Source organism: Fundulus heteroclitus, chromosome 21, assembly GCF_011125445.2.
Source record: "Fundulus heteroclitus isolate FHET01 chromosome 21, MU-UCD_Fhet_4.1, whole genome shotgun sequence".
Classification (NCBI taxonomy): Eukaryota; Metazoa; Chordata; class Actinopteri; order Cyprinodontiformes; family Fundulidae; genus Fundulus; species Fundulus heteroclitus.
Window position 1 is genome coordinate 41,109,537 of NC_046381.1, and position 72,089 is coordinate 41,181,625.

At 41.5% G+C, this 72,089-nt stretch overlaps 3 long non-coding RNA genes across 3 annotated transcripts; all 3 read left to right on the forward strand.

Moving 5' to 3' along the window:
- The first annotated feature begins 1,371 nt into the window (after nt 1-1,371).
- On the forward strand, nt 1,372-5,911 carry LOC105924565. Its single transcript, XR_004927336.1, has 4 exons — nt 1,372-1,521; nt 3,865-4,003; nt 4,373-4,445; nt 5,297-5,911. It is a non-coding gene; the product is annotated as an uncharacterized LOC105924565 (long non-coding RNA).
- Nucleotides 5,912-22,291: 16,380 nt separating this feature from the next.
- LOC118556765 lies at nt 22,292-30,145 on the forward strand. Its single transcript, XR_004927344.1, has 4 exons — nt 22,292-22,561; nt 28,974-29,112; nt 29,473-29,548; nt 29,666-30,145. It is a non-coding gene; the product is annotated as an uncharacterized LOC118556765 (long non-coding RNA).
- A 17,943-nt stretch (nt 30,146-48,088) lies between these two features.
- LOC118556768 lies at nt 48,089-56,553 on the forward strand. The gene is made up of 4 exons (XR_004927350.1): nt 48,089-48,250; nt 55,424-55,562; nt 55,921-55,993; nt 56,111-56,553. It is a non-coding gene; the product is annotated as an uncharacterized LOC118556768 (long non-coding RNA).
- Nucleotides 56,554-72,089: the final 15,536 nt, after the last annotated feature.

Below are 72,089 nucleotides of genomic sequence, written 5' to 3' on the forward strand. Positions count from 1 at the left end.
AACAAGAAGTGTTTCATTCAGATTAGTCTAACTAAAAGATGACTGCACTACTCATTAGTGGCTAAGTCTGGAGATCTGGGTCAGACTCTCTGGTACAGAACTCAACTGGTTCAAATCCTACCTAAAGAACAGGGAATTCTTTGTGTCAGTAGGTAACTTCTCATTAGAGCGGACAAAAGTCACATGTGGAGTACCCCAAGGTTCAATCCTCAGACCCCTTCTATTCAATATCTAAATGCTCCCACTGGCTGAGAATATAAGAAGAAAGATATTCAGAGGTGTCAAAAGCATGCACATCTATTACACAAATAGATATATAGATATTTGGGTTTAAAAATACTTCTGTAGAAGTAGAAGTATAAATACAAAGCTTTTACTGAAGGAAAAGCATAAAAGTAGCAGATATAAAACTACTTAAGGTAATAAAGTCAAAGATTACTGTAATTGTAATGGTGTACTGTAGCAAGAATGTCTCACTGAATCACAGAGGAATCGACACCGAATAAGATGTCCACACAGAAAGGTTTGAGCATAAAGATGAAACAGCATGAAACTTCCCAACTCTAGGAGCAGCTTTCAAATGTTGTCGGCTTCATGGCTGCTTTGAAAGAATGAGACCCCTTTCCAAACCAAGAAGTTTGTCCGATACAGCCAAACCCGGCACAAAGTAGAGCCGCTGCTTCTCCGCATCGAAAGGAGCCAGTTGAGGTGGTTTGGTCATCTGATCAGGACGCCCCTGGCTGCTTCCCTTTCTGGGGTTTTCAGGAGTGTCCCACTGGGAGGAGAGCCCAGGGCAGACTCCAATCTCACTGGAGGGAATATATATAAGATATATATAATAAGCTAAAGGACGTGGCTGAGGAGAGGGATGTCTGGGTTAAGCTGAGGGCTGGCTGGCTGATTGGGGTTAACTGCATAGTGAGCTACCTCTGTGGAAACCTTAGTGGGCTGTGTAAGTACTGTCACCTTTGATGATACTGACCTCAAACTAAGTGGTTAACTTTGAAAAGTTATGACTGATGCTTTAGTCAAAGCTTGAAAAATCTGTCATTGCAACCTGTTTTGTATAAGAGTGCATTTTCATTGCAGCTGCTCATTTCACACTATCTCCAGCATCTCAAGTTTTGTTCCGATGTAGACAATACTTAGTTTTATCTGACAACCTTTGGTCTTTTCTGCAACATTATCTCAGTTTGATCAAACAGTTGCAGCGTCTGAACATTGCAAAAAGACGGTAGGAGTCGGTTCAGCCAGCATCAGACTGTGGTGTGTGAGGATGCGGTTTCATGTCTGACCCTTTTTGTGTATCTTGTCATTATCTCAGAAAAAAGTCACCAGTTCCTGTACTGCTCACATGTTCACCTATTTAAGACCCTTCGGTGATTGAAGGACCAACATTGACAGCTGAGATCCAGTCGGCTTTACAGAACACAGCAGATCCAACCAGGCTGACTTTCACCATGAAGGGCAAAATGTCTCTGCCTGTTCTCACAGTCTGGATCCTCGTCGCTGTAGCTGCTGGTAAAGTACTGTTTATTTTTAATATTTTGGGTCAAGTTACCCTTTTAGGTCATTTTTTATGAAATTAGTCGGCTTTAAAAATGTTTTTAATTAAACCAGACAACTGTTCAATTAACATATTGATTTCTAAATGTCTAATTGCATCTCTGTAATAAATTAATGTGTTTCACTAAGTGAATTGGGTTACTGAAATAAATTACCTTTCAATAATATTCTAATGTATTGAATAGGTCTGTATATAGTTTTACTTTAAAAAAAATAAAGGACTGAGCATGGAGAGTGTCTGCAAGACTGTCCACCAGTTACGTCCTCTGGTTTCTGTTTTAAACAGACCGGCTCATTGCATCTTAAAAAAAACATAATTTATCAAATTGGGATAATTTGAATAAATATGCAAATTCTGTTGTGGTATTTTACATTATAAATGGACTGGCTCCTCATCCATTACAATATATTATTAAGAAAACAAAAAAATCAAAGCAGATTAACTAGCCTGAAAGGTGACAGCCCAGTCCCTTTTAGGGGAAATATCGTTGGACAGGCGGTACTCTCCAAACATGAAATACAATTCCTGCTGTTATACGTAATCAAACAACTTTTAAACTATTTACAAGACATTTAAAAGTCTGGTTGTTGAACAAAGTCGCTCCCACAATCTGTTTTTAACTTTTTATACATTCTTATATGTATGTATGTATGTATGTATGTATGTATGTATGTATGTATGTATGTATGTATGTATGTATGTATGTATGTATGTATGTATGTATGTATGTATGTATGTGTGTGTGTATGTATGTATGTGTGTGTGTGTATGCATGTGTGTGTAGGGTTTATATGCAATGCAAAGAGGGAACTAAAAGTAAGTACAATTTTCTTGAAATGAGTGTATTTGTCCTTAGTTTCAGCAGGTAATTAAGATTATCTGCCAAAGGAATGAAAAACTTTGACCCCCAAAATAAGACAATTAAATGTTTTCACTTGAAATAAGATGATGTAGAGAAGTTCTTCCGTTTTTTAAGTACAAAAATCTGATTCCACGGAAAGACAATCGTATTTACCTGCTCAAACACATTCATTTCAAGAGGATTTTACTTATTTTCAGTTCCTTTTTTAGTGTGTGTTTTTAATTTTATGAACATTTTTACTGTTAAGAACCCGACCGGTTGATCATATTTAGGGTTTATTTTCATGACGTATCTTAAAGAACGAAGTAAAACTTGATTACGATTATATGATATTTTGTATATTACATGATTGTGTTTATTTTCTTTTTTTCCTTTTTTAACAACAATGTGCTGTTTTTTTTCTTATACAGTCTGAGGAAATGTATTTATTAATTAAATGTTGTTTTTTTGCATTGTAATGTTTTTTTGTTTTTTTTGAGGGTGGATCTGCATCCCAAGGGACTGGAGATGGAAATTAATACTGGCTATATTCTCACATATTTACATTGTGTTCATTAATATGCATTGTCTGTTTGTAGACTGCAAAAAGGGAACTAAATGTAAGTAAGTAACTACAGTTTTCTTGAAATGAGTGTATTTGTCCTGGATTTGAGCAGGAAAGTTTAAATGATCTGCCAATGCCAATATTGAGATTTTATTTTTTATAACTTATTTTAAATTTAAATTTATCAGACTAAACTTAAATGACAAAGTAAAACTTGACTGGTATCACAATGTGGACATTCTATATATTAAATTATTTTAGTTATTTTTTTTTTAGATTAAGTATGGATAGTAATGTTTTTATTTTATTTACGCTGAAGTAATGGTGTATATAATAACTTTTTGATCTTAGTATTGTCTATTGTTATTATTATTGCAATGTATTGTTCTGTCTACTGAGGGACTAGAGAAGGAAATTACTACTGGCTATAATCTTGCATATTTGCATTTTGTTCATTAAAATGCATTGTTCCTTTATAAATAAATGAGTACAAATCCAAATGGAATAAGATTTTTGCAATTAAAATAGGAACAATGCATCACCATAATCTTATTTCAAGTGCAGTCTATCTAATTATCTTATTGTAGGGGTCAAAATATTTATTCCACAGGCAGATAATCTTATTAACCCACATTAAAATGAAGGACAAATACACTAATTTCAAGAATATTTTACTTACATTTAGTTCCCTGTTTGCAGTGTAAGTAAATAAATACAAAAGACAAATCTAACGAGCCATCTCTGGTCTACAAGTTGGTTTCTCTACTGGGTGCTGAACTGTTTTTGTTAGGTATTGTTAAGAGATTGGCTGTTAAATATGTGAGTTTTCAGAAAAAATAAATTCAACTTGGTGAAAATCATTTCCTTCTTGTTTTCTTCTCTGTCTTTCAGTCAATTTGTTCCAAGGCGCTGAAGGCCATTGTTATGTTTGCCCACCTTGCTGTACCCAAGGGTCACACAAGGTCGACGAGAAAATCGTAAATTGTTTCGAACAAAAACCAGGACACGCCTGTCACAAACACTTCTATATGTAAGGACAGCAGATAGAACACCAGTTCATCCTTACATCTACTTTCCTTTCCTCTTTCAGCTATGAGCGCAGGTCTCAGTGTTTTGTAGATGTGATATGAGCGCCATCTAGTGGTAAAATGTTAAAGGAGCTGTAACTGTGGTACCTAGAGAATAATGTTACTTATTGTGTTTTTCATGCACTACTCTGCATTTGGTTTCGGCATTTTAACAAAAACTTATGATTATGATAAAAACATAGGGCTGAATTAAATTTCATCCAGGTTTAGTGATATGATCTAAACAACATTTTGGGAACTTAAATGTTTCATTTGTTTGCCTGAAGCAGCAACATTACTATGGTCCAACTGTTGTCTTTTTGTCTTTGCAGCGTCGTTGTCGAAGGTGGTAAACAACGTTGCATCGACCCAACATCCCACTGGCTTAAAGAAAAGATACATAAGGTGAGCATCAACTATCAGAGCACAACTAAGTCAATCAAACACAATCTAATTAATCTTATTTATGACCAGAATTGCTGTGAAAGACCTGAAGTGGTGCCAAAAAGTAGAATTCTGTCACATCTTGACACAATCTGCTCATTTTTCATATCAGTCAGCCTACTTAATGTTAACAGATAGATCCTATTGAAGAAACATTTATTTTTCTAGGCCTGTAGATAACACACATCAGGGCTCTGTCTGTGATTGCCACTTCAAAACAATTTTCTTATCCTTCAGTGGAGCTATAGTTAATTTAACTGTATGATTAGGGCCATTGTCCATTTGGAAGACCCATTTGTGCCAAGTTTATAACATCCTGGTTTTATATATATATATATATATATATATATATATATATATATATATATATATATATATATATATATATATATATATACATACATACATACATACATCCAGTTATCCCTCATGGGGTCGCGAGGGGTGCTGGTGCCTATCTCCAGCATTTCAATGGGCGAGAGGCCATGTTTTAAAGCGGCCTAGTCCTGACCACAATCCAATTGGGAGTCTGTGGCAGACTTCACTAATCCTAATCCTAAAAGGAACTTCCAAACCCGTAGACATTCAAAGCTTTCTCGTCTTCTGTTGTGGTCCGTGTACCAAAAAACTTCTACTGATTTATGTCAATAAATCTATCTGATTGCCTCTTCTGTCTGTGAGTCTCTCCAGGTTGAAATGGTAACACAACAAATGCGGAGATTAATGATGATGAAACGTGCATTGATTTTCTATGATAAGAGAACATTTTATTAATCATTTGCTTTTCTTTACTTTTGCTTATTTCATGACAGGAAAACCTAAAGTGCCTTCCAGCTGATGGGTAGAAATCATAAGGCTGCAGCAAAAACAAGACAAGAAAAAGCTTCAACTTCCCTTCTTTACTAACCACTTCAAGACAAAAACTTAACCATTTAAAAAAAGACTGTGTTTTATAAAAACTACCTATGCGCCAATCAGTTGGTCAGGGGTCAAACAGCGACCAGTTTTCCTTTGAGCAGCTCTGACCTGTGATCAGAAAGTTAAACAATAAATAAACAGATTATTTTTCCTGTAACTTAACTGTCGCCTAACTGAAAATACCAGAATTTATCGTCATGTAAACTGTTGTTTACAGCATGTTCGTTGATGTGCCATGTTTTAAATGTGATAAAAAGTTTCATGAAAGTCAGGGACAGACGCTTTGAACCAGAAAAGAGGACATAGCTTGTAAGTATCAAAACTACTATTTTTGTAACCTCCAGATCAATGCCTTTTCTTTTTGTTCTCAATGCTTAATACATGTATTTGCTGAATTAGAAGAGCCTGGTGGGTGCATGTCTAAATAAAGTGTTTTACGTGTTTGCAGAATTACAAGTTCCAGCAGAATCTTCACCTTTAAGAAAATAAAATGCATTCATACAAACTGACTGTTTTTTTCCACACATTTTTTGGAAGGGCATCCATCGTAAAATCTCTGCTAAGTTGAAAGGACTTCCTGCAGAGACCCCTTAAAGTACACATACACCATACAATAATAAGACAACAGTCAATTTAAGCGGATCCTGTAACATTAATTGGCAAACAGATATCTCCAGAAAACCAGCTGAGTGCATTGGGTTGTTGACTTTACAGATTTTGTTCTGCTGATCAAGCTCACAGTGACAGTGGGGAGAAATTACTTACTTTTACTGGAGGAGACCTCCCAAAGAACCATGATGAGTGTAATCGGACATCTAACAAAAACCAGCTGGGGGTTATGAGGGCAGGAAGAAAATGGAAAAAACAGAAACATTTCAAAGGGAGCAAAAAATTAAGAGAATGATGAGTTAATGGCAGCAATAGATCTGTTGTTTATTACGTCTGAGAAGGAAGGGCGACACCGCTAAACACAGTAGCTCTGAACGAGGAGTACTTTCTGCAGGAAAAATGAAAACAAAATAAAAAAGGGTACGGATCACTGATGGCAGCAGTTGCTTCTTCAATGGCTCTTTTCAGGCGAAGCAGCCAAACCCAGAAATACTGTTTTTTGCAGTAGGGTGAGGGTAGAAATTCAGGGTTTATGAAGGGGGGGGGGGTGGCTCTGGTTGATTGGCCCGTTCTGTACATGTTCTGGTTTAAGTACAGGATGGGGGGTCAGGACAGAAGCATGAACCGGGTAGGTTGGGTTGTGGTGGTGCCCCCTATCTTCATTTTAGGGTTAACCTACCGGATCCAGGGGCCTGGTACCCTGGTACTGTGTCCCCCCCCCCCCCTTTTTTTGTGTTTGCATGTGGGGGCACTAGTGTGGGAACGAGTGAATGAGACTGTGTATGTAGTTTTCTGTTTGTTTATTTGTCAGGTTGGGTTTGTGCTGCTCCCTCTCCCAAGGACATCTCAGGTCTCCACTAAGTGTGGAGCCCCCCCGTCCTGCTCCCCTCCACTGACTGGCACCTTGGCCCTCTGGTGCATTGGTGGTACTCTGTGTCTGAGGGTGGGTGCCCGGGCAGCTCACTCCTGGTGGCTGCTTCACGAGGCCTGGCCCCCCAGGGCTCGGTAAGAGCCCCCGCCGGGGGGTGGAGCGCATGGCCAGATCCACTCCAGCATAGATGGCTGCCAGTGGAGCCCACAAGCTTGTCCCCACAGCCCCTGGGGGCTTCGGCAATATGGCGGTTGGGGGGTTTCCTTGGGCCCGTCTCTCCTCTTCCCTCGGTGGGGAAGGCAGATTTCCTGTGTTGGCCCCACTTGGGCACCTTTACTTTGAGGGTCCCTTTGGGTATCTGGGGTCTTGGTTCCCCTTGCGTCTGCCTCGGTGCTCTGTGGGGGGGGGGGGGGGGGGGGGGGGGTATTTGGCTCCTCACAATTACTAATGAACATTTCTTTTGGATAAACTTTACATACACAAGCACACTCACACAAACACCTACAAGTGTTTGGATTTAGGTATTTACAGACTCACTTCCATACTGTTATTATCTTCAGTTGTCACTTTATACATGTCATATTAATTAATACTGTATATTCTTCAGTGATGGTATCAAGGCTTTATTTGATTGTACCTGTAATACTTTATCCGCTGTTCTTTTTACATCTCTCTCTGCAGGTGAAGAAGCAGACTGGTGGTGTTTTATCATTCTATCCCTTTTATTAAAAAGTCAAATATTTAAGATTATTTAAGGTCTCACTGGGTTTTGTTACTATAAAAAAGGTTTATTCTTAGTGTTACACTGCCAGACAGGACACTATTAAAAAAATAGAAAGTAGGAGATATTTATATCAGATATTTGTAGTATTGGGTTGTAAAGTCAAAAACGTTCCTTTAAATGCAATTTATTCAATATTAAATAGTTACAGCTGCTGCTTAGTTTTCTAGAGATGAATCAGAAAAACAGATTTTTTTAATTTCCATTCTTATAAAAACAAAAATAGATTTTTTTGTTGTTCTTTCAATGCATAATTTTACATAAATAAAATAAAACTGAATGCATCTTTAGTTGGTCTTCTGTACAAATACATAATAAAAGCATTTCTCTCTGATAATACAGCGAAGAAGGAGGCATTCATCTGCTGGAAGTTTTCCTTCCTGTTAAAGGGGAGTTTTCCTCTCCACTGTCGCTTCATGCATGCTCAGTATGAGGGATTGCTGCAAAGCCATCAACAATGCAGACGACTGTCCACTGTGGCTCTACGCTCTTTCAGGAGGAGTAAATCACTCCTGAATCAACTAAGTTCCCTTACATAGGAATTGTTTTTGACCAATCTGTATAATCTAATTGAATTTGACTTTTTAAAGTGCCTTGAGATGACATGTTTCATGAATTGGTGCTATATTAATAAAATTTAATTGAATTTAATTGAAAATCCTGCTGCAGCCGCCAAAATAGAAGGCAAGGCAAAGGCAAGGCAAGGCAAATTTATTTATATAGCACAATTCAGTACAAAGACAATGCAAAGTGCTTTACATGATTAAAACATAGCAAAATAAAACAGAATAAGAGCAAGTAGGAATAAAATATAGATAGAAAATAGAACAAAAAAGTGGTGATTCAGTTAACTAGGACAGTTGAAGGCAATTTTAAACAAATGTGTTTTTAATCTTGATTTAAAAGAACTCAGGCTTTCTGCACTTTTACAGTTTTCTGGAAGTTTGTTCCAGATAATTGGAGCATAGGAACTAAAAGCTGCTTCTCCATGTTTGGTTCTGGTTCTAGGTATGCAGAGCAGGCTGGAGTCAGAAGACCTGAGTGGTCTGGATGGTTTATACGCTGATAACAAGTCTGTGATGTATTTAGGAGCTAAGCCATTTAAGGATTTATAGACTAACAGAAGTATTTTAAAGTCTATTCTCTGAGATACAGGGAGCCAGTGTAAGGACTTTAGAACTGGGGTGATGTGCTCTACTTTCTTAGTCTTAGTGAGGACGCGGGCAGCAGCGTTCTGGATCAGCTGCAGCTGTCTGATCCACTTTTTAGGCAGACCTGTGAAGACACCGTTGCAGTAATCAATTCGACTAAAAATAAACGCATGGATTAGTTTTTCTAGATCCTGCTGAGACATCAGTCCTTTAATCCTGGAAATGTTCTTCAGGTGATAGAAAGCCGACCTTGTAACTGTCTTTAGATGCTTTTGAAGGTTCAGGTCTGAGTCCATCACTCAGTAGAAGTTTGTCTAAATTATTCTTTTTCAGCAGTGGTTTGATAATTGCTGTTTTTAGGGACTGGGGGAAAACACCTGACAGGAGGGACGTGTTTATTATCTGAGTCAAATCAGACGCTATGACAGGTAAAACTTTTTTAAAGAAAGCTGTGGGTAGAACATCAAGACAGCATGAAGAGGAACTTAGCTGCTGAATGATCTGCTCTAAGCTTTTGTAGTTTATTTGGCTGAATTGGGACATTTTGTCAGGATAAGTTCCAGCTGAGTACGGCTTTGGTTCTGGAGCTGGTGTGGATGTACAAACTGATCCTCTAATTTTTAGGATTTTCTCAGTAAAGAAGTTAGCAAATTCATTGCAGGCCCTGGTGGAGTGGAGTTCTGAAGCCACGGACACAGGAGGATTTGTTAACCTGTCGACTGTGGAAAATAAGACACGAGCATTATTAATGTTTTTCTTAATGATCTCAGAGAAGAAAGATTCTCTTGCATTTTTCAATTGTAAGTTATATCTGTTAAGTCTCTCTTTATAGATGTCATGGTGAACCTGGAGTCTGTTCTTTCTCCACATGCGTTCAGCTTTCCGACATTCCCTTTTTTCACTTCTAACTGCTGGAGCATTTCTCCAAGGAGATTTTTTCTTCCCGGAAACAACTTTCACTTTAACTGGAGCAATGCAGTCAATGATGTCTGAGACTTTAGACTGAAAGTTATCTACTAGCTCATCTACTGAGTTGCAGCCCAAGGTTGAGGTAGCAGAGTAAGCTTGAATAAAAGTTTCAGTGGCATTGTCCTTAAAGGTGCGTTTTCTTACGATGTCCCTTTGGCTAAATGAGTCACTGGTAATGATACATTCAAAGGTAACAGAAAAGTGATCGGATAAGGCAACATCAGTTACATTGACCTGTGAAATGTTTAGACCTTTAGTGATGATTAAGTCTAAAATATGCCCCTGCTTGTGTGTTGGCTGTTTAACATTCTGAGTTAAACCAAAGTTTCTAAGTGTGTCACACAGTTCTTTTGCACTTCTGTCTTCAGGGTTGTCAACGTGAAAGTTGAAGTCTCCCACAATAATTAAACAGTCATAATCAACACATATCACAGACAAGAGGTCACTAAAATCCTTAAAAAAGTTTGATGTGGACTTAGGAGGCCTGTAAACATTCAGAAACATAGTTCGTACCGGGCTCTTTACCTTGAGAGCCAAATGTTCAAAAGAGTCAAATTTTCCCAAAAACACATTTTTACACTTTAGTGAATCATTAAACAATGTTGCTACTCCTCCACCTTTCCTTTGCTGTCTGCTCTCACAAAGGAAATTGTAGTTTGGAGGTGTTGACTCCAGCAGAATGGCTGCTTCATTAGATTCATGTAACCATGTTTCTGTTAAAAACATAACATCAAGATTGTTGTCAATAATAAAGTCATTAATTAAAAGGGATTTTCCTGACAGAGATCTAATGTTTAATAAACCTAGTTTATATGATTTGGTGGTTGATGATGTCTCTGTGGCAGGTTGCATCTGACAGTTAATGACTTTCAAGTATTTGTTCCTGTTTATCCTTTTGTTTTTCTTTTTTCTGCCACGAATCATCACAGATATTCCGTAATTCCCGGGAAAAGACCCAAGCTGATTCTTGAAACTGTCTTGTCTGATAAACGTGCAGCGAGGGCCCGCTGTGTATCACAGCGAAGTAATCTGAAGGTCTTGAGGACAGGCATGTTCCGTGATACGTAGAGGAGGATCTGGGGCTCTGCGGCCTTTGGAAGATGCTGGTTTAGTCACAGAGCTGTGGCTATATGGAGAGGATGTCATCTGTAGGCCAATCTTAAATACTTTGTTCATGTTGGGAGAAAATTCCAGAAAAGGAACCTCTGGGCTTTGTGGAGAGGAAGGCGAGGCGGGTGTAGTCCGGACCGGTGTTCGTGACGATGGATTTTCTTGGTCCTCTCGTTGTCCTGCTGAGATCTGGGATGAATCCTCCTGTAGCTCTGAGAAAGCCTCTTTCTGTGTCATCTTTCTGGCCATGTTTATCTTGGCTTGTTCGGGCTGCACTGGGCTTATCTTTTGTTTAGACACTGGATGTACATTGTTTTGGGACAAAGCTGATGACAAATGGTTCACAGAATAGAAGATGTTTGAAATCAGCCGTTTTGCACCTGACCTATTTAGAGAGAAGCCATCTCTGTTGAACAGATGTCTTCTTTCCCAGAAGATGTTAAAGTTGTCTATGAAGGTTACAGTTGTTTCTTTGCATGTTTTTTCCAGCCATTTGTTTAGCATCAGAATTCGGGAAAAAATCTCGTCTCCACAAGCCACGGGCGGGAAAGGGCCGCTCAGAAGCACCTTGACATTTTTGCCATGAACTAAGTTCAACAGACGAATGTAATCCTCTTTCAATACTTCTGATTTTCTTATCCGGGTGACGTCGCCCAGGGCTTCAGCTTGTATTATGAGTTTTTCCAAGGTCGGGCGCTCTTTCAAGATCCTTGGAAGGATGTCTAATAAATCAGACACCAGGCCATAGTTTGAGTCGACCTCTGTGTTTTTCTTGTTACAGAAATGTTTAATCCCACATACAGACCTACTGCATAAAATCAGGGTCCTTGGCCCCGTGGCATGTCTTTTCTCTGATGTATTAGAGCGAAAGTCGTTGACGTACCTCTGAGTGTTGTCATGATTCTCCTGGGTCACATTTTGGAGCGGAGCGAATCTGTTTCGTAAAGGAATTCCAGCATTTCCAGCAGGTTTACTCCTATCATTTGTTGTGGGAACAGTCCGCTGTTGTTTCACTTGTCCTGGGACATCTCTCTGTAGTCTGGGCCAGTTTTCTTTGTCTAGGCGTGGGGTTCGTTGATCCTTTGGTCTTGCACCCTGAGTGATCCAGGGATTCTCATTTTCCTCAGGGATCTGTTTGTTCAGAGAGTTGCTGGGCTGGTGGTCCCCGTTTGGAGTCGCAGGCAGGGTTGTTTCATTTCCATACGCGCCGTTTACATCATAATTCAGTTCGAGTCGGCATATCTTCTGTTCTATAACGGCGATCTTTTGTAGAAGCGTGTCAAGGTCCACTGTGGTGAAGGTAGGCATCTTTGCAAAATCAAAATCAAAAATAAATAAAAAGAAAATAAATAAAAATAACTAAATCCAACTTTCCGTGGTTTTGGCAAAGAGATAAAAAGGAGATAAAAAGTAAAACGCAGGAAAATGCAAGCAAGCAGAGAGCAGAGAAAAAAGCGTCCGAGCAGGCAGAGAGGCGGAGCAGCTAACTCCGATGGAAGATCAGCTCACCAGCTGCTTCGAGCCACAACCAAAGTGGGTCTACAGTCAGCGCGCCTACCTGTGAGGTTTAAATGTTTGCATAAATGTTTCTGCCTGCTTTGAGTTTAAAGTTTAGCTGAACTGCTGCTGTTATCCCACCACTGTCCAATAGCAACGTGAGTCTTCGTCTGTCCCAACCTAGCCTGGTTTTGTCAGGACGCCTGGATTCATTTTGGTTGTTAAGGAGATTAAAACAGAAGACAAACACGAATCAGTTTTCTGCTTATTCTGTCTTTCATAGCCTCAGGGCAGCGTTGTGTGTTTTCCGCGAAGCACTGCTGGCCATCTTCAGCACTTACAGGCTGACCAGTGGACAGGTCAACAAGCCTTCCCTTGGACTTATATGTTGGTTTTAGACTGTTGGTGGAAACAGGGGAAAACCCATAAACACGGTGGGAGAACATGCACCCTCCACACATAAAGGCAGGGATTCAAACTCAAGACCACCTCACTGCTGGACAAGAGCGCCTACTACTGCGCTACTATTCATCCGACAGGGAAGAATTTCCTGAAAAACTTTCAGATCTGCCATAAAAATCTAATATTCTGCTAATATTCAGTTTGATGGATGGATGGATGGATGGACGTTCTGGGCTATTTCTTTTTTCTTGCCATCAAGATCTCTGCCAACTGGCGCCAGAAAATGCTATTATTAGGCTTTCTTCGTCTGGAAACGAATGCATACAACCCTTTACGGGCGCAGCCATGATGAACTGGTTGAACTCGCTCAGCTGACAATACAGCGATCTGATTGGCTGAGCAGCAAAAATCGAATCACGTGACCTCTTGGACCGGAGCGCCACAGTTTAGATTATTTATCTGCTTTAACTTATTAATGTGCAAGTGAAAACTTGGGAACATTGGTGTTTTGAGATCACTACTATGTGTAGCAACTTATCCAAGTGGAAGAAAGTTGCCCCCTGACAGTTCATATGAAACTTCTTAAGGAGACGTCCTACAGATTCTGGCCCACGGACTATGTGGGTCAAATTAAAAATATGACTTTAAACCTAAATATACCTGGAGTCTGACTAATCCTGATCTTAACTTTCCAGCCTAAATTTGGGGAAACATGGCCGTCTAATCCAGAGAAATCCTAACCTGACGCCGCCAGATAGATTTGCTTCGCATATCCATCTGGAAACCTTCCGTTGAAGTAATTTTGGGAAGGGGCGAAAATACTGGTTAGCTGATTGGCCTATGTTGGTGATAGACGGGCCAAATAAACCAATCAGATCAACGAAGCATATGACGTACTCGTCAACATGCTTCGTCGTCGCTCGTAACAGAGCGACGACGAAAACACAACCACAAGCCAAGCTACTCTTGCTGCTGCAGGTAAAGGCTCGTTAGCTCAGCAAATAAATACTCTGTAATTCCGATAAAACTTGCTCGATAGCCACGCTAACGCTAGTTTCATTGGCTGAAGCCGCCATGTTCTTAAGACTGAACTGACGCGCTTCTCGTTGCGTCACACCTCAACCCGCCTCAAAGCCAACGCTGATTGGACGTTCGTTTGGTGAACGGCTCCAAATTTTCTTTAACGGAGAGTATCCAGACTGATCTGCGAGTGAAACCTTGAAAGCTCGCGAGATCAGGATGGTCTCACGAGGCTAAGACCAGACAGCATGAAAGACATGAAACCACTGGACGGCTACAATTATTTTATATCGGGACATAGGCTCCAGCAACCCCCGCGATGCCATGAGGGATTAAGCGGGTCAGAAAATGGATGGATGGATGGATGTTCAGACATGTTTGTGTAACAGCAGAAAGCGGAGTCGGACACAGACCGCGTCTCAGCAGAGAGGAAGACCCGCCCGGGAGGTTAAAAAAAACATTGTTCTCTACGGATTATTTTGGTGTTTTTGTCTTGTTAAAGAGGGTGGGGGTGTCGGCGACATTGCAGCGTAAACACAGACGTACTAGCGCGCGTGAACGGGGGCGTAATGGAGCCACTGTCTGGAGCAGCAGACAGCAGCTGGGGCTGAGTTCTTCCTGAAGTCCACAACCATCTCCACTGTTTTTACAGCGTTGAGCTCCAGGTTGTTCTCCCTGCACCAGGTCACCAGATGGTCAGCCTCCCACCTGTAGGCGTTCTCGTCACCATCAGAGATAAGTCCAATGAAAGTGGTGTCGTCCGCAAACTTCAGGAGCTTGACAGACTGATGACTGGAGGTGCAGCTGTTGGTGTACAGGGAGAAGAGCAGAGGAGAAAGAACACAGCCCTGGGGGGAACCAGTGCTGATGAGCTGTGAGTCAGAGTCATGTTTTCCCAGCTTCACGTGCTGCTTCCTGTCAGACAGGAAGTCTGTGATCCACCTGCAGGTGGAGTCGGGCCCATTCAGCTGGGAGAGCTTCTCCTGAAGCAGAGCTGGGACGATGGTGTTGAAGGCAGAGCTGAAATCCACAAACAGGATCCTGGTGTAGGTTCCTGCAGAATCCAGGTGCTGGAAGATGTGGTGAAGGGCCAGGTTGACAGCGTCGTCTGCAGACCTGTTGGCTCTGTAGGCAAACTACAGCTTTGTTATTTTAAGGTTATTTTCTACCTGCTGAGATTATTGAGCAATTTGGAGGTCAGATGAACAAACAGTAAACAGTAGATCTTGTCACTGGAAGTACTTTGCACTAGAGTCACTCTGCAGCCCCCAACCGCCACATAAACGTGGTATAAATTTGGTCATCTTGCACAGACAGTGGAAGCAGATGGACACTGCTGTTATTTTACTAGGCCCAGATATTTACTAGCTAATTAAAATCTTCTTACAGTGTAGAGTATTTGTCTTTTATCAGCCACTTCCAACAACTTTTAATCAAAAGCAGACTGATTGGCCCCTGTTCATTAAACTTTAGTCAGAAAACAGGAGGACTTTTTAATAAGTGTCCCATCACGGTTAAGCTCTCTATGTCTCTGAACACGCTGACTATGAATGCTCATTTTAAGCTGAAAACATTCTGTGGGTTCAGCAACACTAATCTTAAACAATCTAACCAGTGGAACATATATGAATATTGCAAGTTCGTTTTAAACTTTCAGCTTCATGTTGCACAACATTGTGGTTTTCTAGTATGCCAACTTGCTTGAAACTCCGTTTCCTGTTACTTATTTCATGCTCTTTAACTTAAGAGCCTTAAAAGTTTAATGAAACCACATTTATATACAGGTTAATAAGTGCTAGTGTTTTACAGCACAGATACTAGTTTGTTACAGAGTGAATCCCGAATATGTGGATGATTTCCTCCATTCAGAATGTTTGACTCTGCCCATCATGGATAATAGTAAAACAATAACTAAAAATTGTTAATAGCAGTAACAGAAAAGGAAAAAGTACGCAAGACTTTAAAGTTACACTAACATTTTCTTTAGGAAAAGTGAAGCTGTGGCCCTGAGAAGATCACTGATCAGATTTCCCCCTAACACTTTGCCACCATTAAAGCAACAAAAACACAGGAAACAGATCTAGTTGACTGCCCATCCATTAATCCATCCATCCATCCACTCACCAATCCACCCATCCATCCATCCATCCATTCACCAATCCACCCATCCATCCATCCATCCATCCATCCATCCATCCATCCATCCATCCATCCATCCATCCATCCATCCATCCATCCATCCATCCATCCATCCATCCATCCATCCATCCATCCATCCATCCATCCAAATAACAACATTTCTAAAAATATAAATTGGTTTAGTGTTGCTTTTACCAGGTATGTCTTTCCTTTTATATTTGAACACAATTGCTTTGAATTTTCGTTACTACACTGTTTATATGAGAGAACATGTTTGGCTTAAGTCAAGTACACCATTGCAGTAAAACAACCTCACACCAGCTGTAAAGAATGGGTGGGGGGTGTCATGGCTTGGGGAGTCTTTGCAGCTGCAGGTCCTGGTCAGCTAAACATGGCAGAACCAACACACCGTGATTTCGGCTTGGTGTTGCTTCAAGAAAACGTGAGACATCTCTTCAAAAAAAGTTAAAGCTGTAGTAGAAGTGGACACTGCAACATGATATTATGAATTGATATGGTCTGGGTTTGTTCGAAACAGCTGTACATGCAGGAACCCCCCCCCCCCCCGACTTCCTCAGACTGAGGTTAAATGTTCCTAGTTGACAAATCAGAATCAGAATCAGACATAATTTAATAATCCCAGGGGGAAATTACTGTTGTTACACGCTTTAGATATACAAACATTTTTATATATATATTTACAACAATTCAAACAATATATATATATATATATATATATATATATATATATATATATATATATATATATATATATGATTATAGATCCAATAAAGTGATAGTGACTTGTGCAAGAACAGTGCAAAGAATGCATAAATGTCAGTTACAGAGGAGGGGGGGGGGTCTGAATCACTGAGGGAGGCGTTGTAAAGAATGACGACCACAAGCAGGAATGATTTCCTGTGGCGCTCTGGGGTGCATCTGGGTAAGAGGAGTCTTCTGCTGAAGGAGCTCCTCTGCTGGGCCAGTGTGTCATGGAGAGGGTGTGAAACATTGTCTAAGATTGACTGTAACCTGGACAGCATCCTCCTCTCTGCCACGGTCGTCAGAGTGTCCAGCTCCTCCCCCACAACATCACCAGCCCTCCTGATCAGTTTGTTTAGTCTGTTGTTGTTGGCAGCCCACTGCCCCAGCCTGTGACAGCAAAGAAGATCATACTGGCAACAACATACTCATAAAACATCCTCAGCATCATCCCACAGATGTTCAAGGACCTCAGCCTCCTCAGGAAAAAGAGTCAGCTTTGGCCCTTTTTGTAGACCGCCTCGGTGTTTCTAGTCCAGTTCAGCTTATTGTTAAAGTACACTCCCAGGTACTTATACTCCTCCACCGTGTCAACAGGGACCCCCTGGATGGAAACAGGGGTCACAGGTGTTTTTGTCCTCCTCAGATCCACTATTAGCTCCTTAGTCTTTGTCAAGTTGAGCTGCAGATGGTTCAGCTCACTCCAAGTGACAAAGTTGCCCACCACAATCCTGTATTCACTCTCATCACCCTTTTCAATGCAGCCAACTATTGGCGAGTCATCAGAAAACTTCTGAAGAAGGTGACAGGACTGTGCAATAGTTGAAGTCTGAGGTGAAAAGGGTGAAGAGGAAGGGGGAGAGGACAGTCCCCTGAGGGGCCCCAGTGTTGCTGACCACCCTGTCAGACACAGTTCTGTAGGCGTACATACTGTGGTCTACCCGTCAGGTAATCAAAAATCCAGGACACGATGGAGGCCTCCATCTGCATCAGAGTCATCTTCTCACCCAGTAGAGCTGGACAGATGGTGTTGAAGGCACTGGAGAAATCAAAGTACATGATTCTCACAGTGGTCGCCGGTGTGTCCAGATGAGTGTAGACTCTGTTTAGCAGGAAGATGATGCTGTCCTCAACTCCCAGGTGGGGCTGGTAGCCGAACTGTAGTGGATCAGTGAAGGGCCTGACCATGGACCTTAGCTGCTCCAGGACTAGCCTCTCAAAGGTCTTCATGATGTGGGACGTCAGTGCCACCGGTCTGTAGTCCTGAGGGCCACTAGGGTGCGGCGTCTTTGGCACAGGAACGAGGCAGGACGTCTTTCACAGCCCTGGGACTCTCTGGAGGAGCATGCTCAGGCTCAAGACTAGGCTAAGTGCTCCACACAGCTGATAGGAACAAGCTTTGAGCACCCTGGGGAATACACCATCGGGGCCTTCAGCTTTGCCGGAGTGGAGTCTGGTTAGCTGTCTTCTCACCAGGTCAGGAGTGAAGGATGCTGTAGAGGTAACAGTTTTGGGAGGGGTGAGGTCCTCAGGTTGTGGAGGACATGATGTAGAGTGGGGGTGGAGCAGACAGGGGGTCTGTAAGGAGGAGGAGTGGGGGGAGGTGGAGTGGTCGTTGTAGGGAAGCCAGCAGCAGAAAGTTGTGGGGGATGGGCAGCAGTATCAAACCTATTAAAAAACAGGTTAAATTCCTTGGCCCGGTCCACGCTACCTTCCAACCCCATGCCAGCAGTCTTCTGGAACCCGGTGATGGTTCTCATACCACTCCACACATCCCTCATGTTGTTGATCTGGAGTTTATTCTACAGCTTTCTCCTGTATTTGTCCTTAGCCTCCTTAATTTTATGTACGAGTACCCCCTGCACTCTCCTCACCTCCTCACGTTTGCCATCTCTGAATGCCTTCTTCTTCTCATTCAGGATGGCCTTTATGTCCTTGGTGATCCAAGGTTTATTGTTGGCGTAACAGGTGACAGTCCGAGCTAGAACATTGCAGTCCACACAGAAGTTGATGTAGTCCGTGATGCACTCTGTGAGCCCATCGATGTCCTCACCGTGGGGCTCACAGAGTGCAGGCCAGTCAGCCAAAGCAGGCCTGCAGTGCCTCATAAGCCTCCTCCAACCACTTCCTCACAGTTCTTGTGGTCGTAGGCTTCCTCTTCACCAGAGGCACATAACAGGGTTTGAGGTGAACGAGGTTATGATCTGACCTGCCCAGAGGGGGGAGAGAACAGGAGATGTATGCATCTTTAATGTTAGCATACATCAGGTCCAGGGTCCTCTTCTCTCTGGTAGGCCAGCTCACATATTGTTGAAGGTCGGCAGAACTTTGTTCATGGTGACATGGTTGAAGTCTCCCGACATGATAATGAGGGCATTATGATGTTGGGTCTGTAGTTTGGTGATGGTGGTGTGTATGATGCTGCAGGCAGATGTTGGGTTTGCAGAGGGATGTATGTTCAGGACAGCAGCGATGACGTGTGGGATCTCTCTGGGCAACTGATATGGACGGAGTCCAACAGCTAGCAGTTCAACATCCGGGCTACAAAGCTGTTCTTTAATGGTGATGTGACCCGGGTAACACCATCTGCTGTTTACTAGAATGGCAAGCCCCCTTTCCGCTTACCGCTCTTAGTGTCCCGGTCGGCCCGGACGGTGTGAAAGCCATCCACGGAGACAATCTGGTCCGTAATGTCCTTGTGCAGCCATGTCTCGGTGAAACATATCAGACTGCACTCTTGGTACTCCGGTTGGCTCCGCGTTAGCGCTGTTGGCTCGTCCATCTTGTTGCTAAGGGACAGCATATTTCCCATAACAACAGAGGGGAGACACCACCTAAATCTTCTCCTTTCAATAAGCCCGTCCCGTCTCGACCCTCCTTTCATCCCCCGATGTTGCTTTCTTCCTCTGCAACCTCGGTGTATTTTTCTCCAAAGTTCGGGTGGTATTTCAGCTGGTCTGGCTACCACGCCAGTCAGCATTAGATCGATCAGCTGTTCTCCGGAGTAAACAAAGGCAGCGTGTCCCGGTGAGCGCGGCATGATAAAAACAACATGAAAGAGCACGAAAACTCTCTGAAAAAGACCTCGTTAAAGAGGACAATACTTCACAGAGTTACCGTGAAAAAAACAAGAGCAATCAAAAAGATAAAAGTAAGAAAGTTAATAAGCAAACCGGAGCGATGTAATGGCAGCATGCAGCTTTCACGCACACTTCTTGTTTCATGAAACAAGAAGTGTTTCATTCAGATTAGTCTAACTAAAAGATGACTGCACTACTCATTAGTGGCTAAGACTGGAGAGCTGGGTCAGACTCTCTGGTACAGAACTCAACTGGTTCAAATCCTACCTAAAGAACAGGGAATTCTTTGTGTCAGTAGGTAATTTCTCATTAGAGCGGACAAAAGTCACATGTGGAGTACCCCAAGGTTCAATCCTCAGACCCCTTCTATTCAATATCTAAGTGCTCCCACTAGCTGAGGATATAACAAGAAACGAGATTGAGAGGTGTCAAAAGCATGCACATCTATTACACAAATAGATATATAGATATTTGGGTTAAAAATACTTCTGTAGAAGTAGAAGTATCAATACAAAGCTTTTACTCAAGGACAAGCATAAAAGTAGCGCATATAAAACTACTTAAAGTATTCAAGTCGAAGATTACTGTAATTGTAATGGTGTACTGTAGCAAGAATGTCTGACTGAATAACAGAGGAATCGTGACCAAAAGAACAAGGTACAAGTGGCTGAAATGAGCTTCCTATGGAGGGTGGCTGGGCTCAATCTTAGGCTGCATCCACACCGAATAAGGTGTCCACACAGAAAGCTTTGAACATAAAGATGAAACGGCATGAAACTTCCCAACTCTAGGAGCAGCTTTCAAATATTGTCGGTCTCACGGCTGCTTTGAATGACTGAGACCCCTTTCTGACCAAGAAGTTTGTAGAGCCGCTGCTTCTCTGCATCGAAAGGAGCCAGTTGAGGTGGTTTGGTCATCTGATCAGGACGCCCCCTGGCTGCTCCCTTCTGGGATTTTCAGGAGTGTCCCAAACTCGCTGGAGGGACTATCTATCCCTTGTGGCCGGGGAATGCCTTGGGGCCTGCCAGAATAAGCTAAAGAACGTGGCCGAGGAGAGGGATGCCTGGGTTAAGCTGAGAGCTGACTGGCTGTTTGGGGGTGAACTGTATAGTGAGCAATCTGTAGAAACCAGAGTTTGAAAAATCTGTCAATGCAACCTGTTTTGTATAAGAGTGCATTTTCATTGCAGCAGGTAATTTCACTCTCCAGCATCTCAAGTTTCGTTCCAATGTATTGTCATGGTGCAGCCTTGCCTGCTGCACCATGGACATTTCAGGGCACTCTCTGCCTCCCATACAGCTCCAGATCCCATGCTCCACTAATCATCTACACCTGTCAGCCACTAATCAAGCCAGAACTCATCACACCTGTTATCCTCCTTATTTAAGCACCCTGCATTCAGTCCTTCCTCGTTGGATCGTTCTGCTAACTTCTGTTACTTCTGCTCACTACTGCTCACCTCATCCAGCCCGAAGTACCTTCATCTCTGCCTGCCTGCTGTGGCTCTGGTTCGGATCTCACTCTGGTTCTGCAAGTATTCTCCCAGTCGTGCTGCTGGTCTTGCTGCTGGTTCCCAAGTCTCCACTCTGCCGTACTGCTGGTCTTGCTGTTGGTTCCCTAGTCTCCACTCTGACAAAACATGACAGAACGATCCGACCACATGAACCCGACACCCACACAGAGCCTCCATGCAGGAGCTGGCGGAAGGGATCTTGCTCCGCTCTCGGGCAACAGCGCAGCAGAGCAGCTCATAGCCCAGTCCCGGGGCTTTTTGGAGATCTTCGCTTTGCTCAGTCCACCTTGGAGGCGGGTAGGCGCGGTCGCTCAGGTACAGAAGCTGTGGAAGAGTCAGGCCGAGCTCCTCCCTCTCTTCAAAGAGACGGGGCTGATGGAGAAGCTGGAGTGGAACCACAAGGCTGCTGGTGCTCAGCTTTTTGGCGCCACCTCCCAGACCCTCGTTCTCCGCCGCTGCTGCCTCCTCCACTCCTGTTGCTCCTACCACTGCCGCTGCCTAGTCCGCTGCAGCTCCCGTCACGGATCCAGCCTTAGCTCATCTCACTCCTGCCGCTGCTTCTGCTCCTGCTCCTGCTGATGCTGTTCCCACTCCCTCATCGCCAGCTGCAGCCACTCTCTCGCCTCCTGGCTCTTCTCGACACAGACGCTGGACTTGTCGATGCCGGAACACATCCGCTGCTCAACCTGAGGCTCAGCTGACTAGCACTGCTGCTATCCCTTTGCTTGGAGCTGACGTCACCGTCACGTCCCCAGATCCATGAGACCCAGCTGTAGGACTTCTTTTATGGGGATAGGGATGACTTGCTTTCCTATCAGTCTGCACTCACGTCAGAGTCTGAGGTTTTCGTCACCCCACCACCGGCTTCAGCAGAAATTTGACAACCACTTGTCTTTTCTGCATCATTATCTCAGTTTGATCAAACCTTTGCAGTGTCTGAACATTGCAAAAAGATGTTAAGAGTCGGTTCAGCCTGCATCAGACTGTGGTGTGTGAGGATGCGGTTTTCATGTCTTTCATTCTGTGACCCTTTTTGTGTATCTTCTGATTATCTCAGAAAACAAGACACCAGTTCCTGTTCTGCTCGCATGTTCACTCATTTAAGACCCTTCGGTGATTGAAGGACCAACATTGACAGCTGAGATCCAGTCGGCTTTACAGAACCCAGCAGATCCAACCAGGCTGACTTTCACCATGAAGGGCAAAATGTCTCTGCCTGTTCTCACAGTCTGGATCCTTGTCGCTGTATCTGCTGGTAAAGTACTCTTTATTTTTTACGTTTTAGGTCCAAGTTACACTTTTTGAGTAATTGTGAGTCGGCTTTAAAAAGGTTTTTAATTAAACCAGAGAACTGTTCAGTTAACATATTGAGTTGGTTTCTAGATGTCTAATTGCATCTGTGTAATAAATTGATGTGTTTTTACTGAGTGAATTGGGTTACTGAAATAAATTACTTTCCAATGATATTCTAATGTATTGAATAGGTCTGTATATAGTTTTACTTAAAAAAATTAAAGGACTGAACATGGAGAGTGTCTGTAGAACTGTCCTCCAGTTACGTCCTCTGGTTTCTGTTTTAAACAGGCCAGCTCATTGCGTCTTAAAAACAATCTATTAAATCGGAAGAATTTGATTAAATATGCAGACTCTGTTGTGGTATTTTACATTATAAAAGGACTGGCTCCTTATCCATTACAATAATTTATTAAGAAAACAGAAAATTAAAACAGATTAACTAGTGCAAGCCTGAGAAGTGTTTATATGTATATATGTATATATGTGTATATATATATATATATATATATATATATATATATATATATATATATATATATATATATATATATATATATATATATATATATATATATATATATATTTCACTGCAAAGAGGGAAATATAAGTTAGGTACATTAAGTATTTTCTTGAAATGAGTGTTTGTCCTTAATTTTCAGCAGGTAAATAACATTATCTGCCAGTGGAATGAATAATTTGACCCCCAAAATAAGACAATTACATATATTCATTTGAAATAAGATGTCGGAGAGGAGTTGTTCCTTTTTTAAGTGCAAAAATTTTATTCCGTTGTCAGATAATCATTATTACCTGCTCAAATCAAGGGCAAAAACATTCATTTCAAGAGGATTTTACTTATTTTCAGTTCCCTTTAGTGTGTGTTTTTAATTTTATGGACATTTTAGTGTTTATTTTTATGACAGATCTTAAAGAACGAAGAAAACTTGATTACGATTATATGCACTGGCATCACTATGTGGATATTCTATATATTAAATTATTGTGCTTATTTTATTTGAATTTTTTTAAGAACTAAAAACAAACAATTTATTTTCTTTTTATTATACAGTCTGAGGAAATGTATTTAATCATTAAATCTTAGTATTGTTGTCGTTTTGTTGTTGTTTTTTTGCATTGTATTGTTTTTTTGAGGGTGGATCAGCATCCTAAGGGAATGGAGATGGAAATTAGCACTCGCTATTGTAACGTTTCTGGCACTGGAGCTGATCTAATTATCCACTCAGCACACCTGTTCAGTTTCCACCCTGCCTGCAATTAACTTCCAGTGTTTTCACCTGTTCTCACCTCCATTTAAACTCCGTTCTGATCAGTCTCCAGTGCCAGAACGTCACATCTGATCCCGTTTCTCAAGCTCATGGTAAGAGCACTCCAGCCTCAGTTTTTCCCGTTAAACTTACCTGTCTGTTGCCTGTTCTGACCTGTCTTGTTTTTTGAGTCTGCACTAGCTCTGTTTTTTACCTGGATGTCTGCTCATAAACTCTGTGGATTGTTTTTTGCCTGCATGAGCCATCGTCTCTTTAATAAACCCATCAAGCATTAGCTCAGTGTCTGGCTTACATTGGATTCACCTCAGCAAATCATCACAGCTATTGTCAGATTTGTCTCGGTGAACCCTTACCAGCACACACACACACACACACACACACACACACACACAGAGCAGCAGTTCAGAACAGTTTATTGTAGGGTTTGATGAACGTGGATGAGGAGGACCAGAGTCTTTTACCAGAGTGGAGGTGGGTGAATGAAGAATGTGGAGCTGGCTGACCGAAGTAGGCTGGAGGGCTGGCAGTGCCTTGAAGCGGGACCCAAGGCAGGCTGGTGGTTTGGGACGGATTCAGAGCAGAGCTTGGCCAGAGAGTCACTGGAAGTGCTGGGGTTGCTGAAGACCAGAGGTGACATGGAAGATTTCTTTGTCTATCGAGAGGCGAGAGTGGCAAGCGAGGTCTTCTCATGGGAGGATGAGAGACTGAGGTGAGTTTATATAGGGAGGTTTGTATGTGGACTGAGTTCTGATTGATTGAAGGTTTAACAGGTGTGGACGATTAGTGGAGTGGAGACAGAGCTGGGCAGGTGGAGGAATGTTCTGGAAGGTTCAGGGTGTAGCAGGCAGGATTACACCCTGACATCACCCCCCCCCCCACCCCCCAAGGCCGGATACCAGACTGCCCAAAAAAGAGAACGACCCACCCAAGGCGGGCGGAGGAAAACACGGATGGGGGGCTAGTGTCCAACAAAAAACGACCCACCCAGGGCGGGTGGAGGGGGGCCAAGGACGGCGGGCCACGGAGAACTCAGGGATTGGTTAAGAGCGGCGGCATGCTTGAGAGCGGCGGCTTGGGAGCAGAGGCTTGCGGCTTGGCTGATGAATAGATGAGCTGACGGAGGGTGGCCTGGACGCAATAGGCGGTGGAGCAGCAAGGTCTCTGGTGGTGGACTTCGTGGAGGACGACCCCGGTGAGGCGCAGTCATCAGCAGGGTCTCCGGAGGCGGTCGTCGTGGAGGACGACCTCAGCGAGGTGCAGTCATCTGACGGCGGAGTAGCAGGGTCTCCGGTGGTGGTCTTAGCGGAGGACGACCTTGGCGGGGCGCAGACATCCAGTGACCGAGCAGCTGGGTCTCAGGCGGCGGTCGTCGCGGAGGACGACCTCGGCGACGAAGCAGCAGAGTCTGTTGCGGGTGTCGCAGAGGGCGACCTCGACATGGCAGAGTCAGCCGGCATAGAAGCAGAAGGGTTTCAGGCGGTCGGGGAGCTTCATCTGGGTCCTCTTAACGGGGAACTCCAGAGCAGGACCCTCTGAGGACTCTGGAGCGTAGACTGGAGGCGGGTCTCCCTGGACCGCCCTTCTGGACTCGAGAGCGTTGTGGAAGGCAGGCGGGTCCTCCTGGACTCGGGAGCGAAGGGAGGAGGCGGGTCCACCCGGACCGCCTCGCAGGACTCTGGAACGTAGAGAGAAGGCGAAGCAGGACCCTCAGAAGCTGGCGGCGGAGCAGCACCCGCGGAGGTATCGGGCTGGTCTTTCTTCTTGTCGGCCGACAAGTCTTTCTTCTCTGCGGCCGGCGGGTCTTTCTTCAGGCAGAACGGCAGCTGCACGGTTGCTCTGGCGAACCCGGCGTCTGCGGGGCAGCGAGAGAGAAGCTGAGGTCAGAGCTGTGGCTGGAGCGGCAGCAGTGGGAGGAACAGCAGCAACCAGAGCAGCGGACAGGCTGGTGGCGATGAAAGATTCGATTGGTGGAGGTGTTCCCGTCCAGAAGTCCCAATCAATCCCCTGGGAAAGGTCCGCTAGCTCCGGGAATGCAGAGCACTGTCGTGCCAGGGTTAGAACATGTTCCTCCAAACTAGCTCGAGCCAAGGCCGCTGCTTCCACCGGCAGCAACGGTGAGTCCAGGTTAGCGACCATGGCCTGGCTGTGCTTCAGTCCCTGAAGGCAGAGCTCCACAGAAAGGACCAGGGAGGGAGGTAATGGGGACACTAGACCAGCTCCAGCACGCAGGCTCTGTGTGTGTTCCGGGTTCATCTTTGGCCAGTCCGTGCTGTCAGATTTGTCTCGGTGAACCCGTACCAGCACACACACACAGAGCACAGAGCGTCAGTTCAGAACAGTTTATTGCAGGGTTTGATGAACGTGGATGAGGAGGACCAGAGTGGAGGTGAATGAATGAAGAAAGTGGAGCTGGCTGACCGAAGCAGGCTGGAGGGCTGGCAGCGCCTTGAAGCGGGACCCAAAGCAGGCTGGTGGTTTGGGACGGATTCAGAGCAGAGCTTGGCCAGAGAGTCACTGGAAGTGCAGGGGTTGCTGAAGACCAGAGGTGACATGGAAGATTTCTTTGTCTATCGAGAGGTGACTGCGGCGAGCGAGGTCTTCTCATGCGAGGATGAGAGACGGACTGGCGGTGAACAGAAGACTGAGGTGAGTTTGTATAGGGTGGTTTGCAGGTGGACTGAGTTCTGATTGATTGAAGGTTTAACAGGTGTGGACGATTAGTGGAGTGGAGACAGAGCTGGGCAGGTGGAGGAATGTTTTGGAAGGTTCAGGGTGTAGCAGGCAGGATTAGTGGTGGGCGATATGAAGAAAATCTAATAACCCGATATCCTTGGGCTATATCACGATACACGATATGTATCACGATATCTTCAAATAACCTTGAATAACAAATATTTTTAGCCACATAGTGCTTAAAGTTGCATTGGTAAATCTCATATTAACGTATCAATTTTTTTTGTTTGAAAAATGTATTGCAAAATAAAAACGAATTTAAAATGTTGAACACAAAGGAAATATTTTGTGCTTAAGACATTAAAAGTGTAAATGTGACAATCCCAAAAACAAAAGCTTGTATAGTGACTGTAAAATCAACTGACCAGTCGCAGCTACATATTCAGAGCATCTCAAAAGTATTTCTGTTGCTCTTTAGGTGCTAAGAATTTTTTTATTTATTTATTTATTTATTTATTTATTTATTTATTTTTCCTGTCCTGTCTAGCAATATGGCAATAGGAATTGATGTCTCAATGCCAGATAGAGCTCGACAGATTTTGCTTTTACAAGTGGAGCAAACGGCTTTCGCCATAGTGCTCCACTTGATTTATGCTTGTAAATAGCTTTATTATGATTTCTGCAAGGAGAATTTCAAATTATATGGACATGACAATGGGAGAGTAAAGGAAGAACAAAAAGTGAAAGAAAAGAAAAAAAAGAGTAGAGGTGAAAGAAAGAGGAGATAAAAGGGAGAGAATGATAAAACCTTCTTTGTCTGCTCCATCACCTGGAAAGAGACACAAAAAGAACAGCACAACCAACAGACATAAAGCAACAGATACACTCGAATAACACCTAGATGCCATTGCTAAATCATATATATTATTATGTAAGCTGACATGTGTAATGTGATATTTGAAAAAAAGAAGGTGAAAGAACATAAATAAATAAATTATAAGATTACTGTATATAAGTGAACACTTAATACCTGGGACCCAGCACCTGTGGGAGATGTGAAAGTGCACTAGTTTAGGTGAAGATTATCCAGAAATAGCTTGATAGTGATTGTGGAGAACCGAAGACCCACCTTCCCCGAGCACAGAGGCAGGCGTCAGGGGACCCGTAACCCGGACTCCCAAAAGGGCCCCCTAAAGCAGGTCGCCCAGGAGGGGCCGACACAGGATATCTGCAACCCCCCCCCCCCCAAGAAAGGAGCAGAGACGACCCCGAGGAAATCCCCCAGCCACCGCAATGCCGACGCCCTCAAGAGCCGCGGAGACGAGCCCGTGGGCTCCGCCGGCAGCTAGCCCCGCTGAAGTGGTCCCGGCCATGGGCCCTGAGGGCCAGAGGCCCCAGGGGCGCCCCGCCCCCGCGACGGGGGCCCCGGCCGCCCCCCGGGGGGCCAGGCCCCGCGAAGAGGCCGCTGGGAGTGAAATTTTAAACAAACGTTTTTTTTTTTTTTCTGTCATATGGGATTCAGCAAAAGAAGACGCCAGTTTCAACAGTTGGTTTAATTAAAGTTCCCGTGTGTGTGTGTGTGTGTGTGTGCGTGGGGGGGGGGGCGACACGCGGAGTTTACAAGAGTCTTTATTTTGCACTGGATGACGTTTTAGGTGGAACAAAATTGTGCTACTGCTACCTTTTGTGGCAATGGTGTTACGGCATGTTTTGCAAATTACCGCGTTTTGTTCAACCTCCTTCTTGTGAAATCCAAACCACGGCCTGAAACACCCTCTGTCGCCACAGTTCTCGCTGTCTCATCAACGAAAGTATGCGTTGTTGTGTGTTGTTTTATACTTACACTGAGGTAATGGTGTATTTAATAATTTTTTGATCTTTCTTCATCGTTCTGTCTCCCGAGGGACTAGAGATGAAAATTAATACTGGCTATAATCTTGCATATTTACATTGTGTTCATTAAAATGCATTGCACCTTTATAAATTAATGAGTACAAATCCAAATGGAATAATATGTTTGCACTTAAAATAGGAACAACACATCACCATTATCTTATTTCAATTGCAGTCTATCTAATTATCTTATTGTAGGGGTTAACATATTTATTCCTTTGCCAGATAATCTTATTTACCTTCTCAAATAAAGGACAAATAAACTTATTACAAGAATATTTGACTTAAGTTTAGTTCCCTTTTTGCAGTTTAAATAAATAAATACAAAAGACAAATCTAAATAGGCCTCTCTGGTTTACAAGTTGGTTCCTCTACTGGGTGCTGAACTGTTTTTGTTAGGTACTGTAAGAGACTGACTGTTAAATATGTGTGAGTTTTCAGATAATCCTTGATTAAAAGAAAAAAATAATTTAACTTGGTGAAAATAATTTCCTTCTTGTTTTGTTCTCTGTGTTTCAGTCAATTTGTTCCAAGGTGCTGCAGGCCGTTGTCATGTTTGCCCACCTTGCTGTACCCAAGGGTCACTCATGGTCAACGGGAAAATCATAAAATGTTACGAACAAAAACCAGGACACGCCTGTCACAAACACTTCTATATGTAAGGACAGCAGATAGAACACCAGTTCATCCTTACATCTACTTTCCTTTCCTCTTCAGCTATGAGCGCAGGTCTCAGTGTTTTGTAGATGTGATATGAGCGCCATCTAGTGGTAAAATGTTAAATGAGCTGTAACTGTGGTACCTAGAGAATAATGTTACTTATTGTGTTAACATTCAGGGAATGACAGAAGTTTTTCATGCACTACTCTGCATTTGGTTTTATTTCGGCATTTTAACAAAAACTTATGATTATGATAAAAACGTTTAATAAACAACATTTGGTAACTTAAATGTTTCATTTGTTTGCTTGAAATAATAACAATACGATGGTCCAACTGTTGTCTTTCTCTCTTTCCAGGGTTGAAGTTGAAGGTGGTAAAGAACCACTTTGCATCCACCCAAAATCCCACTGGTTTAAAGAAAAGATAGAAAAGGTGAGCTTCAACTGTCAGATGTCAACTGAGTCATTCATCCATCCATCCATTTTATTAAACATTTTTTAATCATTTTTAATCATTTGCTTTTCCTTCCTTTTGCTTTTTTCATGACAGAAAACCGTAACGTGCGTTCCATCTGATGCGTAGAACTCATAATGCTGCAGCAGAAACAAGACAAGAAAAAGCTTCAACTTCCCTTCTTTACTAACCGCTTCAAGAAAAAAAATGAACAATTTAAAAAAAGACTGCGCTTTGTAAAAATTAGCGATGCACCAATCAGTCGGTCAGGGGTCAAAGAGTGACCAGTTTCCTTTGAGCAGCTCTGACCTGTGATCACAAAGTTAAACAGTAAATAAACAGATTATTTTTCCTGTATCTTAACTGTAGCCAAACTGAAAATACCAGAATTTATCGTTATGTGAACCATTGTTCACAGCAAGTTTGTTGATGTGCCTCGTTTTAAATGTAATTAAAAGTTTGATGAATGATCCTGGTTGGTGCATCTCTAAATAAAGTGTTTAATATGTTTGTAGGATTATAAGGTCCAGCAGAATCTTCACCTTTAAGAAAATAAAATGCATTCATACAAACTGACTGGTTTTTCTCCACATTTTTGCTGTTAATGCTTGTGGGGTTAGAAATCATTGCCATATATTATGCAACCTCCACACATAAAGGCAGGGATTCAAACTCAAGACCACCTTCCTGCCAGACAACAGGCCCACTGCTTATTCATCCGACAGCGAAGAATTTCCTGTAACACTTTCAGATCTCCCATAAAAATATAATATTCAACTGAAAGCTGTGGCTCAGGGAGAGTAGTCGTCTCGTAATCGGAAGGTTGTGGGTTTAATTTCAGCTCCTCCAGTCACATGCTGATGTTACAAACTGTTGAATCTCCATCTTTTTATTTTTTAATCTCTCTTGAATGCAAAAAAAAACAAACTTTAACCCTTGTTCATTGTTTGTTTGTCTCTTGAAATGCCTAAAAAAAGTTCCAATGAGTTCCCATGAGCAAGGCACTTAACCAGTCTGTGTGTCTGAGTATGAATGTGAGTGGAATTTGGTGAATGTGGCTCTGGTGTAAAAAAGCTTTAAGGAGTCAGCATGACTAGAAAGGAGCTGCATACATTTAATCCATATAAACACATTTACAACATGACTTCAAACAGGTCCAAATTAAGATTGATATTTATTTTTGAAATGTGCAAACTACAAAACATGAAACTTATGCTATATGTGTCTGTAGAAACTTCTAAAACCTGTCAAGTAATGTGATCAGGATAATAACTGATTAAGCCAAGCTGCCCCTACTGGAACTCCTCTGTTTGGGCTAGTAGAGACCAACCTGAATCCTGCATGAATCCTTTCTGCAGCAGGAAGACGTGAAGCTCTGATTGGCTGATGGAGCGGGAGGCGTCTTCACACCTGGCGGCGCTCTCATTGTGCTGACTCAGCAGAGCAGGAGAAACATTTCAGATTTTACTCAGACCACACAGCGACACTTTAAATCAGTCCACATCAGATTTTATGCTGTGGTTGTTGCTCATGGTGACTGACCAACTGCTTCTAATCTGAACAGGTGTTAGATGTCTCTCTGTAAAAATATAAGAAATACTTTCTGTCTTTATTTACCTTCTATCTAAAAAAAAATGGCATGTTGAAAATTATTCACACCATTTTCAACAACCGTTGAAATGTTTAATGGTATTCCAGCCACTAAATAATATAATTGCTGAGCAGCTTTTGCATCTTTTCTCAGTTTTTTTTATTTTAATTTTTTATGATTTGCTCCCAGTATTTTTTGTCTTGGAAGGCCTCCTGACCATCACCCTTATCATCAGCTCCCTCCACAGATTCTCTATGTGTCAAGGTCGAGCCAAAACTCTAATATTATTATAATTTAAAAGAAACATGTGGGTCAAATTAAAAATATGACTTTAAACCTAAATATACCTGGAGTCTGACTAATCCTGATTTTAACTTTCCAGCCTAAGTTTGGGGAAACACAGCCGTCTAATCCAGAGAAATCCCTGATTGTCAAAGAGAGTTACAAGTTAGCACATGTTGAGGGTTTATCATATAACAACAAAGGTCAGAGGTTATTGTTCCAGTCCGTGTCTTCTGCTCACTGGGGGCCGAGGCCCCCTGGAGGTCAGATCCGAGAACCGCCCCTGGTCCTCAGCCATCATTAGGATTAAACAGAACAAAACCTTCTGAACTGCATCAATGAGACACATTAAATGAAATGTATAAAGGAATAAAGGAGCATATGTGTAACTAAAAGTCAAATATTTAAGCTTATTCAAGGTCTCACAGTTTATTTCTTTGTCCCACTAGATGGTGACAGAACTGAGCCAAACGTCGACTCTGTGACTGCAGAGTTTCTAAGGATCGCTGATCTAAACTATGATGCTGATTTTTGTGATACGTTTGTCTTCTAGGTTTCAGCTAAGAGTTTCGGGTTTCATTCACAGCTTTATGACATGAACTATGAATAAAAACAAGAAATTTGTCTTAATTTGTTTAGCTTGAAAGCTGAAGTCCCTCCGTCATATTGTCAGGGTGCTGTTTGCCTGTTACACCCTGGACATTTTCCGCCACCTTCCTCCTCCCATACAGCCACTATTCCACTCACCAATCAAACGGAAATCATTCCACCTGTCAAGCAGTATACTTAAGGACTCCTCAGTCAGTTCATCCCTGCCGGTTCGACTCCTATCTGCCTTTCATGCACCACCAGCCTTCTTCCCTTATTCCTCCCCTTCCTGCCCTGTCGTTGTTTTCGCCACCTGCTCTGGTTCCTTCAAGTCAGTCTGCTCCAGCTCTGTCGCATCTACTGGCTCCTGCAGTCATCCTCCACCTCCTTCAGTCTGGTACAGCCCTCTGGTTCACCTCATCCAAATTCAACAGACTTCTGTCACAAATCGGAGACAAGTGGATCCAGTATCCAGTGTCTGGAAGTAAACTGAAGCTGATTGGATGGTGACTGGTGAAGGGAAGTGACAGGCAAACAGACCAGATGTTACTGAGATGTGAAACTAAATGACTGGCAGGTGAAAAAAAGATACACTAAAACAGTTTCAGGATAAATCAAGACAAAGCCAAACTAAAACAGAAACTAAACATATGACAAAATTGGTTAATTGAAGAGAATCACTAAACCAAAACAGAAACTTGACCTAGACTAATTCAGAACCAAAATAACCATAAAGACCAAACCTGAGCTAGAAAACCAAATTAAGACTAAACAGAACACAAGTAAATAATAAAAACCAGATATAACACTAAGACAGGAGAGAGAAATAATTAATCAAACAACAAACATAAACCATAACAAAACCCAAATCATGACAACTTCAATAAAACTGCTAAACGTGGCTCTGAGTGTGGCTGAATTAGGGTTCACTAGAACAGTCCTTGACACATATAGTTCTTTATCCATGTAGGGTCACTGGTACTGGAGCCTAACCCCAGCAATCATAGGAGGCAGGTTTTACCTTCTGGACAGGTTGCCAGTCCATCACAGGGCAACAACCATGAACACACAATTTATAGAGACCAATGAACCTGTGGGAGGAAGCTAGAGTACCCAGAGAAAACCCATGGATGCACTTACCCTTTCCTGCACATTGTGCAGGAAAGGGTAAGTCTTAAAATAAACATCCAGTTTCCACCTTCAGGTGGAGGCAAAGAGTCATGATCATCTCTGACATGTCAGGGTAATAAGATGATAAGAAATAAGGACTGTCAGGATGCAACTTGTAGGCTGCAGTCTAAGCCTCGCTACCTCTCTCCCTTCCCTGCGCTGATTGATTGGTTCCACCTGTCTGGCTGCAATCAACCTCCAACTGCTCCCACCTGTTTCCACCCTTATTTATACTCACCTTAGTCTGTTCTTGCTCGCCGGTCCGTAGTGTTCACTCCTGCTCAGTTTCTGCCAGAATCCTGTGTCAGCTCAGTTTTTTGTTACAGTCAGCCTGAAGACCTTTCTTCAACTTTGTTTTTGTTCAAGCCATTGCCTAAGACTCTGCTCAGCTCTGTTCCACTCAATTTCTCAACTCCTGTCCATGACTCCTGTGCTGTTCCACGTTCCACGTTCTCAAGTTCTGCAACTGCTCCACGGTCTCAGGTTATGCAACTGTTCCATGGTCTCAAGTTCTGCAGCTGTTCCACGGTCTCAAGTTCTGCAGCTGTTCCACGGTCTCAAGTTCTGCAGCTGTTCCACGGTCTCAAGTTCTGCAGCTGTTCCACGGTCTCAAGTTCTGCAGCTGTTCCACGGTCTCAAGTTCTGCAGCTGTTCCACGGTCTCAAGTTCCACAGCAGTTCCACGGTCTCAAGTCCTCCGCTCCAGAGTTCCCTCCTGGTCAGTCACCCCACACCCCTCCTGTCAGCCAGCTTCTGCACCCTTCATCTCCATCAATTAAAAGACTCTGGTTCCTTTCATCATCATCCACAATGTTCAATAAACTCACTTTAAAGAACTTGCTCTGTGTGTGTGTGCTGTGTCCGGGTTCATCGTAAGAGAAATCATGACAAGGACGTCAGATAAACTAAAACAACTAATCAAACCTTTTAGTTGGTGCTGAAAGGAAATAAAACATTCACAGAATCATGATACAGATGTCAGAACCCTTTCTGATTAATTAATAAGATCCAGTCACAGATTTATTTTACTGAAGGAGAGTTTTCCTCCATAACACAGAAAGAAAACAGATGATCTGAAACCATCATAAAGCGGTGAGAAGCTGCTAAAGGAGGCTTTTAATGTGAATTTATAACGCTGCTGATAGGAGATCTAAAGCTGGAAAGAACTCAAGCTGTAGGAAACTGCATGTTTTTATTCCTTAATTTGACAAAAGCATAACATAAAATTACTGAAAATGTTACTATTATTTTAGTGCCATTTAGTAGGAGAAACTAAAAGCAGATGTCTGGTTTGAACTTTAAATCTATGAACAATGTCATGATGTTGATGAGGAAGCAAATCAGTACAGTTTTGATTTCTTATTTCTTATTAACTCTAAGAAGACTCTAAGTCTTCTTAGATTTACGATATGATTGGTTGGATCCTAAAGTTGGGCCTGAAAACCAGACCGCATATAAAAAATATTAAATAAACGGCATAATTAAAGCAGGCAGAAAAGCAAACTAGTGTACCATCCAGCCTTAAAATCCTCTGCTAGGCCTGTCGTTAGTTTTCTCTCATGAGGGGCTGATTTGCACACATATAACGCATAAATGTCAGATAAGCATCAGCCCTAAAGTATCCGGCGCTGTGGTTAAATTTGCTTCATTATCATTCTTGCATTTAGCTACAAAATGAGGTTTTGATGCTGAAGAAATGACATTGGTTCAATGCAAAATAAGTCACTAAAAATGCAACTTTGTTATAATCCTCAGTTATGTGTTGGACTTTACTTTTGATCCTTCCTTCAGTTATTATTTCTAGTGTTATAAATATTATTTGTTCCTTGTGTGCTGCTTCTGTCAGATTTCTGTTTCCTCCCTGTCTGCCTTTCCTCCTTCACTTTCTTTGCTGACACCTGTCACTTTACTTATTGATTCACTGAATTCTCCTGTGCTTCTGATTCCCCTCTATTTAAAGCCACCTGTCTCCCTTCACCAATTGCCAGATCCTCCTTTGTGTTCATCAGTTTTGGATTCCTGGTTCTGTACTAATTTGGACTTTGTAAGAGTAAATTTCATCATTAAATCACTTTGTCGTGCTGCTTCTCGGCTCTGTTCTGCGCTCTGGTCCAGCTGATCTGCCTTCACTTCTCCAAAATCAGGTTTCTTACCGACAGTGCTGTGAAAAAGTGTTTTCACCCTTAAATTATTATTATGGACTCTTTTTTAATCATTTTTCAATGTTTCAGATCATTAAAAAACTAATAATAAAAATAATCTGTGTTAAAACAAATCTATTCTTTTCCAAACAGACCTCTTTGAGAGATGCTCATCTCATTTTCTGTCAGAAATAAACTTTGTGTTTGAATGAAAATCTTTTTAAATCAGACTTTCCAACCGTGCTCCTTAGAAACAACTTCCTCACAGTTTATCTGCTTCTGGACGAGATCCCAGAGGGAGTCTGGAGTCAAGCTCCAAAGTCAAAGCATTAAAGTCCAAACTCTGGTTCAAGGTCAAGGCAGGAACCACTCCAGTTAGGTCAATGTCCTAAACTTTTCATTTCTGGTTGTAAACAAGTTAAACAACCAAATTTGTCATTTAATCAGAGTAATAATACCTTTGAGATTTGGCAAGAGGAAAGTGAAATCAGAGCTGATTGTTTTTAACTGTAACTATTAACAGAAAACAAGCAAAACATCCTGGTTATCCAGAAAATAATGAGTTCCCTGATCCTTAATAAAAGTAGCAGCTGAATTTCTATTTTTTTTTAAATCTGTTAACTTTGTTACATACATCGATTACATTTTCCACAACAATCATCACAAACCTGCTTTTACTCATTAAGATGAATGACATCAAACTATTAAAGTAACAAACACACTTTTTATATAACTGTATAAAAATGAATTTTGTGATAAAGTTGATTTATTGGGACGGGATCATGCAGCTGCTTTCTGCCACCTTTAAAGCAGTGACTTGGCTTGTGCTGGTGTGAGACATAATAACCAGAGGATATCGTTCCATCTGATAAGACAAACAGTTTTAGTTATCTTGTGACTTTAACAGTGTTCGTTGCAAATAAGCAGCTAAAAAGTTAGCAGACTGCAGTGATCCGATTTAAACCCAGTCTGTAATGTTTTCACTGGAGTCAGACTTTCCAGGGTCCAGGATTAGATGGCAACAGCTGTGGGTATCAAGCTGATACTGAGCATACATTCCTTTTCAGTTGTGTATCTCTTCGAGGTCGGTCGTGTCTTTCAGCTCTCCTGAGCTCCTTATCTGCTCTCCTACCCTGCCCCCCTCTCTCCTGCTATTTGCTTTGTCTTGTCTTTCTGACCACTTTCTTCATAATACCCGAACTCTGAAAAATCATGCATCTGGTAAGCTGGTCTCTCAATACTATTGATAAAAAATTTTGACGCTTAGGCAACAAAAAAGGGGCACCCAGTCTTTCCCGATCTGACTATTTTTTGGAGGATACACCCTATATTCTTTTGACTTTGTCATTCCTGGACGTTTGAAACGTTTGCATGTTTGGATTAAGGATACTTGTATTTCTACGTATTGGATCTGGTGGATTTCTGATGTATCAGCAAATTCAGCAGATGTCGGTAGCCATTTAGCCTTGATCAATCTACCGGCTGCAAATGACGCGCTCACTAAGGCGATGAACGGACAGATCTGGATGTGAAGGAGCTGAGCTGAAAAGCTGGCTGTGCTGGAACGCAGACTGGCTTTGGTGGTTGAACTCAATGGCAGATGGGATAAAATTCTGGTAGTGTGACGTGGAAAAGCCCAACAATTTGAAATATTGGATTCGCTATTTGGAGCCAGCATAAACTTAAAGCTGACAGGAAAGTCAGAGCAGCTTGCCTCATAAACAAATAATGTATTTGGATTCTGCCTTCCCTTATCAATGACTCCTGGATTGTTATGACTGAGACTGCTCAGAACTCTCCCCGGCTACCCACTCCCCCCGCTGACACCTGTGGATGCTTTCTGAACTGTTGGCCGGCTGATAACATCAAGGACAATGGCCTCTGGAGAGTGTTCACAGAAATATAAACACACACGACCAGTCTAAAATGTTTACCTTCTGCTATATGTGTCTCGTCTTATTTGTGCTCTCTGTGCAAGAGGTTTTTTGATATCTGTTATAAGAATTATTATTCTGAAGTCACTATGGCCTCACACCACTCGGACAGAGGAGGCCTGGAGACCTGATGTCTGTGTATAAGATCCACTGTTTTCTGATTGCAAGGCCAAATGCTGCAGCTGCTGAGGGATACTGATTGTTTACGATAGACTGTCTTTGTTTTGTCTCATGGGAAGGCCACGGTGCAGTATTAGGGGAAGCCCGAAAAGCGAGGCAGGCAGAGACAGGGCAGACAGAGACTGCAGTGGAACCGTGGGGTGCCATTACTTTCCATCTATGTGAATCTCAGCTCTGTTTCTCAATAAAAGTGCTGGAACGTCATACCACTGTCTCGTCATTTAGTAAAGATGGGAACTCAGTTACTATTGCTTAGAATTCCACCCAAAACTCCCATAACAATTTGGCGTCACGAACAGGATCTCCGACCGACGAGCGAGGGAGTCCGGGGACAGGAGCTGCTTTGGCCGGCCCGGAGAGGTTATCCGGCCTCTGGTACCCCGAATGGATTTTCAAGGGACGTGGAGGAGCTCCTGGTCTCGGAGCGTCTCTGGGCGTCGGCGCGAAGATCCGAACCTTTCTTTCATGAGACGGTAAGGGGATTATTTTCCAGCTCTTTTAAAAACAAACGCAATTGGTCAAAAATGCTTGCAAGCTTTTAAAATTTAAACCCCATTTTAAAGTATACCTCAAGAAATTTTTAAATTTAAAACTGTAAACCTAAAAGGTAGTAAAAGTAAAAGCCGGTAGAAATAATGAATTATATTTAATCCTTAAGGCAAATAAAACAGGGTTCGCAATACGGAACGGTGACTAAGGTTTAAACATTAAACTAAAATTCAAAATTTAATTAGAATACGTTTTCAGCTGAAATACGGACTTTACCACAAGGGGGGAGGAGGGGCAGAGTGATTTTCACCTGGAGAACAGGTGACCGGCTGAGCAGTTTGCAGCTGGTCCATTAAAGTCCTCTTGTCTTGGGTTTGTGCAAGAGGCTGTCCACTTCTGTTGTGGATTAAAGCGGCAGGGATGCTTAAGTCCTTGACTGTTGCGAAGACGTTTGCAGCTTTGATAAGTGGGGACCCCGACCATTATACCAAAAAGCCGACCATCAGATGTGAGGCCTTTCATTTTAGTTGGTCGATCGTGCTAAAGACGAGTAGAAAATAACAATAAAAACACAAGAAAAGGATAAAATAAATAAAAACAAACAAAAAAAAAAGTCTGGATGCAGAAGAGTCCGTGTAATGGGTAAAAGGCAGAGTTTCTGCTTTGTTTTAGCCCCAGGGTGAGACGTTCGATTTCATGCTGAAAAACGTAGGGGCCCAGACGCATGACATGCATAAATGATTTGAAATGATTTGATTAAACATGCAGATTTCTCACATAGGGGTTATTATTATTACTATTATTTTATTTTATTGCAGTACTGCTACTAAATAATAAAAATAAAATTAAGAGAAAAAAGAAAAGCGATAAAAACAAGGAAACGGAAACGAAACTAAAAAGGCGTTGCACCGGGGAAGCGTTTACGTGGGGACCGATTAGGCACTTCCGTTGTGGATAAAATTGGTCTAAACTGCTAATAGCGACGTATAACTTTCAAAAATGGGTAAGCGTCCAAGTGTCTGAGAGACACAGAGTTGTATCCTTGCGGGACCGAAGCGTAAAACCGCGTGTGGACGAAGCATCGGGGGGTCGTAACCAGCGCACGCTCTCCACCTTTTAAACTAAGCGGGAACTTAACGCGTTGAAAACATCTTTCGGCGTTGACGTTTAAAAATTATGAAAAACATAGAACTATTTAAGATGGTGAGTAATACATGTCTACTTCATTGCAGTGCCGGCTGGTGCTAAAAAAACTGAGGGGGGCGCACACAAACAAACAAATGAAAAACAAACAAAACAAATCTTAAAAAATAGCTTTATTTGAACATGAATTTTACCCTCCTTTCCTTCTGCCCAGCAAATTTCTCAATTATATTCTTGTTAAAGTCAGTCATCTCTGTGACTAGTCTTTTCTCCATTGACAACATGGCCAATGCATTCAGCCTGTCCTGAGTCATTGAGTTTCTCAGAAAAGTCTTTTCAGAGTTGAAAAGCACCTTTCAGCTATTGCTGTGGTCATGGGTGTGGTGATGAGGATCTTCAAAAGCGTGACAGTTTCTGAAAAGACTTCTTCTAGATTGTTTTCCTGATTTTAATAACATTTGCTGCCATTTTTTAAGGCTGTGTTATGAAATGTGTTACAGCATTTTTGTGGGACAAGATTATACAAAATTCAGTAACCAAATGTTTTATTCCCCATTACCCATAAACTTCAGTACAACTTAAATAATAAAATATCTTGCTGACAAACATTATATCAACATACCTACACAGCATAGACACAACTAAAGGTATTTCTAACTACAACACACATCTTCCTAATATATTAAATAACATTACCATAAACCAGTGTAACAGTGATTTTCCACAACAACTCACCTCTGCAGCAATCCTTTCATGGTCTTCTACACTGAGTGTCCGACACCTCTTCACTGGCTGACTACTACCTACACTGCTTTATCCAACCATGGAGTGGAGAGATCACTTGCCTGCTGCTGAATTTGTAAATTAAGAAGATCCGGTCCAAGCTCCTTTATCCTGTTTTTTTCTTCAAGTGAACGCTTTGTAAAAGCATTGTTTTGTAAAGACAAAACAGAATTTTCTCTCATTTTGAAACTACTCCACTTTGCAAACGTAAACGTGAATCGACCTAACGAACTGCAGCTGCGCTAATGAGTTGAATCGGGGATTGTCCAATCACACAATGTTTTTAAAAAAATTAGCCAGTACTGACACTCTACCAGTAATGACACAACAGAATGGGTGTGTCCGGGACGCAGAGCGGTGCGCCCCTATGAAAAAACCTAGATAACCAATTAAAAGTCAGCCTCAGATCACGTGCTTGCCCAAGTTTCTGCGCCTACATTCACTCCCATTAGACCGGCGCCCTGCACATAGGAAAGGAAGAAGTGTGCACAATGTGAGCAATTAAATAGAATTATGTATTTACTATTTTAATAAATTCTAACATGTCTATTGAACACACAGTATGAATAAATACATTTCTAAGTACTTTGCAGTTCAGAAATCATTTATTATCTAAACGATTTAAAGGGGGCGGCGCCCGAGCGCCCCCTACTGGCCAGCCGCCACTGCTTCATTGTCTGGTGGGATAAAAATGAGATGGAGTTGACTCCACCGGCTCTTCCAGGGTCCGGTTAGCCCCGCCCCCAAACAAGCCCCGCCCCCAAATTAGCATAATCTCACTCCTAACTTTTGATAAAAGTTGAGAGGTCTGCTGTTTTACAAATTTAGGCTGAGATCCTATCACTTGTTTTTTAGCCCTAAAGTAATTTAAAATTACTGAGATCTCATTGCTTATAATAATAATGATTCATCACAAACCAGTCCAGTTGAAAGAAGTTTAGATATACAAGATTTTTGATTTAAATAGATGAGGGAAAACTGTGCTTTGAACAAACTGTATGGAACTAAATATGGTTGCTTTTCTAGGGTTTTCTATTCATTTATTTTATTTCTTTTTACTTGGGATTTGAATGCAACTAATGAGAAATTTTGAGAAGCGTCAAAATATCAGAAGGCCACGTTACATGCATCATCAGTTACGAAATCATCTGATGTTATTAGTTATGCTGAGCTGAGGCGATCCTCAGAGGGACAGTATAACCTGAGAAGGACAATAGATATGATAAACAAATCTGACCATGATGTAAACATCTGAATGTTTATGGCTAGGCTGGGTCTGTGTGTTCTGGCCTGGGGCACAAAAACTATGTCAGAGGGGAAAAAATAAAATAAAGCCAGCTTCTGAAGGGTTAAATTCTAATTCTAATCTTGGTTTGTTTTGGGTAGCCTTCTCAATGTGCTGAATTATGGGGAATACTCTTATCATTTATAGAGAAACACTAGAAGCTCAAAAACTAAAAGGGAACAATCATTGCTTTAGTTTCACCCTTGACCAATTAAGATTGAAAAGGTATATATGAATAAAAGTATTACTAACAGCAAATACACATGGTCAAAGGACCAGAAGGATATCAAAAAGGTTTGTAATAAGTCAAAAACCTATGTCATATTGGAAAAGACATAATTGTGCTCCTTGGAAAACAATTTTGTTTTAGTTTTGTTTGGTTAATTTCTTTCGGGTTTTTTTTCTTTCTTTTGGAGGTGTTTTGAACAAAGTTTCAAAGGAAAGGGGAAGAATAGAAACCTTCCCAGGATCAGAAAAAAAGGGAAAAACATCACGTTAAAGGGACGCTAAGGGGACCAGGGTTTTAACTGCATGCTATTAACACTCTGTTTTTCTCTGAGTTATTGCTTTCAGATTAAAGGAGACGCCACCTTTCTGCCAACAGAAGACTCTGAAAAGACAGTGATAGCAGTGCGGTAAGGAGTTATAATCAGATTTGGACACTAAATTATACTTAGTTTTAACCAAGTTATGCCAGATCTTCCAGCAGGAAAGGTGGTGTCTTAAAGATGTTTGTTGCTTTCTGCTATTAACAGCTCTATCTTTCTGCTTCTTTTTCTTTGCAAATAAACCTGGTCAATATGATAGGATTGTGCTAACATAGAGATTTAGTCTCATTTTAGACATTCTCAGATGCGAGAGAATGCAGAAACAGTGCCGCAGTGCCATGGGGGCTGATCCTTGGGACAAGGACTAAAGGTGATGTCATTGACTTCAGCCTGATCCAGTTTTGAGTTTTATTTTGTCAGAGACAAAGTTTGATTTATTTTTTATCCTTTTGTTTCTTTTATGTTTGTGATGTTAGAGGGAACACTGTAGTTAAAATGTTTGTGACTGTTTTGCTGTAATTTCTTTTCAACCTATGGAGCGTTTTCTTTGGCAAAAAATGCTGGCAGAATTCATTCTGTTTGCAGGCATGAGGACTGGAGGATGGACTCTTGATGAGAAGGAGAATGTTGGGCTGCTGAGTTTAGACATTGGACTGAAAATGGACATTGAAGGACTATGACTGAGGCATCGGACAACCTTCGACAAAAAACAGATGAGTTCTGCAGACACGACTTCATGCATTTCACTTCAGATTTTCTTGTACACAATTAAAACAAAACACACATTACGAAACACATTAGGATTATGTAAAGGTGGAAAACTTTTAAAGAAGTAACTTGATGGAATCATAGAGCAACTTAATAAATTAAGTGGGTATTATATCAACAGTTAAATAAAAAAATGAATTAATTAGTTTTCACTATATAAGTAGAGTAATGTGAACTTTTAAATAGCATTTCATTTAATGAACATCTTAGTGTAAGCTGATTTCTGCTACTCTGGCAGGCATCAATAAAACGCAAAGAAAGATTCCTGGCTAAAATGGGTAATGTTGCAATAAAATTAGCATAATGACACATCCTACTAACTAACATGGGTAAATTTAGGATTAAAGCATCAGGGTACAATGGTTACAATATTTATGGAGATTTAATATCTTTCAACTAGAACACAAATAACTCAAAAGTCTTTTTAACCAGTTAACCCGTTAACCTGAGGGCTTTTAGATCAGGATAATTTAATGGTTATCGTCTTACATGCAGTAAATATTAGTAAGATTAATTTAATTAGATTAAAATATGGGGACATTTTGGATCTGGTCAGGATGGTTGGGGGGCTGTGATGAAAAAGGGTAACAGCTTGAAGATGTATCAGTGAATGAAGGTTTTCTCTGAGGAACATCAAAGCAGCAAATACATCCCACATTGGAACTCCTGTTGTGTAAAGAACATCTTGAACGGGACATAAGGTGAGATCCTTACAACGAGAGACGTTCCACACAGGGGGGTGTGGAGACCCCTGGGGCATGGCACCCAGGACGAGCTGCTGTGGACTTGACACAGCTGGTGGAACCAGAGGGACGACAAGGTGGTCCCACATGTCATCTGACACCTTACACTGACTGTAAAGGGTTCTGGGTTTTCAGGGTTGCTGAAAACAGAAAGCTTCGGAGAACCTCAACCCTTCCTGACCAGGCACTCAGAATACATAGATCATAGATCAGATTGCAGAGGCCTAGACAAATAGGAACGCAGAGACGCGTTCATCCAATAACTTCTTAATCAAAGTCCTTAATCCTCAGTTAAATAATGACAAATAATCACATGTGTGGTTTACTTTATTTTAGGATTAATTTGGGAACTAATTCTGATTTGCTTAAGTAGCTTTGGTTGTTCAACAATGTTAGAACATTTTCAAAAAACTCCTGTTCTCTCCTGCTCTCTGCTTTGTTTTGTGTTGTAGAACCTTGGCATCTTTGAACAGTAACAGCATGGTATAAATATTTTGTCTTTTCTGTGCAGAACAGCACCTCACTTAAAAAAAAAGAAGTAGAGAGAGAGGGAAAAGCTTTCACATGGAAAGGCTTTCTTTTTCTCAGTTGGGTTTTCAAAAAGAAATGGGAAATGTCATGAAACGAATATGTTGATGAAATTATGTTGCAGAGAACTTCAACTGTCAGACAACAACAGTTAAGACACACATTGAAAGCAGTCTGTTAAGAATTATTATGAATTTACTGCATATACATTTGAACTTAAAGATTACTCTTTTAATTAATAATTAAATTGCAGAATTCTGAGAGCTAAATAATTGTGCACAGAAATATCTTGAATGTGAAAGTGCTTGGAGGATGTTTTAATAAATGACACATGAAAGGGGTTTTGATAAGAACACTAATTAAACCTTGTTTCTGTTCTCTAGTGGGAACAAGGACTCGTGTCTGCAGACCATCTTCACAAAGTGTTTTATTAGGGAGAAATGCAAAATAAAATGCTCAGTGCCCATCCAGAACTTAACGCTTATTACCATCCAGCTCAATCGTCCAGCCTGCGAGGGGGAAACAAGAAGAGGACTGGGGATGAAGAAGCCACAGAACTCTGATTCTTTATTCTTCAACGGGAGGAGTTGCCTGAAGAGACCCTAAGCGCGATTAGATTATTTTCTGCCTTGTGCCTGAATGGCCTGAAGGCTTCCTTAACTTTGCGTTCTTGACGTTTAGAACTCTTCTCATATTGTGTTGCTGTTTGTTTAACTGCTCTGTTCCACTGACTCACATGTTTGATTTTTTTGTGTTATGAGATCTACACTTTAATATTACATCATGTTGATTAATATGGTTTTATGGTAAAAAATGGAAACTGTGGTTTATGCACCTTTTCGATTTGATATAGGAAGAACCAGGATCGGATTGGCTCTAAAGATCCTTTAATATTAGCTGGTAATGATAAGACTTAGATTCAATACAGGGGTTTCAGGCTCAGATTGGCCGAGAGCAGATCTCCCTGGGAGGGGGGCTTTCCAGTTTTTACTACCCCCTGGGGGCGTAGCTTTTTCTGGTATTCCCCTGCCCGCACTGAACCTCTCCTGCCTTTGCTCCTGGTGTTGTAAGTTTGGAGTGGTGGATTATTGTCCATCGTAGGGGTGAGTGGAGAAAGGAGTAGGAGGGTATTCAGGGTGGGTGAAGAGTAGACAGATTCGACCTTGGTTAATGAACAGGGTTTAGCTTACCATAGTCTACTGTAATTTTAAAATAATGTGCGCATAGGTACCTAAAACAGGCCTTACCTAATTAGATGAATCCTAAATTGTGGACAAAAGCTAAATCTTTGATCTTGTGTGTTAAAGCTCTATGAAGCATTCATGTTGATCTGTATTAAAAGTTCCAGCACTACCCGGTTCCAACACGGGAACCCTTTGGGTCCCACTTTACGAGTTTACAGAAATGGTTCCTCTGTGCTTTGTTCACATTTTCAAGTGATGGGTCATCTTGTTTTGTCTTGATGCTGACCACGCCATCATCAAAAAAAAAAAGAAAAAAAAAAGAGAGGAATGTTATAAGAATTATTATTCTGAAGTCACTATGGCCTCACACCACTCGGACAGAGGAGGCCTGGAGACCTGATGTCTGTGTATAAGATCCACTGTTTTCTTGATTGCAAGGCCAAATGCTGCAGCTGCTGAGGGATACTGATTGTTTACGATAGACTGTCTTTGTTTTGTCTCATGGGAAGGCCACGGTGCAGTATTAGGGGAAGCCCGAAAAGCGAGGCAGGCAGAGACAGGGCAGACAGAGACTGCAGTGGAACCGTGGGGTGCGATTACTTTCCATCTATGTGAATCTCTGCTCTGTTTCTCAATAAAAGTGCTGGAACGTTATACCACCGTCTCGTCATTTAGTAAAGATGGGAACTCAGTTACTATTGTTTAGAATTCCACCCAAAACTCCCAAAACTGTATCCTGTTACAGGATAAAGTTTAAGTTATGTTTTTTACCCTCTCACCTTTCCTTTTTTTGTGGCCTCTATCTTTCCACAGAGTAATGGCAGCACCCTGTGGGCACCGTGTAAGGTGGTTGACCTTGGCAGCATGGCCACAGTAAATCGTCTCCCCCTGAAATGTTTGTGATTGTTCATGTTATGGCGATTGTACTGAAACAGCAATTTCCCCCTGGGATTATTAAAGTATGTCTGATTCTGATACATTAGGTTTGTTTCACCATTCATTCATGGATGTTAATTAGATGTTGCTGGCTCTCTACTTTAGTTTTCAGCCCTCGTGTTTTGCTGACTCTGACTTTGTTTCTTTTCTAACACCATGTAGTCTGTAAAAAGCAAATCATGTTACGTAACATTTTTCCTCTGCTGTGTTTGGTCTGAGAATTTACTAAAAGCTGGTTGGAAATGAAGAAATCCAACTTCAACTGATTCAAGAAATGCATAAATGAGAGTAAAACACATATGATCATAAGATTTCATTTAATCAGGCAATTTCTATCCTACAAATTTCCATGTGCATGAATAAAGAAACAAGAAAAAACAGAAATATAAGAGGCACAGTGCCACAGTTGGTAGACCTTTTGTGTACATCAAGAAGGTCCTGGGTTTGAATCCCGGCCTGGGGATTTTCTCTGTGGAGCTTGCCTGTTCTCCCTGTGCATGTGTGCGTTCTCTCTGGGTACCCCAGCTTCCCCCCACAGTCCAAGAACGTGGCTGTTAGGTCAATCTGTCTCTCTAAGTTACCCTTAGGTACAGAGGTGGTAGTAACTAGTTACATTTACTCAGTTATATTTATTTCAGTAACTTCATGAACAAAATTTACTTTTAGGAGTAGATTAGTTACTGCACTGTACTTATTACTTTTAGCTGAGTCATATTATAGCTCAAGTATCATTACTCTTTAGACGCTGATCATGAATGCTCATTTTAAAACTGAAAACATTCTGTGGGTTCAGCAACACTAATCTAAAACAATCTAACCAATGGAACATTTATAAATATTGCATGTTTGTTTTAAACCTACAGCTTCATGTTGCACAACACTGTGGTTTTCTAGTATGCCAACTTGCTTGAAACTCTGTTTCCTGTTACTTATTTCATGCTCTCTAATTTAAGAGCCTTAAAAGTTTAATAAAGCCACATTTATATACAGGTTAATAAGTGCTAGTGTTCTACAGCAGAGATACTAGTCTGTTACAGAGTGAATCCCAAATATGTGGACGATTTTCTCCATTCAGAATGTTTGACTTTGCCCATCATGATAGCAGTAAAACAATAACTGAAAACTGTTCATAGCAGCAATAGCAAAGAAAAAAGGCTATTTGTACGCAAGACTTCAAAGTCACACTTTGGGGCTTTGGCCCTGATAAGATCACTGATCAGATTTCCCCCTAACACTTTGCCACCATTAAAGCATCCATCCATTAATCCATCCCTACATCCATCCATCCATCCATCCATCCATCCATCCATCCATCCATCCATCCGTCCATCCATCCATCCATCCAAATAATATTTCTAAGAATATAAATTGGTTTAGTGTTGCTTTTACAAGGTATGCCACAGTTTTCTGTTCTACAATGTCTTTCATTTGATATTTGAATACAATGGTTTTGAATTTTCATTACTGCACTGTTTATATGAGAGAACATGTGCAGCGTTGCAGTAAAACAACCTCACACCAGCTGTGCTGCATGGGGGGGGGGGGGTCATGTTTGGGCAGTTTTTGCAGCTGCAAGTCCTGCCCACCTCAAAGTAGATCCGCTGCTTCTCCGCATCGAAAGGAGCCAGTTGAGATGGTTTGGTCATCTGATCAGGACGCCCCTGGCTGCTTCCATTTCAGGGGTTTTCAGGAGAGTCCGACTGGGAGGAGATCCCAGGGCAGACTCCAAACTCGCTGAACGGACTATCTGTCCCGCCTGGCAAGGGAATGCCATGGGGCCTGCCAGAATAAGCTAAAGAACGTGGCTGAGGAGATGGATGTCTTGGTTGAGGTGAGGGCTGGCTCTTTGGGGTGAACTGTATAGTGAGCTACCTCCGTAGAAAAATTTGAAAAATCTGTCATTGCAACCTGTTTTGTATAAGAGTGCATTTTTATTGCAGCTGCTCATTTCACACTATCTCCAACATCTCAAGTTTCGTTCCAATGTTCAGAATACTTTGTTTTATCTGACAACCTTCCATCTTTTCTGCAACGTTATCTCAGTTCAACAGTTATCAACAGTTGCAGCGTTGAACATTGCAAAAAGGCATTAAGAGCTGGTTCAGCCAGCATCAGACTGTGATGTGTGAGGAAGCGGTTTTCATGTCTTTAATCTTGTGATCCTTTTTTGTGTATCTTGTCATTATCTCAGAAAAAAAGTCACCAGTTCCTGTTCATCTCACATGTTCACCTATTTAAGACCCTTCGGTGATTGAAGGACCAACATTGACAGCTGAGATCCAGTCGGCTTTACAGAACACAGCAGATCCAACAAGGCTGACTTTCACCATGAAGGGCAAAATGTCTCTGCCTGTTCTCACAGTCTGGATCCTCGTCGCTGTAGCTGCTGGTAAAGTACTGTTTATTTTTAATATTTTAGGTCAAGTTACACTTTTTGGGTCATTTTTTATCCAGAGAGTCAAGATCTTTGAATGCCAATGAGTCGGCTTCAAAAAGATTTTTAATAAAACCAGAGAACTGTTCAATTAACATATCGAGTTGGTTTCTAGATGTCTAATTGCATCTCTGTAATTAATTAATGTGTTTCACTGAGTGAATTGGGTTACTGAAATAAATTACCTTCCAATGATATTCTAATGTATTGAATAGGTCTGTATATAGTTTTACTTAAAAAAAATAAAGGACTGAATATGGAGAGTGTCTGTAAGACTGTCCTCCAGTTACGTCCTCTGGTTTCTATTTTAAACAGACTGGCTCATTGCATCTTACAAACAAACAATCTATTAAATCGGAAGAATTTGATTAAATATGCAGACTCTGTTGTAGTATTTTACATTATAAAAGGACTGGCTCCTCATCCATTACAATAATTTATTAAGAAAACAGAAAATCAAAGCAGACTAACTAGTGCAAGCCTGAGGTGTGACTGCCAAGTCCCTTTTAGAAGAAATTACTTTGGACAGGCGGGTTTCTCCAAACATGGAATTCACAATTCCTGCTGGTTTTATATGTGATCAGACAACTTTTAACCTATTTACAAAACATTTAAACATTTGGTTATTGAACAAAGGTCAATTTGATTTTAACTTTGTATACATTCTTGTATGTATGCATGTGTATGTGCCGTACATATACACACAAATATATATATATATATATATATATATATATATATATATATATATATATATATATATATATATATATATATATATATATATCCCTGCACTGCAAAGAGGGAAATATAAGTTAAGTACATTAAGTATTTTCTTGAAATGAGTGTTTGTCCTTAATTTTCAGCAGGTAAATAAGATTATCTGCCAATGCAATGAATAATTTGACCCCCAAAATAAGACAATTAGATATATTCATTTGAAATAAGATGATGGAGAGGAGGTTTTCCTTTTTTAAGTGCAAAAATTTTATTCCGTTGTCAGATAATCATATTTACCTGCTCAAATCCAGGACAAAAACATTAATTTCAAGAGGATATTGCCTATTTTTGACTTCCCTTTTTGCATTGTGCAAAAAGAACGAAGAAAACTTGATTACGATTATATGCACTGGCATCACTATGTGGATATTCTATATAATAAATTATTGTGCTTATTTTATTTTTATTTTTTTAATAACAAACAAACAATGTAATCTTTTTTTTCTTATACAGTCTGAGGAAATGTATTTAACCATTAAATCTTAGTGTTGTTGTCTTTTGCATTGTATTGTTTTGTTTTTTAGGGTGGATCAGCATCCTGAGGGAATGGAGATGGAAATTAGCACTGGCTATATTCTCATATATTTACCTAGTGTTCATTAATATGCATTCTCCCTTTGTAGATTACAAAAAGGGAACTGAAAGTAACTGAAATTTTCTTGAAATGAGTGTATTTGTCCTGGATTTGAGCAGGAAAGTTTAAAGGATCTGCTAATGCCAATATTGAGATTTTATTTTTATAACTAATTTATTAGACTGATCTTAATATAAAAATTGACTGGTATCACAATGTAGATATTCTATATAGTGAATAATACTATTTTTTTGTTTTGTTTTTTAATTAACTATGGATAGTAATGCTTTTTTTATTTACACTGAGTTAATGGTGTATTTAATAATTTTTTGATCTTTCTTGATTGTTCTAGACTAGAGACTAGAGAAGGAAATTACTACTGGCTATAATCTTGCATATTTACATTGTGTTTATTAAAATGCATTGTTCCTTTATAAATAAATGAGTACAAATCCAAATGGAATAATATGTTTGCACTTAAAATAGGAGCAACGCATCACCATAATCTTATTTAAACTGCAGTCTGTCTAATTATTTTTTTTTGTAGGGGTTAACATATTTATTCCATTGCCAGATAATCTTATTTACCTTCTCAAATCAAGGACAAATAAACTTATTACAAGAATATTTTACTTACGTTTAGTTCCCTTTTTGCAGTTTAAATAAATAAATACAAAAGACAAATCTATCGAGCCCTCTCTGGTCTACAAGTTGGTTTCTTTACTGGGTGCTGAACTGTTTTTGTTAGGTACTGGAAAGAGACTGACTATTAAATATGTGTGAGTTTTCAGTTAATCTTTTATTATAAGTGTCAGGGTTTTGTTTACCGACGAACTCAGGAAGCGCACACAGGACTAAAGTGTAAGAGTTTTATTTAAATGAAGTATGCTGGATGATGAAGACCGGAGGTACAGGACTGCAGGAGGTCAGGGATGTAGGTGTTGGCAGGAGCTGACGGCCCGGAGAGAGAGAGTCCACACTCGCTAGGTGCTGCTCGGCTAGCAGGCCCCATGGCAACACCAGGACTCCGGGCGGCTAGTCAGGTTAGCAGTTATCCGGAGACACCAGGGCACAGAGCAGGACTTCACCAGAGCAGCTTGACAGGTTAGCAGTTCTCAGGAGACACCAGGATACAGAGCAGAGCTTCACCAGAGCAGCTTGACAGGTTAGCAGTTATCAGGAGACACCAGGGCACAGAGCAGAGTTTCTCCTGGGCGGCTAGTCAGGTTAGCAGTTCTCTGGAAACACCAGGACACAGAGCAGAACTTCTCCAGGAACAAACAGAGAGTAAACAGTCCTTAGAGTGACTGGCAGGACTAACCTTAACAAGAGAGCGAAACAAATCTTCCAAGGCAAAACGAGGACTGGCATGGAGAGGTGGGTGACTGAAGACGGACCGGCACAAGAGTGAGACAGAGGGAGGCTTAAATGGGGAGACTAGCAGGTGAAATGCATCTGACTGAATGATTACCAACAGGTGTCACTGACTGCAAAGGGAGTGAAGGGAAAGCTAAAATGAGGGGAAGGGAGGAGGTAAGACTAACATAAATAAAGGTCAAATCATAACTACAATCTAAAAGAGTTGAAAACTGAAATATAATATTAAACAGAAAGCTAACTCAAAACTCTACCATGACATTACCCCCCCCCCCCCCAAAGGCCGGTCTCCGGACGACCTAACAAACTAAACAATGACCAACCCGGGTGGGTGGAGGGAGGTAGGATGGCGGGCAAGAATCATAATCAAAACTAAACTACCCAGGGTGGGTGGAGGGAGGTACGGATGGCGGGCCAAAATCAAACAGAAAACTACCCAATCAGGGCGGACCAAAACAAAGAGGAAAAACGAAAGCAGACTAAAGGGGTTTCTAACAACTCCTGGTAGGGAAAACAAAGCTTCAAACAGACGCTGGCAGGCAAACGAGGGCGAAAAACGGATAAACAGGCGTACATTGCCAGAGGACAAAACATGCAACCAATGTCACAGGGCAAAACAGGCGAGACAGGCATACTAATGCCAGTGAGCAGAACAAGCAAAACGCGAAAGGGCAAAACAGGTAAGACAGGCGACCAACACCAAAGGAAAGGGAACAGGCGTACGGAAACGGCAAAGGGAAGGAACGAGCGCACGACAGCGTCAAAGGGAAGGAACGAGCGCAGGACAGCGCCAAAGGGAAGGAACGGGCGCACAACAGCGCCAAAGGGGAAGGAACGGGCGCACGACAGCGCCAAAGGGAAGGAACGGGCGCACGACAGCGCCAAAGGGGAAGGACGAGCGCACGACAGCGCCAAAGGGGAAGGAACGGGTGCACGACAGCACCAAAGGGAAGGAACGGGCGCACCACAGCGCCAAAGGGCAAGAACAGGCGTACGGCAACGCCAGAGGGAAGAACAAGCATACTGAAAACACCAGGGCTCAACAATACATGCTGGAGCACGACTGGCGTACAGCAACGCCAGGGGAAACCCGCCGGGGCGTGAGGGAAACGCCGGGGCTTGGGGAAGAGAACGCCGGGGTGTGAGGGAAACGCCGGGGCACAAGGGAAGCAGGAACATCTAAAATGCCAGGGAACAAGAACAGAGGGCGTCTAAACCCCAGGGAACTAGAACAGAGGGGGTCTAAACACGCCGGGAACCATGTAATCCAAATACCAAGGCTTAAAAACACGCCGGGGAACCAAGAAGTCAAAACACCAGGAGACAGAGGGCATCCTAGCACACCAGGAACCATGAAATCTAAATATCAAAGACTAAGGGCGTCCTAATACGCCGGGGAACCAAGAGATCTAACATCAAGAGATGGAGGGTGTTCTAACACGCCAGAGAACCAAGAGATCTAACATCAAGAGATGGAGGGCGTTCTAACACGCCAAAGAACCGAGAAAATCAAATACGAAGGGCGTTCTAACACGCCGGGGAACAAAAGAACTCGGAAGTCCAAACAAAAACTAAGGGAGCACGAACCAGACAAAATAAAGGAGCGTAAGGCTCAAAACCAGGGATAAGAAGCCTAAGGAGCGCTGGGACCTAAAGAGCGCTATACAAAATAAGGATCTAACCAAGAAATAGAAAACAAAGGCATGCACTAAACTATAAAGCAAAACCAGAAAACTAGGGTAGGGGGAAACACAAAAGAAAAACCGAAACAAAACCTAGAAAATAAAACTAAACTAGGAAAGTAACAAAACACTAAAGAAAAACTATAAAACTTATATGATACCTGAAAATTAAAACAAAACAGAGAAACTAGGGCCCGAACTGGTAAACTAATGTAAAAACTAGATAGCTAAAGTAACACAAAACTGAAGCTGAAAGACTAAGGTAAAAAACAATACTAAAGCAACCCCAGAAACTAAAGGCAGATCTAGAATATTAAACAGTGCTGAGAAAAACAAAAACAAAATAGAAACTAAAGAACTCTAAGACAAACAAGGAACCCTCCGAAACAACTCTCATACTGAAAAATTCTAAATATTTCAGAACTAAGGCCGAGCTTTAACAAAATAAAACAGAAAGCACTGGCCTTAAGGGCGCACGCAAAGACGGCTGCTAAGCCAAAAAAGGTCCTCGTGGAGGTCTTCCTGGTCGAGGCAGGCGGCGGAGCAGCATTGCCCGACTAAAACTTCGAGGGGGGCGGCCCCGACGAGGCAGAACCCAGTGGTCCCGATGCCGCGGTCGGCAGATCCGGCCGGGCAGGAAAGTCCCAGGCGAACGACGTGGAGGGTGACCACGACGAGGCAGAGTCAAACAGCTCGGGGACAGCAATCGGCAGGCCCGGGCGAGTAGGCGGGTCTGGATCGAGCGTCATGGAGGACGACCCCGACGAGACAAAGTCAGGAAGCGCGGAGACTGCTGTCCGCGGCTCCGGCCGAGTTCAGAAGTCTTGCGCGGGCACCACAATCGGCGGCCCCGGCCAATTAGAACTAGAGACGAGCGTCGCAAACGGCGACCCCGACCAGAAAAACAAGAAGCGGAAGTAACATGACCAGAAGTAATGGATTGAGCCGAAGCAACTGCCTCAGTGGCCTCAGACTGAGACAGAGCATCTCCCTCGGAGGCCTCGGGCTGAGGCAGAGCGGCTCCCTCGGAGGCCTCGGGCTGAGACAGAGCGGCTCCCTCGGAGGCCTCGGGCTGAGACAGAGCGGCTCCCTCGGAGGCCTCGGGCTGAGACAGAGCGGCTTCCTCGGAGGCCTCGGGCTCATCCTTTTCCTCGTCGGCCGGCGGGTCCCTTTCCTCATCGGCCGGCGGATCTATTTTCTTGGCGGCCAGCAGAGCGGAGCTTTCGGCGACCGGCAGAGCGGAGTTTTCGGCGGCCGGCAGAGCGGAGCTTTCGAGCGAAAGCGGAACCATCTCCTCGGCTACCTTGGGCGCTGCCGGGCTACAGGCTTAAGAGGGCGCCGCAGGGCTACAGGCTTCAGAGGGCGGGTCCTCCTGGACCCCCTCTCGGGATTTGAGCAGAAGCGGGTCCTTGGAATCCTTAACGCGCCAGAGTGACCGGCTTCTTTGCCGGGAGGAGCCAGATGGGGAAACAGAGGCTGTCTGAGGGATAGCAGCAGGCCCACAGGGAAAAAGGTCGTCTCGGTCACCATAGTAGAAACTCCACAGCTGGTCCTCCTCGACGTGTGGGGCTCTGATAGATGGAATGATGAGCTTCACTCGAGGGGCCAGCTGAGAGTCATGGAGGTGGTGACCGAGACGACGTGAGGCTAAGCGGCTTCTCCTCCCGTGCTCCGGAGTAGCCGTGACAACGCCCACGTGAACCATCTAGGTAGTGGAGTCTGCCTTGATTGGTGGCGCAGCGTTCCGGCCTGAAGCCATCTTGGCATACCTGTCCTTCATCTGACGTTCACACTCCATCACATAGGCGATGATCTCCGGGTCGTCAACTCCAGCAGGTAAGCCCCACATGGCGCCTGAGTACACCTTTTGGCCGGTCCGTGCTGTCAGGGTTTTGTTTACCGACGAACTCAGAAAGCGCACACAGGACTAAAGTTTAAGAGTTTTATTTAAATGAAGTATGCTGGATGATGAAGACCGGAGGTACAGGACTGCAGAAGGTCAGGGATGTAGGTGTTGGCAGGAGCTGACGGCCCGGAGAGAGAGAGTCCACACTCACTAGGTGCTGCTCGGCTAGCAGGCCCCATGGCAACACCAGGACTCCGGGCGGCTAGTCAGGTTAGCAGTTATCCAGAGACACCAGGGCACAGAGCAGGACTTCACCAGAGCAGCTTGACAGGTTAACAGTTATCAGGAGACACCAGGGCACAGAGCAGAGTTTCTCCTGGGCGGCTAGTCAGGTTAGCAGTTCTCTGGAAACACCAGGACACAGAGCAGAACTTCTCCAGGAACAAACAGAGAGTAAACAGTCCTTAGAGTGACTGGCAGGACTAACCTTAACAAGAGAGCGAAACAAATCTTCCAAGGCAAAACGAGGACTGGCATGGAGAGGTGGGTGACTGAAGACGGACCGGCACAAGAGTGAGACAGAGGGAGGCTTAAATGGGGAGACTAGCAGGTGAAATGCATCTAACTGAATGATTACCAACAGGTGTCACTGACTGCAAAGGGAGTGAAGGGAAAGCTAAAGTGAGGGGAAGGGAGGAGGTAAGACTAACAGAAATAAAGGTCAAATCATAACTACAATCTAAAAGAGTTGAAAACTGAAATATAATATTAAACAGAAAGCTAAGTCAAAACTCTACCATGACAATAAGAAAAAAGAAATTTAACTTGGTGAAAATAATTTCCTTCTTGTTTTGTTCTCTGTGTTTCAGTCAATTTGTTCCAAGGTGCCGAAGGCCAATGTCATGTTTGCCCACCTTGCTGTACCCAAGGGTCAATCAAGGTCAACGGGACAATCATAAAATGTTACGAACAAAAACCAGGAGAAGCCTGTCACAAACACTTCTATATGTAAGGACAGCAGATAGAACACCAGTTCATCCTTACACCTACTTTCCTTTCCTCTTTCAGCTATGAGCGCAGGTCTCAGTGTTTTGTAGATGTGATATGAGCGCCATCTGGAGGTAAAAAGTTAAAGGAGCTGTAACTGTGGTACCGAGAGAATAATGTTACTTATTGTGTTAACATTCAGAGAATGACAGAAGTTTTTCATGCACTACTCTGCATTTGGTTTTATTTCGGCATTTTAACAAAAACTAATGATTATGATAAAAACGTTTAATAAACAACATTTTGGTAACTTAAATGTTTCATTTGCTTGAAATAATAACCATACGATGGTCCACCTGTTGTCTTTCTCTCTTTGCAGGGTCGTTGTTGAAGGTAATAAACAACTTTGCATTGACCCAAAATCCCACTGGCTTAAAGACATGATAGAAAAGGTGAGCATCAACTATCATATCTCAACGGAGTCATCCATCCATCCATCCATTTTATTAAAAATTTTTTAATCATTTTTAATCATTTGCTTTTCTTTCCTTTTGCTTTTTTCATGACAGAAAACCGTAACGTGTGTTCCATCTGATGCATAGAACTCATAATGCTGCAGCAGAAACAAGACAAGAAAAAGCTTCAACTTCCCTTTCTTTACTAACCGCTTCAAGAAAAAAAAAAAAAAACTGCGCTTTGTAAAAATTAGCGATGCACCAATCAGTTGGTCAGGGGTCAAAGAGTGACCAGTTTCCTTTGAGCAGCTCTGACCTGTGATCAGAAAGTTAAACAGTAAATAAACAGATTATTTTTCCTGTATCTTAACTGTAGCCAAACTGAAAATACCAGAATTTATCGTTATGTGAACCATTGTTCACAGCAAGTTTGTTGATGTGCCTCGTTTTAAATGTAATTAAAAGTTTGATGAATGATCCTGGTTGGTGCATCTCTAAATAAAGTGTTTAATATGTTTGTAGGATTATAAGGTCCAACAGAATCTTCACCTTTAAGAAAATAAAATGCATTCATACAAACTGACTGGTTTTTCTCCACATTTTTGCTGTTAATGCTTGTGGGGTTAGAAATCATTGCCATATATTATGCACCCTCCACACATAAAGGCAGGGATTCAAACTCAAGACCACCTTCCTGCCAGACAACAGGCCCACTGCTTATTCATCCGACAGCGAAGAATTTCCTCTAACACCTTCATATCTCCCATAAAAATATAAAATTCAGCTGAAAGCTGTGGCTCAGGGAAAGTAGTCGTCTCGTGATCGGAAGGTTGTGGGTTTAATTTCAGCTCCTCCAGTCAAATGCTGATGTTACAAACTGTTGAATCTCCATCTTATTATTTTTTAATATCTCTTGAATGCTAAAATGAAAGAAAAATGTTAACCCTTGTTCATTGCTTCATTGTTTGTCTCGTGATATGCCTAAAAGAAAGTCCCCATGAGTTCCCGTGAGCAAGGCACTTAACCAGTCTGTGTGTCTGGGTTTGAATGTGAGTGAAATTTGGTGAGCGTCGCTCTGGTGTAAAGAGCTTTAAGGAGTTAGCATGACTAGAAAGGAGCTGGATACATTTAATCCATATAAACACATTTACAACATGACTTCAAACAGCTCCAAATTAAGATAGATATTTATTTTTGAAACTACAAAACATGAAACTTATGCTATTTGTGTCTGTAGAAACTTCTAATATCTGTCAAGTAATGCGATCAGGATAATAACTGATTAAGCCAAGCTGCCCCTACTGGAACTCCTCTGCTTGGGCTAGTAGAGACCAACCTGAAGGCTGATAGTTTGGCTCTTTCCATTGTTATGCCATAAGTACACCATGATGAATAATTGATATCAGATTGGATCCTGAACAGTAGGGAAGAGGTGACAAAAAGAATTCACTCCTGCTGCAACATGAGACCCTCAAGGCTTGGACAGCCCCTCCTTCTCTCACCAGGGGTCCTGCTGTGATAACCCCTTCCTCCCAGATCTCTTAAGCATTCTTCTGCAGACCTCTTCAGCTCTACAGCACCTGCACAGACCACCTCTCCAGGACAAAGGAGAAGGCCTGAACTATGAGGCCAAATGGCCTCCTCTGCTGGGACATCTGAGGGAAGGTGCCTGGACCAGCAATGCTTGATCCAGGGTCTGCTAATGTCTTCTGCCGGCTTCAGCAGAGGACCTGAATGAATCCGGACAAACAACACACGAAATACAAAACTTAGTCTGCTGTTTAACATCATCACCGGTAGCAGGAGCAAAGATCCTGCATGCGAAACAGCTCTGTTGTATTTGTCCTCAACCTTTACCAGGAAGCGAACCCAGATGGAGCGGAAAGCTGTGGAATTCTGAGAAAAAACCATGCTCAAATTGGGCAGCAAATGTTGAAGTTAAAAAGGTTTATTGGGAAATGTCTTGTAAACCGTGTATACCTGGTGTTTTGAACAAAAGGCCAACAATAAAGTATTGCTAGCATTCAGTACCATATCACCGTCGAGTGTGTTTTAAGGTTTTAACAGAAAGGTTACCTCCACAAGTGTTTCATACATTGATGGGACATTAATGTTTATGTTATCCAGCCACTCATTATGACTGAAAATAAAGCAAAAGCTTTCATTTGTTAGCACCGAGCATCCGCTAGCCAACAGGATATTAGCCTTGCTAACATCCGGTTTCGGACATTTCAAAAGGAGTTTGTTTTAAAGCATAAAGCGTAACTGTTCTGCTCCGCCATTGTCCGATGGTGTTATGAGCCTTATTCCCGCATAAATATGGCATATTAATGCCGGTTTTCAAGGCAATTTGGCAACTTTATGTTGTAACCTCTTAGTTGCCACAGTGACCCCAGATGCCCAGAGAGAGAATTGCATTAACAAACTTGGTCGTAAGGGTTTAAATGATTTTACAGGACAAACCGGTCCTCAGAATATTATTTCAACAAATAATGTTTTGTTTAACTTGGGCCTTGCATTGTGAATGGATTGAAATACATGGCAAATGTTTTAACTCCATTCCATGTTTTTGGAATCAGACCTTCAGTGAACAAGGATTCACTGAGTTATTCTGATCATGATCAACCACTCTTGTTTGTCTTTTGTTTGATTTTGCATGTAAATACAGGGGTTGGACAATGAAACTGAAACACCTCTCATTTTAGTGTGGGAGGTTTCATGGCTTAATTGGACCAGCCTGGTGGCCAATCTTCATTAATTGCACATTGAGCCAATAAGAGCAGAGTGTGAAGGTCCAATTAGCAGGGTAAGAGCACAGTTTTGTTTAAAATATTGCAATGCACACAACATTATGGGTGACATACCAGAGTTCAAAAGAGGACAAATTGTTGGTGCACGTCTTGCTGGCGCATCTGTGACCAAGACAGCAAGTCTTTGTGATGTATGAAGAGCCACGGTATCCAGGGTAATGTCAGCATACCACCAAGAAGGACAAGCCACATCCATCAGAATTAACTGTGGACGCAAGAGGAAGCTGTCTGAAAGGGATGTTCGGGTGCTAACCCGGATTGTATCCAAAAAACATAAAACCACGGCTCCCCAAATCACGGCAGAATTAAATGTGCACCTCAACTCTCCTGTTTCCACCAAAACTGTCCGTCGGGAGCTCCACAGGTTAAAAATCCACGGCCGGGCTGCTATAGCCAAACCTTTGGTCACTCGTGCCAATGCCAAACGTCGGTTTCAATGGTGCAAGGAGCGCAAATCTTGGGCTGTGGACAATTTGAAACATGTATTGTTCTCTGATGAGTCCACCTTTACTGTTTTCCCCACATCCGGGAGAGTTACGGTGTGAAGAAGCCCCAAAGAAGCGTACCACCTCCTGTTGCATGCCCAGAGTGAAGTATGGGGGTGGATCAGTGATGGTTTGGGCTGCCATATCATGGCATTCCCTTGGCCCCATACTTGTGCTAGATGGGCGCGTCACTGCCAAGGACTACCGAACCATTCTGGAGGACCATGTGCATCCAATGGTTCAAACATTGTATCCTGAAGGAGGTGCCATGTATCAGGATGACAATGCACCAACACACACAGCAAGACTGGTGAAAGATTGGTTTGATGAACATGAAAGTGAAGTTGAACATTTCCCATGGCCTGCATAATCACCAGATCTAAATATTAGGAGCGAGTCAGGAAACATTTTCCTCCACCAGCATCACGTCGTGACCTGGCCACTATCCTGCAAGAAGAATGGCTTAAAATCCCTCTGACCACTGTGCAGGGCTTGTATATGTCATTCCCAAAACAAATTGACACTGTATTGGCCGCAAAAGCAGGCCCTACACCATACTAATAAATTATTGTGGTCTGAAACCAGGTGTTTCAGTTTCATTGTCCAACCCCTGTAGTTCCTAAGCTTAGCTTCTTTTTATCTTCATTTTGCTTAGTAGTTAAGTTTCACTAGCCTAGTAGAGAGGATTTATTAATCAAAATATTGTGTTAATTCAGATAAACAGCATTACATAGTGATGTTCTCTGGATGTTCATTTTATTCTGTTATTAAATTCTTGAACTTGAAAAGAAGTTGTCACTCCTTTATTCTATGTGTGTGCAGGTTTTGCTGTTATAAGATCGCTAGTGCTCGAATTCATCCCTTTCAACCATTGTCTTGATATCAGCTTAAGAGCTGATCATCACCAGACAATACTTAACAGACAGAGAGTTATTTATGAAACATTAAATAACTTTAAACAGTGTATAATTGCACAACACCATGCAGATAATCTGAATTATTTTGTGATTAATTACTCCTGTTGTTTACGTGAGGTGTAATTTCACATCAGCAACATCTAACTGCTGCTGTTGTCTCTTAAAACCAGAAATCCGACATTACCATTAGCAGAAGGTCCAAGTTATCCAATAACTTAAAAGACATTGTACCACTGAGTTGTAACACAGGTATACTAGCATAGCAAGCATAGTGAAACAACTGTTCCTCATGTCAATACAAAACCATAAAAGTAATTTTCCAACCACTAACCAACCACCTGCTGAAACCTCAGCATGAATCCTTCCTGCAGCAGGAAGACGTGAAGCTCTTATTGGCTGATGGAGCGGGAGGCGTCTTCACACCTGGCGGGGCTCTCATCGTGCTGACTAAGCAGAGCAGGAGAAACATTTCAGTTTTTACTCAGACAGCAAAGCAACACTTTCAATCAGTCCGTCAGTCCACATCAGATTTTATGCTGTGGTTGTTGCTCATGGTGACTGACCAACTGCATCTAATCCGAACAGGAATAAAACGTCTCTCTGTAAAAACAGAATTTTTTTTTGTCTTTATTTACTTTCTGTCTAAGAAAACGGGATGTTGAAAATTATTCATGCCGTTTTCAACAACCGTTGGAATGTTTAATGGTATTCTAGCCAGTAAATACTATAATTGCTGAGCAGCTTTCGCATGTTTTCTCTGTTTTTTTGATGATTTGCTCTCAGTATTTTTGCCTTGGAAGGACTCCTGACCATCACCCTAATCATCCGCTCTATTTAAGGACTCCTCAATCAGCTCATCCCTGCCGGTTCGACTCCTATCTACCTTTCATGCACCACCAGCCTTATTCCCTTATTCCTCCCCTTCCTGCCCTGTCGTTGTTTTCGCCACCTGCTCTGGTTCCTTCAAGTCAGTCTGCTCCAGCTCCGTCGCATCCACTGGCTCCTGCAGTCATCCTCCACCTCCTTCAGTCTGGTACAGCCCTCTGGTTCACCTCATCCAAATTCAACAGACTTCTGTCACAAATAGGAGACAAGTGGATCCAGTATTCAGGCCAGACAAGCAGATGAGCTTTAGAGGAATTTATTAAAGGCAGTCTGGTAAGACAGGGACAGGCAGGCTCGGTGGTCAGAGTACAATCCAAGGTTGGTACACAGTAGAGCGGAATAAACAGGCAGGGATCAGGCAGACTCAGAAACTCCAATAAACAGACCCAGGTCAGGTAAAACAGGAAGGCAGCCAGATCAGGCAGGAAAAAACAGAATCAGGAATCAAGCTGGCTCAGAAATCCGGAGGCTAATTGGGTCAGGTCAACAGGCAAACAAACAGAACAGGAAATGCTGGACTAGACTCACCAAAAGACTCAAAATATGGTCTGGCCACAAACAAAGGAGTGAAGATGGATAAATAGGGGAGTGAGCAGGTGAACAGGAGTGAAGACTAATTACCAGAGGCAGGTGAGAATGATCAGAGTGAAGGCGGTGACTGAAATTAACCAAACTGATTGGCTGGAGACTAAACAGGGAAGTGACAGGCAAACAGATAGGTGGTAAGGTGAGCTGAAATAATTCTGGCAGGTGAACTGATTAAAGGCTGGTGACAGAAGTGATCGGAGCAGGCCAGAAGAACTGATAACATAAAACAAAGTACAAAATAAACAATAAAACCCAGACTATTCCATAAACTAAAACTAATTCAGAACCAAAATAACCATAAAGACCAAACCTGAGCTAGAAAACCAAATTAAGACTAAACAGAACACAAGCAAATAATAAAAACCAGAGATAATACTAAGACAGTAGAGAGAAATAATTAATCAAACAACAAACATAAACCATAACAAAACCCAAATCATGACAACTTCAATAAAACTGCTAAACGTGGCTCTGAGTGTGGCTGAATTAGGGTTCGCTAGAACAGTCCTTGACACATATAGTTCTTTATCCATGTAGGGTCACAGGTACTGGAGCCTAACCCCAGCAATCATAGGAGGCAGGTTTTACCTTCTGGACAGGTTGCCAGTCCATCACAGGGCAACAACCATGAACACACAATTTATAGAGACCAATGAACCTGTGGGAGGAAGCTAGAGTACCCAGAGAAAACCCATGGATGCACAGGGAGGACAGGAAAACTCCAGAAAGACCTTCAGCTGGGATTTGAACCCAGGACCTTCTTGCTGCAGGGCAGCTGTGTCATTGTGCAGGAAAGGGTAAGTCTTAGAATAAAAATCCAGTTTCCACCTTCAGGTGGAGGCAAAGAGTCATGATCATCTCTGACATGTCAGAGTAATAAGATGATAAGAAATAAGGACGTCAGATAAACTAAAACAACTAATCAAACCTTTTAGTTGGTGCTAAAAGGAAATAAAACATTCACAGAATCATGATACAGATGTCAGAACCCTTTCTGATTAATTAATAAGATCCAGTCACAGATTTATTTTACTGTAGGAGAGTTTTCCTCCATAACACAGAAAGAAAACAGATGATCTGAAACCATCATAAAGCGGTGAGAAGCTGCTAAAGGAGTCTTTTAATGTGAATTTATAACGCTGCAGATAGGAGATCTAAAGCTGGACAGATCTCAAGCTGTAGGAAACTGCATGTTTTTATTCCTTAATTTGACAAAAGCAAAATATAAAATTACTGAAAATGTTACTATTATTTTACTAAATAATAATAATAATAATAAAATTGATGCCATTAAAAATAAAATAATTGGCATCCTCCCAAACATGATTACCTCGTCCTCAGTAAGTGAGGCAGCATTGGAGGAATCTTTAGAATCTGCGCAGTGTTTGAACTGTTTAGAAGCAGTAGAGCTTTCTGAGCTATCTAAAATTTTAGCTTCATCTAAACCTTCTACCTGTATGTTAGACCCAATCCCAACCAAGTTGTTTAAGGACATATTCCCTTTGATCAGTGGCACTATTTTAGACATGATTAATCTATCCTTAGTAAATGGAAATGTACCACAGGTTTTGAAAGTAGCTGTTATTAAACCTTTACTTAAGAAACCTTCTCTTGATCAAGATGAATTAGTAAATTACAGACCTATATCTAATCTTCTTTTCTTATCTAAAATTCTTGAGAAAGTAGTTGCTAATCAACTTTGTGAACATTTACAAAGTAATGACCTACTTGAGGAGTTTCAGTCAGGCTTCAGAGCTCATCATAGCACTGAAACAGCTCTGGTGAAGGTCACTAATGATATTCTCATGGCCTCAGATAATGGACTTGTGTCTATACTTGTCCTGTTAGATCTCAGTGCTGCGTTTGATACAGTTGATCACAATATTCTCCTACAAAGGCTTGAACATACTGTAGGGATTAAGGGGAAAGCATTAGGCTGGTTTAAATCTTATCTGTCAGACAGATTCCAATTTGTTCATGTTAATAATAAATCTTCCTCAAACTCTAGGGTCACCTGTGGAGTACCACAGGGTTCAGTCCTTGGACCAATTCTCTTTACTATATATATGCTTCCGATAGGCAAAATTATCAGACAGCATGGGATTAATTTCCACTGTTATGCTGATGACACTCAGCTATATTTATCCATAAATCCTGATGAATCCAATCAACTACTTCGACTGCAGTCATGTCTTGATGACATCAAAAGCTGGATGACTTTAAATTTCCTGCATCTAAATTCTGACAAGACCGAAGTTGTAATCTTTGGGCCAGAGTCCTCAAAAAATAAACTTCTTAACCAATCACTTAATCTGGGTGGCATTAACCTGGCCCCTGGTAATAAAGTAAAAAATCTTGGTGTTATTTTTGACCAAGACATGTCATTTAAATCCCATATTAAACAGATTTCCAGAGTTTCCTTTTTTCACCTCCGGAATATCGCCAAAATGAGAAACATTTTGTCCAGGAGCGATGCTGAAAAACTGGTCCATGCATTTGTTACTTCAAGGCTGGACTATTGTAATTCTTTACTATCAGGAAGTCCACAAAATGCAGTTCAAAGCCTTCAGCTGATCCAAAATGCTGCAGCAAGAGTTCTGATGAAAATCAACAAGAGGGATCATATTTCTCCAATTTTAGCTTCCCTTCATTGGCTTCCTGTTAAATCAAGAATAGAATTTAAAATTCTTCTTCTAACGTATAAAGCCCTTAATAATCAAACTCCATCATATATCAGAGCTCTGATTACCCCGTATGTTCCTAACAGAGCACTTCGCTCTCAGACTGCAGGTCTGCTGGTGGTTCCTAGAGTCTCTAAAAGTAGAATGGGAGGCAAATCCTTTAGCTATCAGGCTCCTCTCCTGTGGAACCAACTCCCAGTTTTGGTCCGTGAGGCAGACACCCTGTCTACTTTTAAGACTAGGCTTAAAACTTTTCTTTTTGACAAAAATTATAACTAGTGGCTCATGTTACTCTCAGCTACCTTTATAGTTTTACTGCTATAGGCTTAGGCTACTGGAGTATATCAGGATCTAATTTTCTCACTCTATTGAGTTCTACTGTTCTTCAATTATGCATTATGTGTTGTCATTTCTGCTTTAACTTTCTGTTCTCTCTCTTTTCTCTTCATAGTAGGTACACCTGGTCTGGCGTTCTGTTAACTGTGACATCATCCAGAGAAGACGGCTCACCCGCTACTACCATCTAATGTAGAACAGATTACTAGATCAATGTGTGCTTCTGTGCTTTTTTGTTTCTCTTGTTGTGTCTCTGTTCTGTCTTCTGTAACCCCAGTCGGTCGAGGCAGATGACCGTTCATACTGAGCCCGGTTCTGCCGGAGGTTTTTCCTTCCCGTTAATGGGTGGTTTTTCTTCCCACTGTCGCTTCATGCTTGCTCAGTATGAGGAATTGCAGCAAAGCCATGTACAATGCAGATGACTCTTCCTGTAGCTCTACGGTTCCCCAGGAGTGAATGCTGCTTGTCGGGACTTTGATGCAATCAACTGGTTTCCTTATATAGGACATTTTTGACCAATCTGTATAATCTGACCCAATCTGTATAATATGATTGAACTTGATTTTGTAAAGTGCCTTGAGATGACATGTTTCATGATTTGGCGCTATATAAATAAAATTGAATTGAATTGAATTAGTGCCATTTAGTAAGAAAAACTAAAAGCAGATGTCTGGTTTAAACTTTAAATCTATGAACAATGTCATGATGTTGATGAGGAAGCAAATCAGTACAGTTTTGATTTCTTATTTCTTATTAACTCTAAGAAGACTCTAAGTCTTCTTAGATTTACGATATGATTGGTTGGATCCTAAAGTTGGGCCTGAAAACCAGACCCCATATAAAACAATTATTAAACAAACGGCATCATTAAAGCAGGCAGAAAAGCAAACTAGTGTACCATCCAGCCTTAAAATCCTCTGCTAGGCCTATGGTTAGTTTCCTCTCATGAGGGGCTGATTTGCACACAAATACCACATAAATGTCAGATAAGCATCAGCCCTAAAGTATCCGGCGCTGTGGTAAAATTTGCTTCATTATCATTCTTGCATTTAGCTACAAAATGAGGTTTTCGTGCTGAAGAAATGACATTGGTTCAATGCAAAATCAGTCACTAAAAATGCAACTTTGTTACAATCCTCAGTTTTGTGTTGGACTTTACTTTTGATCCTTCCTTCAGTTATTATTTCTAGTGTTATATATATTTCTTAGTTCCTTGTGTGCTGCTTCTGTCAGATTTCTGTTTCCTCCCTGTCTGCCTTTCCTCCTTCACTTTCTTTGCTGACACCTGTCACTTTACTTATTGATTCACTGAATTCTCCTGTGCTTCTGATTCCCCTCTATTTAAAGCCACCTGTCTCCCTTCACCAATTGCCAGATCCTCCTTTGTGTTCATCAGTTTTGGATTCCTGGTTCTGGACTAATTTGGACTTTGTAAGAGTAAATTTCATCATTAAATCACGTCGTTGTGCTGCTTTTCGGCTCTGTTCTGCGCTCTGGTCCAGCTGATCTGCCTTCACTTCTCCAAAATCAAGTTTCTTACCGACAGTGCTGTGAAAAAGTGTTTTCACCCTTAAATTATTATTATGGACTCTTTTTTAATCTATTTTTCAATGTTTCAGATTATTAAACGAAAATAATCTGTGTTAAAACAAATCTATTCTTTTTCAAACAGACCTCTTGGAGAGATGCTCATCTCATTTTCTGTCAGAAATAAACTTTGTGTTTGAATGAAAATCTTTTTAAATCAGACTTTCCAACCGTGCTCCTTAGAAAAAACTTCCTCACAGTTTATCTGCTTCTGGACGAGATCCCAGAGGGAGTCTGGAGTCAAGCTCCAAAGTCAAAGCATTAAAGTCCAAACTCTGGTTCAAGGTCAAGGCAGGAACCACTCCAGTTAGGTCAATGTCCTAAACTTTTCATTTCTGGTCATAATCAAGTTAAATAACCAAATTTGTTATTTAATCAGAGTAATAATACCTTTGAGATTTGGCAAGAGGAAAGTGAAATCAGAGCTGATTGTTTTTAACTGTAACTATTAACAGAAAACAAGCAAAACATCCTGATTATCCAGAAAATAATGAGTTCCCTGATCCTTAATAAAAGTAGCAGCTGAATTTCTATTTTTTTTTTTAAATCTGTTAACTAACTTTGTTACATACATCGATTAAATTTTCCACAACAATCATCACAAACCTGCTTTTACTCTTTAATATGAATGACATCAAACTATTAAAGTAACGAACACACTTTTTATATAACTGTATAAAAATGAATTTTGTGATAAAGTTGATTTATACGGATGGGATCATGCAGCTGCTTTCTGCCACCTTTAAAGCAGTGACTTGGCTTGTGCTGGTGTGACACATAATAACCAGAGGATATCGTTCCATCTGATAAGACAAACAGTTTTAGTTATCTTGTGACTTTAACAGTATCCGTTGCAAACAAGCAGCTAAAAAGTTAGCAGACTGCAGTGATCCGATTTACACCCAGTCTGTAATGTTTTCACTGGAGTCAGACTTTCCAGGGTCCAGGATTAGATGGCAACAGCTGTGGGTATCAAGCTGATACTGAGCATACATTCCTTTTCAGTTGTGTATCTCTTCGAGGTCGGTCGTGTCTTGCAGCTCTCCTGAGCTCCTTATCTGCTCTCCTACCCTGCCCCCCTCTCTCCTGCTATTTGCTTTGTCTTGTCTTTCTGAGCACTTTCTTCATAATACCCGAACTCTGAAAAATCATGGATCTGGTAAGCTGGTCTCTCAATACTATTGATAAAAAAATTTTGACGCTTAGGCAACAAAAAAGGGGCACCCATTCTTTCCCGATCTGACTATTTTTTGGAGGATACACCCTATATTCTCTTGACTTTGTCATTCCTGGACGTTTGAAACGTTTGCATGTTTGGATTAAGGATACTTGTATTTCTACGTATTGGATCTGGTGGATTTTTGATGTATCAGCAAATTCAGCAGATGTCAGTAGCCATTTAGCCTTGATCAATCTACCGGCTGCAAATGACGCGTTCACTAAGGCGGTGAACGGACAGATCTGGATGTGAAGGAGCAGAGCTGAAAGCTGGCTGTGCTGGAACGCAGACTGGCTTTGGTGGTTGAACTCAATGGTAGATTGGATAAAATTCTGGTAGTGTGACGTGGAAAAGCCCAACAATTTGAAATATTGGATTCTCTATTTGGAGCCAGCATAAACTTAAAGCTGACAGGAAAGTCAGAGCAGCTTGCCTCGTAAACAAAAAGAATTTGGATTCTGCCTTCCCTTATCAATGACTCCTGGATTGTTATGGCTGAGACTGCTCAGAACTCTCCCCGACTACCCACTCCCCCCGCTGACACCTGTGGATGCTTTCTGAACTGTTGGCCGGCTGATAACATCAAGGACAATGGCCCCTGGAGAGTGTTCACAGAAATATAAACACACACGACTAGTCTAAAATGTTTACCTTCTGCTATATGTGTCTCGTCTTATTTGTGCTCTCTGTGCAAGAGGTTTTTTGATATCTCAAACTGTATCCTGTTACAGGATAAAGTTTAAGTTATGTTTTTTACCCTCTCACCTTCCCTTTTTTTGTGGCCTCTATCTTTCCACAGAGTAATGGCAGCACCCTGTGGGCACCGTGTAAGGTGGTTGACCTTGGCAGCATGGCCACAGTAAATCGTCTCCCCCTGAAATGTTTGTGATGTTTGTTCATGTTATGGCGATTGTACTGAAACAGCAATTTCCCCCTGGGATTATTAAAGTATGTCTGATTCTGATACATTAGGTTTGTTTCACCATTCATTCATGGATGTTAATTAGATGTTGCTGGCTCTCTAATTTAGTTTTCAGCCCTCGTGTTTTGCTGACTCTTGGCTTTATTTATTTTCTAACACCTTGTAGTCTGTAAAAAGCAAATCATGTTATGTAACATTTTTCCTCTGCTGTGTTTGGTCTGAGAATTTACTAAAAGCTGGTTGGAAATGAAGAAATCCAAATTCAACTGATTCAAGAAATGCATAAATGAGAGTAAAACACATATGATCATAAGATTTCATTTAATCAGGCAATTTCTATCCTACAAATTTCCATGTGCATGAATAAAGAAACAAGAAAAAACAGAAATATAAGAGGCACAGTGCCACAGTTGGTAGACCTTTTGTGTACATCAAGAAGGTCCTGGGTTTAAATCCCGGCCTGGGGATTTTCTCTGTGGAGCTTGCCTGTTCTCCCTGTGCATGTGTGCGTTCTCTCTGGGTACCCCAGCTTTCCCCCACAGTCCAAGAACGTGGCTGTTAGGTCAATCTGTCTCTCTAAGTTACCCTTAGGTACAGAGGTGGTAGTAACTAGTTACATTTACTCAGTTATATTTATTTGAGTAACTTCATTAACAAAATTTACTTTTAGGAGTAGATTAGTTACTGCACTGTACTTATTACTTTTAGCTGAGTCATATTATAGCTCAAGTATCATTACTCTTTAGACGCTGATTATGAATGCGCATTTTAAAACTGGAAACATTCTGTGGGTTCAGCAACACTAATCTAAAACAATCTAACCAACGGAACATCTATAAATATTGCATGTTTGTTTTAAACTTTCAGCTTCATGTTGCACAACACTGTGGTTTTCTAGTATGCCAACTTGCTTGAAACTCTGTTTCCTGTTACTTATTTCATGCTCTCTAATTTAAGAGCCTTAAAAGTTTAATAAAGCCACATTTATATACAGGTTAATAAGTGCTACTGTTTTACAGCAGAGATACTAGTCTGTTACAGAGTGAATCCCAAATATGTGGACGATTTTCTCCATTCAGAATGTTTGACTCTGCCCATCATGAATAGCAGTAAAACAATAACTGAAAACTGTTCATAGCAGCAATAGCAAAGAAAAAAGGCTATTTGTACGCAAGACTTTAAAGTCACACTTTAAACTTTATCAGGGCTGTGGCTCTGATAAGATCACTGATCAGATTTCCCCCTAACACTTTGCCACCATTAAAGCAACGAAAACACAGGAAAGAGATCTAGTTGACTGCCCATCTATTAATCCATCCCTACATCCATCCATCCATCCATCCATCCATCCATCCATCCATCCATCCATCCATCCATCCATCCATCCATCCATCCATCCATCCATCCATCCATCCAAATAATATTTCTAAGAATATAAATTGGTTTAGTGTTGCTTTTACAAGGTATGCCACAGTTTTCTGTTCTACAATGTCTTTCATTTGATATTTGAATACAATGGTTTTGAATTTTCATTACTGCACTGTTTATATGAGAGAACATGTGCAGCGTTGCAGTAAAACAACCTCACACCAGCTGTGCTGCATGGGGGGGGGGTCATGTTTGGGCAGTTTTTGCAGCTGCAGGTCTTGCCCAGCTCAACATGGTAGAACCAACACACCATGCATTCAGAGCAGCTTTCAAATATTTGTTGTATACAGCCAAACCCGGCACAAAGTAGATCCGCTGCTTCTCCGCATCGAAAGGAGCCAGTTGAGGTGGTTTGGTCATCTGATCAGGACGCCTCTGGCTGCTTCCCTTTTAGGGGTTTTCAGGAGTGTCCCACTGGGAGGAGATCCCAGGGCAGACTCCAAACTCGCTGAACGGACTATCTGTCCCGCCTGGCAAGGGAATGCCATGGGGCCTGCCAGAATAAGCTTAAGAACGTGGCTGAGGAGAGGGATGTCTGGGTTGAGCTGAGGGCTGGCTCTTTGAGGTGAACTGTATAGTGAGCTACCTCCGTAGAAAAATTTGAAAAATCTGTCATTGCAACCTGTTTTGTATAAGAGTGCATTTTTATTGCAGCTGCTCATTTCACACTATCTCCAGCATCTCAAGTTTCGTTCCAATGTTCAAAATACTTTGTTTTATCTGACAACCTTCCATCTTTTCTGCAATGTTATCTCAGTTCAACAGTTATCAACAGTTGCAGCGTCTGAACATTACAAAAAGGCATTAAGAGCTGGTTCAGCCAGCATCAGACTGTGGTGTGTGAAGATGCGGTTTTCATGTCTTTAATCTTGTGATCCTTTTTTATGTATCTTGTCATTATCTCAGAAAAAAAGTCACGAATTCCTTTTCTGCTCACATGTTCACCTATTTAAGACCCTTCGGTGATTGAAGGACCAACATTGACAGCTGAGATCCAGTCGGCTTTACAGAACACAGCAGATCCAACCAGGCTGACTTTCACCATGAAGGGCAAAATGTCTCTGCCTGTTCTCACAGTCTGGATCCTCGTCGCTGTAGCTGCTGGTAAAGTACTGTTTATTTTTAATATTTTAGGTCAAGTTACACTTTTTGGGTCATTTTTATCCAAAAAGTCAAGATCGTTGAATGCCAATGAGTCGGCTTTAAAAAAGTTTTTAATAAAACCAGAGAACTGTTCAATTAACATATTGAGTTGGTTTCTAGATGTCTAATTGCATCTGTAATTAATTAATGTGTTTCACTGAGTGAATTGGGTTACTGAAATAAATTACCTTCCAATGATATTCTAATGTATTGAATAGGTCTGTATATAGTTTTACTTAAAAAAAAAAACAAAGGATTGAACATGGAGACTGTCTGTAAGACTGTCTTCCAGTTACGTCCTCTGGTTTCTATTTTAAACAGGCCAGCTCATTGCATCTTACAAACAAACAATCAATTAAATCGGAAGAATTTGATTAAATACGCAGACTCTGTTGTGGTATTTTACATTATAAAAGGACTGGCTCCTCATCCATTACAATAATTTATTAAGAAAACAGAAAATCAAAGCAGACTAACTAGTGCAAGCCTGAGGTTTGACTGCCCAGTCCCTTTTAGAAGAAATTACTTTGGACAGGCGGGTTTCTCCAAACATGGAATTTACAATTCCTGCTGGTTTTATATGTGATCAGACAACTTTTAACCTATTTACAAAACATTTAAACATTTGATTATTGAACAAAGGTCAATTTGATTTTAACTTTGTATACATTCTTGTATGTATGCATGTGTATGTGCCGTACATATACATATACATATATATATACATATACATATATATATATATATATATATACATATATATATATATATATATATATAACTCGATATATATATCTACATACATATATATAATATATATACATACATATATATGATAACCTACCATATATATCTATCATATATATATACATAGATAATATAATATACATATATATATACAATATTATTTATATATACATATATATAATACATATATACATATATATTACATATATATATAATATATATTATATATATACACATCTACATTATAATATATATACATATATTTCTAATCATATAATAATATATACAACTATATATATATATACATCTCCATTATATATATTATATATACATATATAATATTAC